General features: G+C 36.7%; 2 long non-coding RNA genes across 2 annotated transcripts in view; both read left to right on the top strand.

The window, feature by feature from the left end:
• The first annotated feature begins 20,650 nt into the window (after positions 1–20,650).
• Positions 20,651–51,743, top strand: LOC119802827. Its single transcript, XR_005283508.1, has 5 exons — positions 20,651–20,762; positions 40,279–40,324; positions 41,783–41,857; positions 47,972–48,089; positions 51,414–51,743. It is a non-coding gene; the product is annotated as an uncharacterized LOC119802827 (long non-coding RNA).
• Positions 51,744–68,312: 16,569 nt separating this feature from the next.
• The window catches only part of LOC119802789, a 6,766-nt gene continuing 2,989 nt past the window's right edge, over positions 68,313–72,089 (top strand). Inside the window, exon 1 of the long non-coding RNA XR_005283504.1 lies at positions 68,313–68,448. This is a non-coding gene — a long non-coding RNA (uncharacterized LOC119802789). The remainder of the gene's footprint in view (positions 68,449–72,089) is intronic.

Here is a 72,089-nt window from a genome sequence, read left to right as displayed (position 1 = left end):
TTTCTCCACTTCTCAGACAAAATCAGCTTTCTACTAAGGGTAAAACTGTAACTAAAATTGCTCCTTTTTATACATGTCAATTTAAAACTCACAGTCCTATTTCTTTGTTACCTAGCTAAGGTTTCATTAACTGAACTGGGCTGGAGGTATTTTGTTGGCTGAAAAGCATTTTCTTTCTGAAATTATCCATACATCTTTGGACACGGATGCAAGTTCCTCAATCTACAGATTTGCTAATTTCAAGGTCTTCGCCCCCTTATGGCAGTTTGCAAATAATCTCCATTTCTTCGAGATATCAGATATTTGTTAGAACTAAACTCCCCAGTAAAGGAGCCAGCATGCTGGAATCTGGCATCTTGTTGGAGATCACATGCCCACTGTCTATCAAAACTGCTTAGGAAATGTCATATATCATATAAGCTTCTTCACCCTAAGGTTTAACATAAAGCATTTCAGCATCACAACTTAGATTTAAGAAGAGATTTGTATCTTTGTTTTGGATTCATTGATTTTAAAATAATCAAATGGCTATAACTTTGAAAAAATGTTTGAACACAGAAATAACTTGGTATGGGAAATACAAGATTTGAAGTAAAACTAAAACAAAAAAAAACTATTTTGACAAATGAAGGCTTCATGAGAAATCAACAGCATACGTAATGCTCATGAAGAGCATGTTGGTAAATGTTCACTAGAGCATTAAACATTAACTATATCCGACATAAAAACATCATTTTATACCAATATTACTCAATTCCTCATTTGCTCAAAGAGCTCAAAATTTGCAGTATTTCTTCTAATTAGAACTGACTAATACTACTTACCAATATTCTTGAACTTAGGAAATACTGCATGCAATCGGGAGATTCAATTTAATATCCCAAAGAAGAGGAAATTTTCTTTGTGGACATTTTATTCTCAGAAGATCTGTTGGCAGAAAGTGCTTTTGTAACTCAACTTCCCTGACATAAAATAACAACTCAGACACTATATTATTCGACAAAATTTTTGGACTATAGCTAAAGAGAATTGCAGGCTAACTCTTATATTCTAAACTAACTGATCTATACTAATTGGTGCAACACCAAAAACTCATGGTCTACTAGCAAATTTTGGCAGGCTCCAGCAAAGGTGTCTGTCTCTGGCAGCAGCTTCATGGTTTCTCCCTAACTCCACCTAGTCTCTATATATCTCTTTCAGGCTGTCTTTATTAATACATTGGTTGAAATCAGCTAACTTATTAACAAATGACAATAGAAATTATTAACAGCATAAATCAGGAAGGGTTATTATAAAGAAGAGTTTGGATTTGCACTATCAAAGGCAAAAGGTACTTACCTTCGAAATGGTTAGAAGTGAGAAAAGACATTCCGATCCTCCACAGAAGCTGACAGATGAGGAAGCATTTATAGTACTGTGGGGTTATGATCAGCCTGAGGCTAGTGAACTATAGGAAGATGCTGCTATGTACCACAATGTGGAGCTTCAAGTTCTTTGCTTCTGGTGAGAAATGCTGAGAGGTAAAAACTGGTGAAGAGATTAAACAGGATCTCAGGCTTAGGGAATTTAGTAATACCACCTTCATAGAGATAGGAAACTGTAATTTCCTCTTATCAAAAAAAAAAAAACTCCTCTTCTTACAGAATGGCTGTTTTATATCCACTTATGGTGCAGAGTTCTCCTGGAGTACAACCAACCATCAGAATTTTTTGTGTGACTCCAAGTCAGCTAGGTTCAGAGAAAATACAAGCTGAGGAGTTAAAAGGCAAGCATTTCAAGCGTTATTAGTAACAGAACAAAAGGATTCACACACACACAAAAATATTAGGTTAGGTGCCCTGAGCCCATTCAAACAACTCAAAGAAGTAAATGTAACCTGAAATCAGTATGGCCCAAATGCCCTTTTATGCAAATTTTGATAGAGTACAGGAGTTTAGAAGCCTTACTTTCTAGGAAATATAAACAAATGAGCAAAGCTTGCCTGTCAAATGAGACTATCTGTTGTGGAAAACCAAACATGAGGAACAAATTCATGCCGCATATGAGAGAAATTAGGTTCAACAAATTCCCTTTTCTTTTGATGTGCTTACCATTGAAGGCATTCATAGAGAAACACATCAGCAATTAAATTTTGAAAAAACAGCATACACCCAAATTCATGCAATTATAAGAATTCCTGTAATACACTTCTGTCTTCTGGATAGGAACATGATGATTTATCTTAAGTGAGGCAGGGACTTGATGAGTTGTTTCAGGATGATGCAGTTGCTAATCAGATTAATATAGGATGCAATTGCTGGATATTTGTATGTTAAATAGCAAGCCTTTGACAATCTTAATGCAGTATTTCAGGCTGCTTGGAGACCTTTTATTAAGACAGTTGGCATCTCTGTTTATATTTGAATTTGTTAAAATATTTGTTGATCATATACCCAGTGTGTAACTATGAATTCTGATATATGGACAAACAATTTTTCCCCACAGAGAAATCTTTAAATTAGAGATGAATATAAAATTTAATATTAGAAAGTTAATAAGAACTAATTGGAGCTTAACAGCCTGCATGGCTTTCTATTTCTTCCATACCAAAGATAGCTAAAGTATTGTTTTATATATAAAAAATTATTTTTACATCATGCACTTAATTCCCCAAGATTGTCAAAGATTTCATTTGGTGTTTCATCAGTTGATTTCAAAGAAACACTTAGAAGTTATCATTGGAATGTCTTTCCTCAGGTTATGGCAAAATATGTAACATTATATCAGAAATCTGTGGCTCAGTTTATACAAGTTATTAGAGATCAATTAATATAATTTTATATCATCTATTAATGAATGATGTCTTTCTTGTCAATATATACAAAGTAAGTTTATTTGAAATATATTGTCAGCTTCAGCAGCATCCTGAACTTGCAGAGTTTCTTTTTGTACCAGAGAAAGAACAAATACAGCTGTCTTTTAATATTTGGGATGTATGATTTATATTAAAGAAATTTAACCTCAGGAATCAGAACTTAAGAAAGAAATATGGCAATTTTTGAATGACTCTGTAATTCTTGAGGAACATACCTACAACCTCTGTGGCTCCTTAGGACCCACCTAGATTCTCTGCTTATTTGTGACAGTTGTGAGGATGGATTGATTGGTGAGAAAACTGGCACCTGGAGAATGATCTGTACCACTGGCTCTGGCTGATACTTTGAAACCTGTTCCTCAGGCAGGATTGCATTTCCCTGCCTAACTATAGGTGAAGTGCCTGGTGTTATAGCAACTCATGATGCCGCGCTCTGCTGGTGCCGATGAGAAAGTTGCATCATATGGTGAGAATACTGTGGAGGAGCAGAGCGAGAGCTGAGACTAAGTGAAAGAGAGGGAGTAGATGTGGAGTGAAGGCTGCAGGCATGTCAGAAAATAAAAAAGAAATTAATTAGATTTAAATTAAAAGTCATTGAAAAAACCAGGGTGGAGACAGTAACCTACAGGAGGATTCTATAAAAAAGTAGCAAAAATAGGAAAACAAGAAAAATAGTTATTCAAAATTATACATCAGCATTAAATTGCTTCTTTATGGGCCATTATTTGTGATTATTATCTTGTGATAAATGCTGAAGAAAACATTTAAAGTATATTAAAATTTTTATTTATAAACCTTTGTGTTTTGTCTGTGTGTCAGTTACAGTGGGCATGTGGTGCAGGAGAATTGTCTGTATTCTGTCAATCATGCTTTAACTAAATGATGATTGGCCAGGCAGGAAGTATAGGTGGGACAACCAAACAGGAAGTAAAGGTGGTGCAATGAAAACAGGAGAATATGGGGATGCAGGAAACCCATTTCTCTCCAGTCCTTCCCAGATCACCAAAGAAGCAGGATGTGACCTATCCCACTAAAAAAGGTACCGGGCCATGTGGCTTACATATATAAGAATAATGGGTTAATATATGTTATAAGAGTTAGCAAAAGCATGACCTAATGATCCAATCAAGTTATAATCTTATGGAGACCTCTGTGTGATTCCTTTTGGGTTTACCGGCTGTGGGAACTGGGCAGGACAGAAACCCCTGCAAGCTTAAATTCATGTTTCAGAATGGCACCAATGTGTGGGCAACTGCATCTACATAAAGCCTGAGACAACTTGGCAAATAATTCTAGAAAAAAATAATAGCATTATGCATGGTTTCTTAGTAGTAGCAATTTCTTGGGTCTGCTCTCCTTACTAGAGGCAACTAAGCTCTCTCATCTAAGATAGGCTTCCTAACTCAACTTTAGCTGAAAAGCCTTGCACCGTTTTAAAAGCTCTTGCCAAGAAACATTTAAATAGTGTCAATAAAAAGCTGGCTGCATGCTTTTCGGTTTTTCAGCCATAGCAGGAAAAAAGCTGCACCATTTTAAAAATGCCAGCTTTCTGGGCTGTCTTGCATGTGCAAACTCTGACTCTTTGAGGCAGGAGGTCCTATTACTAAGAGAGCATTTAAATGTTGTTTGTGGACACGCTGTTGCAGCTTGCTTGCTGGCAAGGACCTCAAACTTCCATAGAGCTCTGGCAATAAACATGGCTGCAGATGGTACTTTCACTATGAGACTGGAATTTTACAAAGCTAGGAATGAGCTGGATCCAGCAATCAGAGCCACACCTTTAATCCTACAAATATTGCTTTGTAAATTAAAAACTTCTATAGTCAGAAAAAGGGAAATATACATTAAAGAGAGATTCAAAGCTGAAGAAAACCTCTAAACGGTTTACAGTGTTTTAAAAATATATGCAGGCTTGAAAAAGTAGGTAAAGTCTTTAGAAAAAAAAGAGGAAGAGAGTAGTTGGTTGTGGTGGTACACAACTTTCACACCAACACTTGGGAGACAGAGGTAGACTGACCTCTGTGACTTCAAGGTATGATAACACACACCTTAATTTCAATGCCTAAGAGGCAGAGACAGACAGATCTCTGTGAGTTTAAGGAGTGGTAGCACACACCTTTAATCTCAGCACTAGGGAGGCAGAGACAGGCAAATTTCTGTGAGTTCAAGGACAGATTGGTTTATGGTCTATAAAGTGAATTCCATGATAAAGATACAGAAAACCTAACCCAAAAAGCCAAAAATTAAAAAATGAATGAAATAGAGTTTAAAATAAAGTTGCACAAAGATGGAAAACACTCACAGGATCTTGATACTGGGTGTTATTATGTTATTTTTGGATTGTTCGAATGCTGAGAATGGAGCAAGTGTTGATATTAATATTTGCTTGTAAATGCTGCTGAATTATTCTAAGGTACTTATTTTGAAAATAACTTGACTTAAAAATTGAAGTCAAAAGTTATGTAACTTTGGAGAAGAGATTTTGCTTTTGTGTCCACAGGAAATGGGAGGCTGTGGATTCATTCTGAGTTAAGAAAAATTAGGTTTGTTTAAGGAAGACCACCTGAGAAATCTCCAGTAAGAATAGATGGCCTGGATCTCTGAGTTCTATATCCAGAATAGATACAAGATGCTGCTTGAGGTGATCAATTCTCACAGGATACTCCAGTCAGGACTTGATCATAACTCTAAATTTTCTTTAGGTCCCCAAAATAGTATCAGTGCCCCAACCAGCCAGAAGTAGGCTGGAATACTACACTTACATTCCCCCAAAATGGACGTGGATATTCTTGTTTTCTTAAAAATAAAAGAGGATTAAGTGGTATGTGCAAGAATTGTCTGTATTCTGTCAATCATTTTTTAAATAAAAACTGATTGATCAGGCAGGAAGTATAGGTGGGACATTCAGACAGGAAGTATAGGAGGTGCAATTAGAACAGGACAATGCTGGGAAGCAGGAAGCCCATTCCTCCCCAGTCCTGACCAACTCACTTAAGAAGCAGGATGTGACCTCAATGCTGAAAAAGTTACTGAGCCATCTGGCTAACATAAATAATGATAATGGGTTAATATATGTTATAAGAGCTAATATAAAGCCTGAGTTTATGAGTCAATTAGTTTATAACTTATGGAGACCTTTCTGTGATTTTCTTTGGGACTTACCACCTGTGGGAACTGTGTAGGATAGAAACCCCAACAAGCCTGCCCACATGTTACAGGCATGATTCTACTTCTTGTCATTCAGCCATACCCTAGAGCCAGTTTCTGCTCAGAAAGTTTACTTGGCACCCTCAAAAGTATCTTGAAAGCATAATGAGCAATGGTGAGTCTCTTTCTAATACTATAATTTCATTGTAACTTAGTTAACATTGCATCAGCTTAACTAGGTAAAATGTTTTTTATTTAGACAAAAATCTGCCTTCCACTGAGTGTGAAACACTAACTGAAATTGATCCTTTCCATTACTGTTCCATATGCAACTCATACTCCTATTTCTTTGTAATATAGTAAATTTTTAATTAGCTTAACTGCTCTAGAGATACTCTTATCACTTGAAAAGTATTTTTTGCCAGAATTTATCCAAACTATTTTGAAAATGTCTGCATCTTCCTCATTCTGCATGGAATTCAATAATTTTAGATTTCTTCTCATGATTTGCAATTTCCAAAGTACTCTCTTTCTTCCCGATACCTGTTCTCTTTTACATTTTTCTTCCTGGTCAGGAGTTTAAATCCTTGTGGCAGGCATCTGCTTTGTAAGCATATGCTCACTGTCCACCATAAATGCATAGAAGATGTGTTACATCCTATAAGCTTATTCAGACAGGGGTTTAAATTAAAGTGTATACAATCATGCTAAGCTTTCAGAAGAGATCTTGCTGCTTTGGTTTGTGTTTCTTATTGTTAAAGTATCAGAAATTTTCTATACAACAAAGAAAAAGAAAAAATAGGAATGCAAAAACCACTACTAAGGGAAATGACAATGATAATTTTTTTGACACTTTTATAGAATTATTTGTGATTGCACAGATAACTTTGAAAGTGGTCTTCATAATTTTTGTTCCTCATATGCAATTAATATCTATATTATATATTCTTGATATGGATATATACAAACTGTGTTTTGAAAAAACCTACCATATTCTCAACAGTAAAATTCTTCTTCAGATTCCAATACCATTCTTGCATCAGAAGGACATATTCTTTTCACTCTCTAAGAACAGGTAAGTTCATTTAATGCAGTTTTATGTCCATCAGTATGGAACAATCTGCTGGAACAAAAATAGTTCCTCATATCAGGCATTCTTTAAAATGAAGCCTAGCTCTCCTTTTCAATTAGCACCTTAAATCAAACAGTGACTCTCATGAGTGTAGGGTTCTTTGCTGTTTCCAGTAGGAATATTGGGATTTTTGAGTACTAAATATTCTACAAGAATTATGTATCTAATAATAATTATTGGGAATTGAAGTGTACAAATGTGCTAAAATCAATAACTGATTTGTTGCAGATTTTTATTAAAATTAGCTGATTTGAAATAGGTTTTCTCTTTGGACATGAAATTTGTCATTCTAGCCTAGCTCAGATACCATCCTTTCCCAACACATCTCAAATGTCCTGGAAATGTGTAATACAATATGTGACCATTTAAATATGAGTGTTCTAAAATACATTATAGATTTCCAACTTTCCAAATGAGCAGGCTGTTGAATGTGACTTCTTCTCCTTTCATAGAATATCCATAAAACCATAACAACATAAACAGAAAAGTGAATATAACTCAAACACACTGATAGCCACTCTATAGGATAATTTATTCTACTTCTTCCAAGTCATCATGTATTGCTTTGGTTTCCTTCAGTTTTAAATTCTATTCTTTGAATAGTGGATATTCATGTCAGAAAATCAGCAAGTCCCTGGCCTATATCCATATCATCCTGACACATGGAATAAAAAAAAAAAACAGCCTAGAGGATACTGTTGAATATTCCATGAAATAGTACAATAGTAAGGAAGAATTTCATATTAAAACAATGGACCTAAACAGGATGAGTATGAAATAAAATAAATGTATAGTGAAATTACCTGTGTTAATCTGTATGTCTTTTTATGCTATAAGGCAACCAGACATCAAGGAAAAGAGAGCTTTTAAATATAACTTGGTGTGTTAATTTTAATTTTGCTTTTAAACAATTGAAAGTACTAGAAAGAAAAAAATATATACTTGAATATATCCCCTTATGAGATTTTCGATGCCATAGAGATAATTATAGTCAAAGTGCTTTTGTTCTTGGAAATTGTGTTGATTTGATTGCAACATATCAAAGAATGGAGACACAGCATGATAAATAAATGGACCTGTTAAAAGGTTTACATTACCTTAAGGCAGCTGTAGGTTACAGTCAATATTGTTGTAAAAAGTTAAGGAACACCTGAGCAGATTTAACTTCCCTGTCCATGTGGCTGTTCTTCAGCTTCTAGATGAATTGCCTGCTTAATAATTGAAACATATAAGGAAACAATACAGATATATTAGAATAATCATAAAAATAAGCAATATTTCCTAAAAATTTTCCTGAATAGATTTTAAACATAAAACTGTTAAACAAATGAAAATGATAGAAATATATGTCTTGTGCAACCACTTTGGAAAGCAGTGTGGTGGTTTCTCAGGAAATTCAGGATCAATCTACCCCAGGACCCAGCAATTCCACTTTTGGGAACTTACGCAAGAGATGCCCAATCATACTACAAAAGCATTTGTTCAACTATGTTCATAGCAGCATTATTTGTAATAGCCAGAACCTGGGAATAACCTAGATGCCCCTCAGTGGAAGAATGGATAAAGTGTGGAATATATACATATTAGAGTACTACTCAGTGATAAAAAACAATGGCATCTTGAATTTTGCATGCAAATGGATGGAAATAGAAAACACTATTCTAAGTGAGGTAACCCAGACCCAAAAAGATGAACATGGGATGTACTCTGAAGCATGGTGGTCAGGCGGCAATGGGAAATAATCAAAACCAGCCTTATCTGAATTAATCAGCTTTAATAAAGGAAGGAAATGGGGTAAGGTTACAGAGCCAAGGTTCCAGCTAAGAACAGGGAAACCAGAAGGGAGGAGCTTACCAAAACCCAGTTCTTTTAAAGTTATTTTTCATCCTGGAGTGGCCACACCCCTCAGACAATGGATTGGTCAGCCTCCCCAACATCTCCCCCTTTTGTCTAAATAAGACAGATTCAAAACTAAATACAACTATATACAATGGGAACAGATCATATAAAATTACAAGAAGCAAACAATTTTAAGCAAGGAACATATAACAGAAGTTTTACTAAGCATTTTACTTCAAGAAGTCTAAATAATGTAGAGGGTAGCTACAATTATCTAATCTTCAACCCCATCACAGATCTGAGAAGGGAAGTAATATTACTTAAGCAACCAGGAAGTACAAATGAGAAACTTCCAAAATGTGCAACAGATGACAGAGATAACTGACTACCTGGGCAATCACACAAAATCTCGTTAGCAATGTTGAAGCAACCAACTTTGGCTAAGGCCTAACACAACCTGATATACCATTTTCCAAAGGCAAGGAACCTTTAGTAGAACTATCCTATCCTGTCTTGGCAAGATAGGACAATTCTGTTTTATCCACTTATGGATATTCTGTATCTTTGTCAGTAGTCGAGGTATGGGCTTTTCTTTCCCAAAGGCCAGTTCTGCCAAGAAGAAGACAAACTCCCAGTGGAGTGCCTTTGGTGCTCAACGTTCTCGCAGGAGTAGAGCATTGTTGCCAGGAGTGATTGTGTCTCATAAGTACAAAACTCTAGGTTAGATTAAAGGCCATGTTCTACAGTTCTTCGAAGAGGTCGAAGATTATACTATCTATACTAAATATAGTCTCAATACCTATCTAACTTGAAGACTAAGAGAATAAACAACTGTGCAATAAGTGAAGACAATGATTTCCAAATGTAAAGAAGGTCATTATATAAATAATATCGGAGGTATAAATGTACATTGCAATATGGTAAACAATGTCATTACATAAATAATATCAGAGGTAGAAATGTACATTGCAATATGGTATATATCTCAATATAACAATTGTTTCAAACAGAGGTAGGAGCATACTCTCATACAATGTTCAATATATCAATATACAAGAATCAGCAACAATACAGTTTTCTAAAAGCAATAACTCACAAATATCAATCATCCCTTCAGACCAGGTAATCCCTCCTATTTTTTTCTTTTTTTCACCCCTGAGTCCATATAATACCTCCCTCATCCCCTCAACCCTATACCAACCACCAATTAGTGTTCCTAAACCTGAGGGCAAAGTCTGTTGTTAGAGGGGGCGTCGTCATCTAAGATTGCTTCCAGCTGACATAGGGGCGACGTTCTTCTCAGGGGGTTCTGTAAAAGTAAATAATGGTAAAATACCCAGGGTAACATTTGCTCTAAGAAGAATGTATCTAGCCTCTGAATGTTTTGAGGAGATCCGGCCAAAATGTAAAAAATGTGCATCATTCAAAAGTGTCCTGTGCAGTTGGTATCAAAAAACAGATCTAATTTTAGTGCTATAAAAACATGACATCATAATAAGCAGCTGGAGTTGATGTTTTGGGGCCCCATCTTCATCCTGGAAACTTCAAAGATTATTGAAGAAAAATTTGTTGTTTGTTACGGAAAAGGTAAACATTATCTACAGAGACATATATAGACATGTATATATATATATATATATATATATACATATATATATATATATATATATTCAAGGAAAGGTGTATTAAAGATAGACATAGACATGAGGGAAGGCAAAGAAGGTTTAACAAATATATTAGTATCATTATAATAATAATTTATTATTATTATTATTATTATTATTATTATTATTATTATTCTGTCCCATAACATGACTCCTGACCTGTGATAGAAACTCTGAGAAATCTCTTATCAACTGGCTTGGAATTGGAGAGGGACTGGGACAGAGTCCAACTCCAAAAACCAACTCTAAATATTTATAAAGAAATGCACATTGAGACACATTTAAAAAATTGTTTTTCATACTCATGGAGCTTATCTAGTGTTATTGTTGATCCTTGGTGGGTCGTAACTGGTTTCCATCCATCAGTATTTAGATATTCAGGGTCCCTCAAATCCTTTGAAGATGAGTGTTTTCCTGTGGAGATAAGAAAAGAATCCTGCCCCCAAACTATGTTTCTCTTACGTACCATCAGTAAGATCACCATCCTTGTGTATGAATTGTTATTTTTCTTTTCAAAGGGGCTTCTCCTCTTTGAACTGAACCTTTATTAATTTTGATGGTATCCATAATTTTTCTTCTCCTGTGGAGACAAGAGCAAAACCCCTTCCCCAACGCAGCATATCCCCTGGCTTCCATTGTGAGGTCAGCACATCCTTGAAATAAACTGGTTGATTTAATTCAGCAGACTTTTTCATTATCCAATGTCTTTCTGCAGCCGTTGTCCCCTATCATTAGCGTTGAGAAAATTTAAGGTTAATAAAGCATTATGTAATCTATTTCTGGGGGTATTTTCCACCCCTTTCTGTTCGTTTAACATATCCTTTATAGTTCTATTTGATTTTTCTATGACTGCTTGACCCGTAGGATTGTAGGGTATACCTGTAACATGCTTAATATTGTAATAAGCAAAACAAAAACGTTTCATTTTCCTAGAGACATAAGCTGGACCATTATCTGTCTTTATTTATGCAGGTATACCCATGATAGCCATAACTTCTAACAAATGAGTGATTACTGAATCAGCCTTTTCTGAGCTTAAAACAGTTGTCCATTGGAAACCTGAATAAGTGTCAATGGTATGATGCACATATTTTAGTTTGCCAAATTCTGTAAAGTGGAACACATCCATCTGCCAGATTTCATTCCTTTTAATGAAGGGAGGGGCTTACCGAAACCCAGTTCTTTTAAAGGTATTTTTCGCCCTGGAGCATCCACGCCCCTCAGATCAGACAAGGGATTGGTCAGCCTCCCCAACAGTACTCACTCATAATCGGTTTCTAGCCATAATTAAAGGACATCGAGGCTTTAATTCGTGATCCTTGAGAAGTTAATAAGAAGGTGAACCCAAAGAAAAATATATAGTTATCCTCCTGGTTATTGGAAGTAGACAAGATTGCCGGGCAAAAATTGGGAACTTGGGGGTGGGTTGGGATGGGGGATAAGGGGAGATGGGGAGAGAAAAGCATGAAGGGGAGGATGGGGAGAGCTTGGGGGAATGGGATGCCTGGGATATAGGAAGGGTGGATATGGGAGCAGGGAAGCATATATCTTAATTAAGGGAGCCATTTTAGGGTTGCCAAGATACTTGACTCTAGAGGGGTTCCTAGATATCCAGGGAGATGCCCCCAGCTAGTTCCATGGGCAGCTAAGGAGAGGGAGTCAGAAAAGGCCAGACCTTATAACCATACTGATGATTATCTTGCATATCACCATAGAACCTTCACCTGGCGATGGATGGAGATACAGAGAGCCCCACATTGGAGCACCAGACTGAGCTCCCAAGGTCCTGATGTGGAGCAGAAGTAGGGAGAACATGAAAATAAAATCAGGACCATGAGGGGTGTGTTCACCCACTGAGACAGTGGGACAGAACTAACGGGAGATCACAAAGTCCAGTTGGAATGGGACTGATGGAACATGCGACCAAACAGGTCTCTCTGAATGTGGCTGATGGTGGAGGATGACTGAGAAACCAAGGACAATGGCAATGGGCTTAGACTCTATGGCATGGTTGGGCTCTTTGTAAGCCTTGTCAGTTTGGTTGCTCACCTTCCTGGACCTGCAGGGAGTTGGGAGGACCTTGAACTTAACATAGTGAAGGGAACCCTGATGGCTCTTTGACCTAGAGAGGGAGGGAGTGGGGGTATGGGTGGAAGGCAGGGGAGGGAAGGGGGAGGAGGAGGGGAGGAGATGGAAATTTTTAATAAAAAAATGAGAAAAAAAGGAAAAAATTATTGGCCAAAAGCATGGCCCTTGGAAGAAGGTACTGTACAGATGCAGGGAATAGGTCAAACAACCCCTCAAAAAAGTTCAAAAATATTGAAATGGCATGATGAAGAAAGACATGAGGGTTTTTCTGAGCCATATGTTCTTCCCAGCCTACTTATCAATGTATGGGGATGTGATCTCTTAGCAGAGATGGGAGCAGCCTTAACAACACAACTTACAAAGGTGTCCCCCGGAAAGCCACCTCAGAGATGAAAGCTATGGGATGGTGACCTGACCAGGGACTAGGCACCTTGCATTAGGGCAGGACATTAAAGCCTGATGACCAGGTTACTCATCTTTCAGGAGACTACAACAAGCTGGGACATTTTTAGTATGGGTCAGTGTCCCACCACCCGCACCCATACCTATCACATGTTTGTCAGATGACCCTGTATGGGTGGAACAGTGACCACTAATGGAAGAAAAATTGCGGGCAGCCAATGCTTTAGTACAAGAACAATTACTCGCTGGGCATATAGTGCCATCCACATCCCGCTAGAATACTCCTATTTTTGTAATAAAGAAAACATCTGGTAAATGGAGGTTGCTTCAAGACTTTCGTGCAGTAAATAGAACCATGCCAATTATGGGGCCACTGCAGCAAGGGCTCCCCTCTCCCATAGCTAGTCCCAAAGATTGGCATCTTATTGTAATAGATTTAAAGGATTGCTTTTTACTATTCCTTTGCATCCTGATGATTGCTTTCGATTTGCTTTCAGCCTACCCTCTATTTAAGAACCTGCATTATGCTTTCATTGGGTTATATGCCCCAGGGCATGTCAAATAGTCCTCTGATATTCCAATCTTATGTGGCAGCAGCACTACAGCCTTTTAGACAGAAAAATCCTGATCTTTATGTAATTCATTATATGGATGATATTCTATTGGCTGCTAAATGTCTGGAAAAGTATGTGATGTATTTGCTGATTTGCAACAAGCCCTTGCAGCTGCCAGATTGATTATTGCACCAGAAAAGCTTCAAACCATGCTTCTGTATTTTTATCTAGGATATATTTTTGCAAAAAGGAGAAATTAAACCAAAGAAGTTGCAGTTTGATTTCTGCTCATCTTAAAACCTTACATGACTGGCAATGATTTTTGGGTAACATGCAATGGATATGTCCTTCATTATCTGTTAAGTCTGGAGAGCTTTAACCATTATATGACATGTTACCTGGAGATACTGACCGCTCATCCCTCCGAATCCTTATGCAGAGTATAGAACAGGGTAGATTATGATAAGCCTATAAAATTATTGGTGGTAACATCTCATTCTGCACCAACTGGAATTTTTTGGCAATCTAGACCTATCATGTGGGTACATATGCCTATTTCTCCTTCTCATGTTGTTATGCCAAATTATGAGTTAGTTCCGCAAATACTTTGAAAAGCTATGAAAATCAGTACAAAAACCTTTGACAAATTTCCAGACAAAATTGTACTTCCCTATGATAAAGATCAATTGTTACATTTACAGCAATATAATGATGATTAGACTCTATATTTATTATCAACTGATGCACTAATTGACAGCCATAATGCCCAACATTCATTGTTAAGTTTCTTTAAAAATTATCCTGTTATTTTTCCATGAATAGTAAAACCTACGCCTCTAGTGGGAGCTGGAACAGTTTTTACAGACGGTTCTCCAAAAGGAAATGCTGTGGTAGTGTTTCAGGTTCTAGTATCCCACACATGCTGGCAATGTCTCTGCTCAAGCAGCTGAAATAATAGCCTATATTCTATCATTACAAATGTTTCCTGATGAGTCAATTAATTTATATACTGATAGTATTTACTTGTCTTAAATTATTGCTCCTTTAGAAACTGCTCCTTATATTTCTCCAGTGTCCCGTATACAACAACAATTATGTTGTCTACAATATTTATTATAGGCCAGGCAGGATCCAATTTTTGTAAGTCATATTAGAGGTTATAACAAATTACCTGGATACCTGGCCAAGTGTAATCAACTTGCAGATGAATAAACCCGAATATTATTTGCCAGCCCCAAAGAAAAGGCTTCTAAAGTCCATAAAAAATACCACTTAAATGCTTGTATTTTGCAGCACCTTACTAGTTGCTCCAGATCCACTGCCTTGCAAATTAACACCTAATGATCGGCCTGTGCTCCTTTTATAACATATCCATTGCTGGAGTTAATACCCACCTACCCTCAGCTGGATATGCATGTTTCAGTAGATACTTCCTCTAAAGTAGTTTTTGCTTCGTTGCATAGTGGAGAGAAAATTAAGCTGTGATAGCTCATTGTGCACTGGCTTTTGATTATATGGGCTTACCTAATGTTATTAAAAACAGATAATGGTCCTGCATGTACTAGTGGAAAATTTCAAACTTTTTGTGTAAATCATGATATTAAACATATTACAGGTATTCCGTATAACCCTACTGGACAAGCTATAGTTGAAAGAATGCATATGGTAATAAAACAGTATTTCACAAAATAAATAGGGAGGATTATATTCTCTCTCCCAATATTCAGTTGGCATCTAGTTTGTTTACTCTAAATTTTTTAACTGTGGATAGTTAGGGTCATTCAGCCATGGAAAGACATTGGAATAAAAGTTTTTAGTCCTTAGGATGGGTATGATGGAAAGACATTCTTACAGGACAATGGAAGGAGCCCATGCCCATGTTGGCTAGGGTGAGAGGAGCTGTTTGTGTTTTTCCTCCAGGAACGGATAAGCCCATTTGGGTACCAGAGTGATATGTTCAGGGTGTGGAAAAGGATGAGAAAGGATCCTTTGATGAGCCTGAGAATGACACCTGTCATTCTTTTGATGAGCCTTCTGGTGAGTCCCAATCAAGCAGAAAGCACTGTGTGAAGCCTGGTAAGGAACCTCCTTGTATTGATCAGTGAGCCAAGTTAGTTCTTTGTATTCATCTTTCTATTCCTCAAACTGTACAGCTGGAACTGCTTTAAGCAATATGGCGAAAGAACAGGCTTTTATTAATCAGACCTTTTCCTTTGAATGATTTATGCTTTGTTACATTTATTGGGCTATGAATATTACTTTAAAGGAATCCTATACAAGTGAGTGTAGTTCTTATCTTACTTTTATGGAATATTTCTCTGAGAGCCCAGGTACTATTTTAGTTTTCTTTCTTTTTTCTTTTCCTTTTTGTAGTATGGAATATCACATTTGGGGGAAAGATATTCTTGGTTGTTCTTTCAGAAACTGTGGCCTGAGCTACTGCTGGGATGAACACGCCAGTGCTGCCTTGTTGGTTCGGGTACGAGCCATGATACCACTGCCAATTAACAAAAAGGCTAAGCTGACTGAGATGGCCCTGTATCGAGAGAAACAAGATTTTTGAGAGACAGCTGCAGTGGTTGCTGTCATCACGGTGTCTACTGCTGCAGCCATGGTTGCAAGACTGACAATAACACAAACATTGTTGGTGTCAGACACCATGGATAAACGGGCGAGACAAATCAACGATGCTCTCCAGACTCAGAATGTCCTGAGTGTCCACATTAAATTTGGGTTTTCGAATTTAAGTCAAGAGACTGCCCTATTGTAGGATCAGGTAGACTTATGGCTAGTACAACAAATGTCTAGTTAACACTTTTATCATTGACTTTCTGTGACATCTGTCAATATTGCTAATGCCTCTTATGTGGTGAAACAACTCAATGGTTATTTGAATAGCCTTTGAAATGTTACAGTTAGCATAGCTGATTGTAACTGTTTTAGCCAAAGGGTTGGTAGAATACCATAGCCCAAATGGGAGGCTGGGTCCAGTGGTGATTGGTGACCCTATTGCTGCCAATCTTAATGCCTGTTGCCGTGGGCATTCATCTTCTGAATCCTGTGTAATATCAGACAACCCATGAGAATGCAGCATATGGTCACTTAGCAAGTCCTTCTGAGTCTATTGGCCAATAATTCGAACGTACTCCAGGTTTGGGTGCAAATACTGTACCAACAATGATGATTCGGCATAGGCAGGTTACTTCTACAGAAGAGGGCCTGCCTAAGACAGGGAAGGGGACTCCCAAAGATGGGTAAGGGTTTATTCTTCAGAGATGACCTAAGAAAGGAGTGTCTTCTGTTTGATAAAAATTTAGGGGAGAGATGTTGGGACTAATAAGTCCTGACCTTCAGCTGCTCCTTCCTGCTAGAACCTTCTAATTGAAGTTACTAGAAGCTGTACCTAGTTTAGAAGATCAGAGGATGGGATTTTCACATGTTGACCATTGACTGCAGTGTATTTAAATCTACATGGTGTTAATAAAGAGGGGCTTTGGTATCATTGTTTAAAGGTCTGTGTGTCGGTCTGTCTCTGTGTCTGTATTCTTAAACTCCAACCTCCTGCTTCCTTGCCTGAAGCTTGCCAATTGGGTTCTAACACACAGAGCACAGACACGTGGGAACAGTGCATGGCAGGGAACCATAATTTGACATTGCTGGGAGGATCAAACCCGTTAATTGGGGTTTATGATTAGTGGGCAGTATGCTGCTCTGTGTCAACAGGGACTGAATCATCACAGAGGAGAGGTAGCAAAGAATTTAGATCCATTTATGCAGTTCACTAACATAAACTACTCAATTAAAAAACTGGCCAGGACAGAAACTCCCTCAAGCTGAGCTTATGTTTCAGAATGGCACCAAAGTGTGGATAACTGCATCCACATAGCCTAAGACAGACTGGCAAGTAATTGTAGAACAGAATAATAGCATTAGGCATGGTTTCTTTGTAGTAGAAATTTCTTGGTTCTGCTCTGCATGGTAGAGGCAACCAAGCATTCCCATCTAAGAGAGGCTTCCTAACTCAACTATAGCTGAAAAGTCTTGCAGCTATTTTAAAAGTTTCTGCCAAGAAACATTTAAATAGTGTCAATAAAAAGCTGACTGAATGCTTTTCAGTTTTCAGCCATAGCAGGAAAAAAGCTGTACCATTTTAAAATGCCAGCTTTCTGGGCTTTTCTGCCAGGGAAAACTCTGTCTCTTTGAGGCAGGAGGTCCTATACAAAGAGAGCATTTGAGTTTTGTTTGTGGACATACTGTTGCAGCTTGCTTGCTGGCAAGGACGTTGAAATGCCATAGAGCTGTACAATAAACATGGGTGATAATGGTACCTCCACCATGAGCCTGGAATCTCACAAAGCTAAGGAATGGGGTGGATCCAGCAGCCAAAGGAACACCTTTAATTCTACCCATATTACTTGGTAAATTAAAGACTTGTGCAGTCAGAAAATATGAAAATACAGTAAAGAGAGATTCAAAGACAAAGTAAACCTCTAAATGGCTTACAATGTGTTAAAAATATATTCAGGCTTGAAAAAATGGTTAAAAATCTTAAAATAAAAATAAAAAAAAGAAAAAACTAATAGTTAGTTGTGGTGGTACATACACACCTTTCACCCCAACACTTGTGAGATAGAGGTAGACTGACCTCTGTGACTTCACAGTATGGTAGCACGGACCTTTAATTCCAATCAATGCCTCAGAGACAGTGACAGACAGATCTCTTTGAGTTTAAGGAGTGGTATCACACAACTTTAATCCCAGCACTGGGTAGGCAGAGACAGGTGATTTCAGTGACTTCAAGGACAGTCTTGTCACTGGTCTATAAACTGAGTGCCATGATAAAGATAACCAAACCCTATCTCAAAGAGCCAAACATAAAAATTGAAGGAAATAGAGTTTAAAATAAAGTTGAACAACAATGGAAAACACCCAGAGAATCTTGATACTGCATGTTATTATGTTATCTTTGAATCGTTTCAATGCTGAGAAAGGAGCAAGAGCTGCTAAGAGATATTTGCTTGTAAATGCCGCTGAATTATCCTATGGTAGGTATTTTGAAAATACCTTGACTTCAAAATTTAAGTAAAAAGTTATGTTACTTTGGAGAAGAAATTTTGCTTTTGTTTCCACAGGAAATGGGAGGCTATGAATTCATTCTGTGTTAAGAAAAATTAGGTATGATCAAGGAAGACTGCCTCAGAAATCTGTGGTAGGAATAGATGGCCCAGATGTCTGAGCTCTATATCCAGGACATACACAAGTTTTTGCCTGAGATGATCAATCCTCACAGGATACTCCCGTAAGGATTTGATCATAAATCTAAATTATCTTCAGGTCCCCAAAAAATTACCAGTGCTCCTGTCAGCCAGAAGTAACCTGGAATACTGCACTCACATTCCTAAAAAATGGTGAATCTCTCCCTCCTCAGATTCTTGTCTCTGCCAAGAAGTTCTGCCTATCCTCTCCTAACTAGTTATTTCCTATGCAGCTCTCTATTAAACAAACTAGAAGGTTCCTTAGGCAGGTGAGGGATATATCTTCAACCAGTGTGTGAAATATTCCACGATTCCTTCATTTTGTCTAAACAGAAAGGAAAGGTTTTTACTCTAACACATTATAGCTATATGAGCAATTATTAGATAAGAGTTACATTCACAATGTTCAGTCCATTTTTATTTGGTAACTTCTGAGAAAGTACTCTATTATCTATACTCTCTTGGTGAGTCCAAAATTTTGCACCTAAATCACTTTTTATCTTAACTTGTATTACTGACCTAAAAATATCTTTGTAGCCGGGCGGTGGTGGCGCACGCCTTTAATCCCAGCACTCGGGAGGCAGAGGCAGACGGATCTCTGTGAGTTTGAGGCCAGCCTGGTCTACAAGAGCTAGTTCTAGGACAGGCTCCAAAGCCACAGAGAAACTCTGTCTCGAAAAACCAAAAAAATATAAATAAATAAAAATAAAAATATCTTTGTAGATCTTAACACATTTTCTAATAAACAACTTAAGCTTTTGTCTCTAAACATGTATAAAAATATCTTTGTGTTAATTATTTTCATGGGAAGTATGTAATACCCCACTGCCATCATCAATAAACACTTGATTTCCAAAAAAGCTCAAGCTGTCTAATTTTCTAAATAGGAATGGGCATAAAGTGTGAAAGTATCATATACAAGAGTATTTATGTTTAAACACACAAAGACTGTGGCAACTAAAACAGCATTATGAGCCTGTGAAAACCTAAAAAGCAATAGTATGATAAGAAGTATGTTTCTTCTTTTATACCTTAGTCTAACTTCAGAGTCTTTGGTGACAGACATGGTAGTGCTTTCATATATCAGTATGTAATATTTTCAATGATTCCAAGTTTTTATGCAGAAAAAAAACCCTGCAATGTCATATCCATATTCACAATGGAACTCAGAGAAAAGAAGAAAGGGCATGACTCCCCTAGACTTTGTCAAATGCTAAAATCTGAAGTGAATTATTTCCTTTCAGATACACAGTGTTTCAATTCTGAGATAGTGGTGCCACAAGATTAAATAGGAGAGGTGTGAGAAGCAAGGATCAACTTGATGCACAGAGCATAACAGGTGACTCAGAAGTGCTATACTGGGAATATACTGGTACCTCACTTTGCTAATTTTATGGGCTTTGGCTCATTTAGTTGTCAAAAGCAGTGTGCTGTGTCTGGAACAATGTATTCAGTTTTTGGTTATAAACATTTGCAGCTGAGAGCTGGCATATAGTCAGAGCCTGACTAGGAAAGACCAGCTATGCTGACAATATTAATTGCTCTCCTTGCCTCTGACTGAAGGAGTATGTGCAATCATATTTCCCCGGGAACAATGAGGAGAATGAACTCAATTCCACCAATAGAAACAAAGCCTGTGGTAACCTTGGAGATCTGCATCTGAGCTGCTGACTCATTTCTCCCTCCCATCGCAATGTTTGCTCCGGCAGAAAAAATGAAAGTGAAAATGGATGACAGGAAATAAGGTCGTTTACCTAGGACCAGAATCCAATTATCAAAAGGGGAAATCATTGCGAGTTAACCAGGAGGTGATCACATATCCCACAGGTCTGTATCCTGCCTATCTACCTGAAATTTTCCATTTCTCTGTGTTGATGGCCGATTGTGATTCAGTGCTGCCGATTGCAGCTTACTGGTATCATATTCAGAAATGCCTTGTGAGGGTTCCTAAACATACTGATTTGGGTATCAGACACTTGAAATGTTCAGATTCCCAGGTGTGTAAGGCTATTTGCCGACATAGCATTTATTTTAATGGAGCCTCCAATGGAGCATAAGATCTGTTGCCCCGATTGTTGTCAGGTACAGACTTGCTAATAAAATCTTCATTTCAGAAAATATAGAATCGAACACTAACACAGGAATCACGATTTTATAGCTGAAGCAGTGACTTCAGAGATTTGAGCATGTTTCCTGCACTGTAAACAGGAACAGGTGACTCTTCGTAGTAGCATGCAGAATCTCACAAATTCCTTGCTTTTCCTATTTCTTCTTTCTCCTGCAGGTCTCTGGGATACTTTTTCTTATCTGGGGCTGTTTATAGGGGGCTTTGACTAAAGTCCAGCTGTTAGCAGGACTTTAGTCAAAGCCCCACTGGTAAAAATCCCTCAGATCAGTCCTTTTTATGCTATCTCGGAACCAATGAGAAGAGAGATCTCAAACCAAGTACTGGAAAGCACAGGGCTATATTTACCTTGGTGATCTCATCCAGAGCTGGTGAGTCATCTTTGTCTCCCTCCTCCCTGTGTGCTGGGAAAAGAAGCAGAACAATTGACAGTGGAACACAGGAGAAAATGTAATTCACCTGCACTTTGCCTTCAGTTAACAGCCGACAAAACGGGCAAAGTATGACAGGTTGTCTTAATGAGCTTGTAGCAGCTTTTGTCTCAAATTTACCTATATACATGACAGCCTCCATTCTATTTTTGATTGTGAATCTGTGCTGACAAGTACCTACTGCTTCTGACTGTGATTGCATTTTTTTTTCTGTTTTAAGTATGCTTTTATGCAGTCAAGTTATAACTGAATATGTTACATATAAAAAGATAATGTATTATTGACAAGAACTGTGTCCTTTCTGAGCATTGGTGAGGTTCATCAGGGTTCTGATTTCATTGTAACAAAGTTGATGCTTATTTGCTCAACTAGGTTAAACTTTCTCCAATTCTCAGACAAAATCAGCTTTCTACTAAGTGTAAAACAGTAACTAAAATTGCTCCTTTGTATACATGTCAGTTTAAAACCCACAATCCTATTTCTTTTTTACCTAGCTAAGGTTTCATTAACTGATCTGGGCTGTAGGTATTTTTGTTGGTTGAAAAGCATTTTCTTCCTGAAATTAACCATACATCTTTCGACATGGATTTACGTTCCTCAATCTACAAATTCACTAATTTCAAAGTCTTTACCCCCTTATTGCAATTTGCAAAGACTATCCATTTCTTCGAGATATCAGATATTTGTTAGAACTAGACTCCCCCGTAAAGGGGCCTGCATGCTGGAATCTGGCATCTTGTTAGAGACCACATGCCCACTGACTATCAAAACTGCCTAAGAAATATCATACATCATATAAGCTTCTTCACTCTGTGATTTAACATAAAGCATTTCATCATCACAACTGAGATTTAAGAAGAGATTTTTGTCTTTGTTTTTGAGTCATTGATTTTAAATAATCAAATGGCTACAAAACTTAGTAAAAATATTATAACACAGAAATAACATGGTATGGAAAATACAATATTTGAAGTATAACCATAACAAAAAAAGATAAAATATTTTGACAAATGACGCCTTCATGAGAAATCAACAGCATATGTAATGCTCGTGGTGAGCATGTTGGTAAATATTCACTGGAGTGTTAAACATTAGCTATACCTGTTATAAAAAACATCATTTTATACCAGTATTACTCAAGTCCTCATTTGCAGTGTTTCTTCTAATTACAACTGATTTATACTTACTACTTACCAATATTCTTGGACTCAGAAAATATTGCATGCAATGGGGAGGTTCAATTTAATATCTCAAAGAAGAGGAAATCTTCTTTGTGGACAGTGTATTCTTATAAGGTCTGTTGGCAGAAGCTAATTTGTAACCCAACATCCCTGACTTGAAATAACAACTCAGACACTATATTATTTGAGAAAATGTTTGGTCTATAGCTAAAGAGAATTGCGGGCTAACTCTTATATTCTAAACTAACTGATCTCCACTAATCGGTGCAACACCAAGAGTTCATGGCCTACTAGCAAATTTTGGAAGGCTCCAGCAAAGGCATCTGTCTCTGGCAGCAGCTTCATGGTTTCTCCCTGACTCCACCTAGTCTCTATGTATCTCTTTCAGCATGTCTTTATTCTGTTAATACATTGGTTGAAATCAGCTACCTTATTAACAAATGGCAATTGAAATTATTAACAGCATAAATCAGGAAGGGTTATTATGAGGAAGAGTTTGGATTTGCACTATCAAAGGCAAATGTACTTACGTCTGAAATGGTTAGAAGTGAGAAAAGACTTTCCAATCCTCCACAGAAGCTGACAAATGAGGAAACATTTATAGTACTGTGGGGTTATGATCAGCCTGAGGCTAGTGAGCTGTAGGAAGATGCTGCTAAGTACCACAATATGGTACTTCAAGTTCTTTACTTCTTGTGAGGAATGCTGAAAGGTAAAAACTGGTGGAGTGATTTAACAGGATCTTAAATGTTTAAGGAATTTAGTAATAACAACTTCATAGAAGTAGGAAACTCTGTAATTCCCTCTTATTAGAAAACAACTCCTTTTCGTACAGAATGGCTGTATTAGATCCAACCATCAGAATTTGTTGTGTGTCTCCAAGTCAGCCATGTTCAGAGAAAATACAAGCTGAGGAGAGAAAAGGCAAGCATTTCAAATGTTATTATTAACAGAGTAAAAGGATTCACAGAAATAAGTTAATAAGATCTAATCAGAGCTTAACAGCATGTATTGCTTTCTCTTTCTTCCATACAGCTTTCTCTTTCTTCCATACCAAAGATAGCTAAGGTATTGTTTTATATATAAAAGATTATTTTTACATCATGCCATTTATTCCCTAAGATTGTCACAGATTTCATTTGGTGTTTCATCAGTTGATTTCAAAGAAACACTTAGAAGTTATCATTGGAATCTCTGGACTCAGGGTATGGAAAAATATGTACCATTATGCCAGAAATGTATGGCTCAGTTTATACAAGTTATTAGAGATCAATGTCCATAATTTTATATCATCCATTAATGGATAATGTCTTTTTTGTCCATAGAAACAAAGTCAGTTTATTTGAAATATATTGTCAGCTTCAGCAGATGCCTGAACTGGCAGGATTTCTTATTGTACCACAGAAAGATAAAATACAGCCATTTTTTTAATATTTTGGATATATCATATATATTAAAGAAATTTAACCTCAGAAATTGAAAACTAAGAGAGAAATATGGCAAATTTTGAATGAATATTAGTAATTCTTGGGGAATATACCTACAAACACTGTGGCTCCTTAGGACCCACCTAGATGCTCTGCTTATTTGTGACAGTTGTGAGGATGGATTGATTTGTGAGAGAATTGGAAGCTGGAGAATGATTTGTCCCACTGGCTCTGGCTGATACTTTGAAACCTGTTCCTCAGCAAGATTGCATTTCCCTGCCTAAGTATAGGTGAGGTGCCTGGTGCTATAGCAACTCATGATGCCGAGCTCTGCTGGTGCCGATGAGAAAGTTGCATCATATGTGAGAATACTGTGGAGGAGCAGAGCAAGAGCTGAGACTAAGTGAAAGAGAGGGAGTAGATTTGGAGTGAAGGCTGCAGTCATGTCAGAAAATGAAAAAGAAATTAATTAGATTTAAACTAAAAGTCATTGAAAGAAAAGCAAGGTGGAGACACTAGCCTACAACAGGATTCTATAAAAAGTTAGGACAAATAGAAAAATGAGAAAAATTGTGATTCAGACTTATACATCAGCATTAAATTTGATCTTTATGAGCCAATATTTATAATTATTATCTTGTGATAAATGCTAAAGAAAAATTTTAATATATTTTAAATTTATTAAATATATTAAATATATATTTAATATATTTTAAATTATAATTTTAGTGTTTTGTTTGTGTGTCAGTCGCAGTGGGCATGTGTTACAAGAGAATTTTCAATCAGGTTTAAATAAATGCTGATTGGCCAGACAGAAAGTATAGGTGGGGCAACCAGACAGGAAGTAAAGGTGGTACAATGAGAACAGGAAAATTCTGTGATGCAGGAAAGTCATTCCTCTCCAGTCCTTCCCAGACCACCAAAGAAGCAGGATATAACCTATGCCACTGAAAATGGTACTCGGCCATGTGGATGAAACAGATAAGAATAATGGGTTAATTTAAGTTATAAAAGTTAGCAAGAAGCATGAGCTAATGGGCCAATCAGTTTATAATCTTATGGAGACCTCTGTGTGATTTCTTTTGGGCTTACCGGCTGTGGGAACTAGGCAGGACAAAAACCCCCTGCAAGCTGAACTTCATGTTTCAGAATGGCACCAACATGTGGACAACTGCATCCACATAGCCTGAGACAGATTGGCAAGTAATTCTAGAAAAAAATAATAGCATTATGCATGGTTTTGTGTAGTAGAAATTTCTTGGGTCTGCTCTTCATTTAGAGGCAACCAAGCACTCTCATCTAATATAGGCTTTTTAACATAGATTTAGCTATAAAGCCTTGCAGCTCTTTTTAAAGGTCCTGCCAAGAAATATTTAAATAGTGTTGATAAAAAGCCAACTGCATGCTTTTCTGTTTTCAGCTGTAACAGGAAAAAGGCTGCACTATTTCAAAATGCCAGCTTTCTAGGCTCTCCTGCCAATTCAAACTCTGACTCTTTGAGGCAGGAGGTCGTATACAAAGAGAGCATTTGAGTTTTGTTTGTGGACATGCTGTTGCATCTTGCTTACTGGCAAGAACCTTGAAATGCCATAGAGTTGTGGCAATAAACATGGCTGCAAATGGTACCTCCACCTTGAGCCAGGACTCTCACAAAGCTAAGGAATTGTCTGGACCCAGCATTCAAATCGATGGCAAATTTGAGCCTGTAAGAACCTAAATGCAAGCCGGGTGGTGGTGGCGCACGCCTTTAATCCCAGCACTCGGGAGGCAGAGGCAGGAGGATCTCTGAGTTCGAGGCCAGCCTGGTCTACAAGAGCTAGTTCCAGGACAGGCTCTAGAAACTACAGGGAAAACCCTGTCTCGAAAAAAAAAAAAAAAAGAACCTAAATACAATATAGTAGGGTAAGATGTATGTTTCCTCTTCTATACCTTCTTCTAATTTCTGAGTCTTAGGTGACAGATACAGGGTGTTTTCATATGTTACTCAGAAGTGCAAAACTGGGAATATACCAGTACCTCACTTTGCTGATTTTATGGGCTTTGGCTCTTTTAGTTGTCAAGAGCAGTGTGCTGTATCTGGACCAATATACATTCAGTTTTCGGTTATAAACATTTGCAGCTGAGAGCTGGCATACAGCCTGAGCCTGACTAGGAAGGACAAGCGATGCTGATAATATTATTAGCTCTCCTTGTCTCTGAGAGAAGGAGTGTGTGTAGTCACATTTTCCCCGGAACAATGAGGAGAATGAACTCAATTCCACCAATAGGAATAAAGCCTGTGGTTACCTTGGAGATCTGCATCAAAGCTGCTGACTCATTTCTCCCTCCCATCTCAATGTTTGCTCCGGCAGAAAAAAAAAATGAAAGTGAAAGTAGATACAGGAAAAATGTAGTTTACCTAGGACTAGAATCCAGTTATCAAAAGGGGAAATCATTATGAGTTGACTAGGAGGTGATCACATATCCGACTTCTTGGATTTGATCCTGCTATCTACCTGAAAATTTCCATTTCTCCGTGCCGATGGCTGATTGTAATACTAGGCTGCCGATTGCTGCTTCCTGGTATCACATTCAGAAATGCCATGCTAGAGTCCCTAACACACTGATTAGGGAATCAGACACTTGAAATTTTCAGGATCCCGGGTTCCTCAGGCTATTTGCCGACAAAGCAATTATCTTAGTGGATCCTTCAAAGGTGCATAAGATCAGTACATCCAGCTTGTTGTCCGGTACAGAATTTCTAAGAGAATCTTCTTTTCAGAAGATACAGAACCTATGGCTAACCTAGGAATCACAGATTTTACGGCTGAATCAGTGGCTTCAGACTCGAGCACATTTCCTGCACTGGAAACAGAAACAGGAAAAGGTGACTCTTCTCATAAGTTCCTTGCTTTTCCTTTTGCTTCTGTTTCCTGCAGGTTCTGGGACACATTTCTTCTCTGGGGTTGTTTACAGTGAGGCTTTGACTAAAGTCCAGCTTTTAGCAGGACTTTAGCCAAAGCCCCACTGGCAAAATCCCTCAGATCAGTCCTTTTTATGCCATCTAGTAACCAATAAGGAGAGAGCTCTCAAACCAAGGACCGGAAACTACAGAACTGCATTTAACATGGTGATCTCATCCAGAGCTGATGAGTCATCTGTGTCTCCCGATTCTCTGTGTGTTGTGAAAGAAGCACAGCAATTGACAGGGGAACACAGGATAAAATGTAATTTACCCCGATTTTTCCTCCAGTTAACAGCCGACCAAACTGGCAAATTGCGACAGGTTTAGTAAGTTGGCAGCTGGAATTGTAATTTTTCATGTAGTTGAATTATAATATGTAATATATTTAATTGATTAGAGTGTTTATATAATGAAATGCACGGATTTTAGGAAGAAATGTAGATTTGAAACCCTCTTCCAAATAGACCCTTCTGTAATATAGTAGCCCACAGAGACTTAATGATAAAGAAATGAATTCAGTTTAATTGATTTCAGAAAAAAATTAAATATATTTGTATTAGTACCATTTGTGTTTGCTTGTTTTAAGGCTTATTGATGTTTGCACATTTACGTTTGCATGAAGCAGTCTTCATATTTTTCTTTCTTACATGCAATCAATATACTTAAATATCCTTTAAATAATAATTTGTAATTATTTATTTAAAAACCTAGATTCGGCCGGGCAGTGGTAGCGCATGCCTTTAATCCCAGCACTCGGGAGGCAGAGGCAGGAGGATCTCTGAGTTCGAGGCCAGCCTGGTCTACAAGAGCTAGCTCCAGGACAGGTTCTAGAAACTAAAGGGAAACCCTGTCTCGAAAAACCAAAAATAAATAAATAAATAAATAAAATAAAATAAATAAAAACCTAGATTCCAAATATCAGAATTTCTCTTCATGTCTCATAATCATCATTAAATCTTAAGTATTTTTATATCTTTAATAAATACAGAATTTATTTAAGGAATTGTATGTACACCCATTTGAAGACATCACTTGTTATATAGTGCATTTCATAGCAAGCTACCCTGAAAATAATTGTAATTTTCCTTCTCAATTAGTTAAATACAACAAATAGCCCCTCTAATACGAATTTGGCTTCAATTATACTGCCAGTAGGCGTACTGAAATTTTTGAGCACTGGATATACTACAAGAATCATACACTATTTCCAGTTTTTGAAATTTCATTAGGGCAAATGTGCTTACATATTAATCAAATGCTGGTTCAGTGCAGATATTTATTGGAACTACAAGATATGAGATAGGATTTCTCTTTTGACTGTAATGTACCATTCTAACCTTTCTGGCCATGAGTAATCAGAGATCTTCCTCTTCTCATACATATCTAATATTATGGAATTTTTAATAACCAGCATGTTTCCTTTAGAAAATGAGTATAGTAAAAATATCTTCTAGGTGTCTAAATTTCCAAATGAGCATGTTGCTGACTTTCTCACATTACAATGTAAGCATTAAAGCAAAGAAAAAATAAAAAAAGACTATAATTCAGAGACCACACTCTAGAGATCATGGTATTCTGCTTATTCACTAAGCATGATATGGTTCTGTAAACAACAATATTAATTTATTGTTTCTGAATAGTAGATGATTATGTAAAAATGGTCAAATGTCTGGGTTTTTTCCTCTCTCATCCTTATGCATATAGTATAATTAGATCAGCATGTAGGTAAATCCATGCCCATCAAACAGAAAATGGATAAAAAAATTGTGGGTACATTTAAACAATAGAGTATTTCTCAGTGCTAAAAGACAATGACATCTTGAAATTTGTAGACAAATGAATGAAACTAGAAAATCCATCCTGAGTAAGGCAACCCTAACCAGAATGATGAGGATTATTTGTACACAATCATGGGTGAGCACCAACTATAAAGCAAACAGTAGGGAACCTATAGCCCATGAATCCAGACAAGCTAATTAACAAGGGGAACATAAGAGAAAAACATTCATCCCCTTGGCAGCTCTGATCTATTCCCCATAGCATGTTAAGCACTAAATACCATCCACTTGGAGCTTGGCAAAACTGGCCTTTGGACAAAGAACTCCTCATGTCTCAACCACTGAAAAAATTCAAAATATCTGAAAGGGACAAGCATGATAAAAGAAAAAAAGATTGCCATATATTGCTAAGACTATGAAAGATGAATTTAAAATTTTTCCTGCCTCTGAAAATGGTCTGTCAGTGTGTCAGTGACTCTAGGACTTAGGAAATGCTAGTTGCTCCCATGCTAAAAATGAGACTTTGGGTGACTGCCTATTTATCGAGTTGTCTCTCTCATTTATTGCACATTTTGGATGTTACTTGATTGCACTTACTGTTTACAAAAGTAAGATTATTTTCCTCTCAGGTTTTCAATGGGGTTGAACAGTAGGTAATCATAGTCACAATCCTTTTATGACATGGCCAAGCAATATTTAATATTGGACTTAGACTTCTTAGGATAGGATATTTATTGAAACAGTTAGGATATATTTCTTGCATGATATTGTTTATGATGGGTGTAACTAGTTTTATACTTGATATCTGTTCTTATTGTATATAGTTTTACAATGGGGTTTAAGTTCTCTTATTTAAAACACAAGAGCGAATTGCTCTGGGAACTCCTTATGATAATGCCTTTGAGATTCTGGGCCACTTTGGCATAGTCTTGGGGTACTTTAAAAACAGATGGAGAAATATGTTCTTACTTCCTCTTGACTGCTGGATTCAGTTCCTGTTGCTGGGTTCAGTTCCTGTTCCCTGCTCATACAGAGGACTGTTGATCTGAGAGTCGACCCATAAATATAGAATCCTTTATTATATTCAATCCTGAAATAATGAGGGACTACTTTTCATGATGCCTCTACAAAATACTTTTTTTTTTTGCTTTAATCTAGTAGACATTTAATACCATAGGAACTTAGCTTCTTTGCAAAACCTTAATTGTTGTAAAACATGGAAAATCCACAATAATGATTATGATAGGAGATTATGTTCAAAACTTGATCTTTATTTCCTCTTGGACTGTAGGGTCTATCTCAAGGAGAGAATTATTTCAGGCAATTTCCAGGGTTTTTTTTCAGTTATCTAATTATATCATAAAAATAATCCAATTTGTTATCATACCAAATTTCATTTCACCCTGTAATGCAATTATAAATATCACAGCACTCTATATAGCGTTAGGAGTTTGTAAGAACTATGTTGTTTCTCTGATTTCCCTCTCTGTCTCTCTATCCTTTGTGTATAGGAGGGCCTACTGATTTTTTTTGAGTTGATCGTGTATCCTGCCACATCACTGAACGTATTTATCATGGGTAGGAGTTCTTTGGTAGAGTTTTGGGGGTCACTGATGTACAATCTCTTATCATCTGCAAATAAAAAGTTAGAATTCTTCCTTTCCAATTAGAATCCCTTCATCACCGTATGTTTTCTTATTGCTATTGCTAGAATTTCAAACACTATGTTGAAAGAGATATAGTGAGAGTGGAGAGTCCTTGTCTTGTTCCTGATCTTAGTGGAATGGCTTTGAGTTTCTCTCCATTTAATTTGATATTAGCTGTTGGCTTGTTGTATATTATTTTAATTATATTTAGACAAGATCCTTGTTATCCTCCCTACCCTCTCCAAGACCTTTATCATAAAGGGGTGTTTGAATTTTGTCAAATGCTTTTCAGCATCTAATAAAATGATCATATGGTTCTTTCTTTCAGTTATTTATATGATGGATTACATTGATAGCTTGATAGATTTTCAATATGTTGAACCAGCCCTGCATCTCTTGGGATGAAACCTACTTGATCATGATGGATATTTCTTTGATGTGTTCTTGGATTTGGTTTTCAGTATTTTATTGAGAATTTTTGCAATTGATGTTCATGAGTGAGATTGGGTCCTGTAATTCTCTTTCTTGTTTGAGTCTTTGTGTGGTTTTGGTATGAGGGTAACTGTAACTTCATAAAAAGAGTTTTGCCGTGACTCTTCTGTTCGGAGGAGTGGGAGGCTGGAGATGGAGGAAGGGTAGATATAGGAACATTGAATAAGATATCTACATTAAAGGAGTCATTTTGGTTTTGACAAAAGACTTGGCTCTAGAGGGGATCCCAGGTGTCCACGGGGATTTTCTCAGCAAGGTCCTTTGGCAGCAGAGGAGAGGGTGCCTGAATTGGCTTTGTCCCACTATCACACTAATGATTATCTCAAGTATCACAATAGAATCTTCGTCTGGAGAAGGATGGAGATAGAGACAAAGACCCTCATCAGAGCAATGAAATGAGCTCCCAAGGTCCAGTTGAAAAGCAGACGGACTGAGAAGATGACAAAGGAAGTCAGGACCAGGAGGGGTTGGTCCACCCACTAAGACAGTGTGACTGATCTAATGGGAATTTACCAAATCCAGGTGGACTGGAAATGAATATGTGATCAAATAGGACTGTCTGAATATGGCTGACAATGGGGGGCAGACTGAGAAGCTATCAATAATGGCACTGGGACCAGTTTCTACTGCATTTATTTGCTTTTTGGGACCCTAGTCTATTTGGATGCATACCTTCCTAGGCCTGGATGGAGGCAGGGGATTGGGGCTTGGACTTCCACAGGTCAGGGTACCCTGCCTTTTTTTTAAGGAGGGAGGGGGAGAAAAAAATGGGGAGGAGGGAAGGAAGTGTAAATTTTTGAGTGGAAAAATAAAACAAAAACAAAAAAACAAAACAAAACAAAAGACCTATTGTGGCCAACAGCTATTAAAAATATAAGGACTCATAAATATCCATCATTAAATATATAGTTGAGAGCCTCAAAAGCATATAGTTTTTTTTTATTTTATGTACAATATATCATTTATACACAAAAAGTTTTTGGAAACTAAGCCAATTACCTTGGAGAATTCCTTCTTTCTGGGTCATATTCTACTATAAAATCCTCAATGATTCTTTCCTACAATTTGTAAATAAAATTTTCCATAATTAATTCTTAAAACACAAACACTTGAATGCCTCTTATTTAATTTCACTTGTGAGGGTTGATCTACCTTAGTGTTTAAATTAACCCACCGCTGACAATGGGAGAAAGAATCTGTCCATGCTGTTTGGCCGGTGCTGTGTAACCTGATGCCCATACTGGGAGTGGCCTTCCTATGCCTTAATACAGGGGGAGGTGTTGGCCATATTCTAGAGGATATGTCATCCATTTCTGGAGTCTATGATATGTGAATGCCTTCCCCATATTGTGTGAATACTGTGGAGGAATAGAATAAGGAGTGCTAAGGGAGAGGAATGGGAGAAGATATGGAGAGGTAATCTGCTGTGAGGTTTTGAAACAAAATTGACATAAATGAATGGATGACCAAATAAATATATATAAAGGTCATTTGCAAGCCATAATGTAAAAAAACAGAAATAAAGAAACCAGATGATTTAAAAAAATAGAAAATACAAAAATAAGATAAAAATAGAAAGCAATTATGATCTTTAAATAAAATTAAATTATTCTTATGAAGAAATAATAATGATGATTAGTTCTGTGGATAAATATTTAAGAAAACTTATAAAAATTTTCAAACAACTACCTGTCAAACTTTGCATACGTTTTCTTTGTTGTTTCAGTGACAGTGGACATGTTTCCTGCTCCTGTGAGTCAAGCATAGCCTTCCACTATTACTTCTCAGAAATTATACCTGTCACTCTCAAGGGGACTATGAGACTTTCTGAGCAGTAGTGAGTTTCATCAGGTTTCTGATTTCATTGTAACAAAGTTGATGTTTGTTAGCTTAAAGATGCTAAACTATCTCCTTTCTCTGACAAGATCTGCATTCTACTAACAGTAAAACAGTGTAACTAAAATTGCTCCTTTCTGTTCATTTCCATTTAAAACTCAGAATCCTATTTCTTTGTTACCTAGCTAAGGTTTCATTAGCTTAACTGGACTAGAGATATTTTTGTTGGTTGAAAAGCATTCTCTGCCTGAATTTATCCATATGTCTTTGGACTTGGATGCATGTTATTCAATTTACAGAGAATTCACTAATTTCGAAGTCTTCACACCCTGCACTCTCTTTCTTTGAGATATGTGCTGTTTGTTGAAATTAATTCCCCAATAAAGAGGCCAGCATTATGGAATCGGGCATCTGATTAGTGATCACATGCCCAATGTTTGACAAAATTGCGTAAGAAATGTCATACATCATATAAACTTCTATACCCTGGGGTTTAGCATAAAGATTTTCATCATCACCGCTGAGATTTAAGAACAGATTTGTGTCTTTGTTTTGCAGTGTTTGACTTTAAAAGAATCAAACAGGTACAAAACATAGAAAAAGAAAAAAAATGAAGAATACAAAAATAACTTGGTATGGAAAAATACATGTTATAAAGTTTAACCAGAACAACAAAAGATAAAATATTCTGAAAAATGAAGGCTCTAGAAAAAATATACCTCTGCTTGCTTCCAGCAAACAGAGCCCACCCAAGAAAATGCTGCCACCAAAAAGCCATACTTAACTCTTTCCTTTTGTGTCTTAAGTTCCTTTTTAATCTTTGTTAGGATTTACTTGGATATAGTTGTCCACACTGTTAGTTCATTTCATGACATCCTACTTGAAATAATAACTATATTCTTTTTCAGTACTGTTTGACAAATAGCTTATGTGTGTTGGTAGCTAGCTCTTATATCTTAAACTATCCAATATCCTTAATCTGTGCATCATTACATGGCTTACAGGAAAAGTTTCGCCAAGCTCCAGTGGATGCATCTGCCTCTGGCAATAACTACATGGCTTTGCCCAGATGCTGCCAACTCTCTCCTTTTATTTCCTTCAGACTGACTTTATTGTGTTAAGCCATTGGTTGAAAGCATCCTCTTAACTGGACAATGGCAATAAAACCAACACACAGCATACATCACCGCTCATATGAGGAGAGCATAGTAAAAATAAAAAAATAAGTTTAGAAAATATGAACGTAAATAAAAAATAAATGATAGCAATTAAAAATAAAAAATAGAGTAAGCACAATGACCTCAGAAATTGTAATGCCAACACAGATGGGAAATGCTCTCAAATTCCCACACATGACAAAAAAATTCATGGACAAAAATTTTATGCTAAGACAGAAAAGATATGCTTCTACTGCAACAATAATATTGATAGCTCTTTAAATTTCAAAGGGACAAGATAAAATGGTTACTATAATCACCCCATTCTTATATAGTTTGTGATAGTTTGTCTGTACATTTGTGTATGCAAAAAATGTAAAAATAATCTTACTGATTATAGTATTTATTTTGAAATTTCTTAGTGCAGATATTGTATTGAAGGAAGCAGAAAGAATTGTAAAGTAATATAAAATACTATACTGCCCTTACATAAGAATTCTAAATAATAGATGATTTGTACTCATTGATAAATAAGAATATACATATGTGCATGAAAAAAGCCCATAGATATTATATATATATATTAAGTAACTAATATAAACATTTGAAAGTAATTGAAATGTGTCATAGTACACTTGGTGAGATATATGAAAATGAACCCTTGTAGTATAAAAAATAGGAGAACATTCTAATGAGGTGCCAAGACATTGCTGTCTGATGAGATTCATGACAATATTCCACACTTTGAGATAAAAACCAGGATAAAACAAATTTACACAATATGTAGCCACAAATCCAGCCTTACAGAAAGTAAGTAGAAGGAAAATCATAAGACCAAGGAGTCCAACAATGCCCCAATAACTCAGACATCTAGCGACCCTTCAACCAGCACAACTCAAAGAAGGTAAGCACACAAATCTACTACCAAAAAAAAAATAATAATAACCGGAGTAACAACCACTGGTCATTAATATCAACTTAATATCAATTGACATCAATTGGACTAAGAGATTAGATATGAAAACAGTATCCAACATTCTGCTGCTTACAAAGAAACAAGACCTCAAACACAAAAAGACAAATAATGGTCCTTCTTGTCCATTTAAAATGAAGTAAGTTTATTTGAAATACATTGTGAGCTTCAGCAGCAGCATCCTGAACTGGCAGGGTTTCTTATTGCATCCAGAGAAGAACCAAATACAGCAATCTTTTTAATATTGTGGGATATATGTTTTATATTAAAGGAAATTTAACCACTCAGAAATTAAAAGTTAAGAGAGAAATATGGCAATTTTTGAATGACTATTTGTAATTCTTGGGGAATATACCTACAACCACTGTGTCTCCTTAGGACCCACCTAGATGCTCTGCTTATTTGTGACAGTTGTGAGGATGGATTGATTTGTGAGAGAATTGGCAGCTGGAGAATGATCTGTCCCACTGGCTTTGGCTGATACTTTGAAACCTGTTCCTCATGAAGGATTGCATTTCCCTGCCTAAGTATAGGTGAGGTGTCTGGTGTTATAGCAACTCATGATGCCAAGCTCTGCTGGTGCCGATGAGAAAGTTGCATCATAAGGTGAGAATACTGTGGAGGAGCAGAGCGAGAGCTGGGCCTAAATGAAAGAGAGGGAGTAGATGTGGAGTGAAGGCTGCAGTCATGTCAGAAAATAAAAAAGAAATTAATTATATTTAAACTAAAAGTCATTGAAAGTAAAACAGGGAGGAGATACTAGCCTACAACAGGACTCTATAAAAAGGTTCCAAAAATTGAAAATAAGAAAAATTGTGATTCAGACTTATACATCTACATTAAATTGCTTCTTTATGGGCCAATGTTTATCATTATTATCTTCTGAAGAACTCTGAAGAAAACATTTAAAATAAATTGAATGTTTTATTTATAGACTTTGTGTTTTGTCTGTGTTTCAGTCACAGTGGTCATGTGGTGTGGGAGAATTGTCTGTATTCTGTCAATCATGTTTTAACTAAATGCTGATTGGCCATGCAGGAAGAATTGGTGAGACAACCAGCAGGAAGCATAGTTGGTACAATAAGAAAGGGAGAATTCAGGGATACAGGAAGCCCATTCCTCTCTAGTCCTGCCCAGACCACCAAAAGAAGCAGGATGTGACCTATGCCACTGAAAAAGGTACTGGCCCATGTGGCTGCCAGAGTTAAGAATAATAGGTTAATATAAGATATAAGAGTTAGCAAGAAGCATGAGCTAATGGGCCAATCAGTTTATAGTTTTATAGAGACCTCTGTGTGATTTCTTTTGGGCTTGCTCTCTGTGGGAGCTAGGCAGGACAAAAACCCCCGCAAGGTGAACTTCATGTTTCAGAATGGTGCCAACGTGTGCACAACTACATCCACATAGCCTCAAACAGATCGGCAAGTAATTCTAGGACAAAATAATAGCATTATGCATGGTTTCTTGGTAGTAGCAATTTCTCAGGTCTGTTCTGTTTGCTAGAGGCAACAAAGATCTCGCATGTAAGAGAGGCTTCCTAACTCAGCTTTAGCTGTAAAGTCTTGCAGTTCCATTAAAAGGTCCTGCCAAGAAACATTTAAATAGTGTTGGTAAAAAGCTGACTGCATGTCTTTCAGTTTTCAGCCGTAGCAGGAAAAAAGCTGCACCATTTTAAAATCCAGCTTTCTGGGCTGTTCCTGCCAGTGCAACTCTGACTCCTCTTTGAGGTAGACGGTCCTACCAAAAAGAGAGCATTTGCGTGTTGTTTGTGGACACACTGTTGCAGCTAGCTTGCTGACCAAGGACCTTGAAATGTCATAAAGTTTGTGGCAATAAAAATGGCTTGCAGATGTACCTCCACCATGAGCCTGGAATCTCACAAAGCTAAGGAATGCGCTGCATCCACAGTCAATCCACAGCTTTAATCCCACCCATATTGCTTGGTAAATGTGTAGTCAGAAAAAAGTGAAATATACAGTAAAGAGAGATTCAAAGACAAGAAAACCTCTAAATGGTTATACAGTGTGTTAAAATTGTATGCAGGCTTGAAAGAAAAAGGTTAAAGTCCTTTAAAAAAGAAATTAAAAGAGTAGTTGTGTGTGCTGGTACACACCATTCACCCCAACACTTGTGAGACAGAGGTAGACTGACCTCTGTGACTTCAAGATGAGGTAGCACACACCTTTAATTCCGAATGCCTGGGATGCAGAGATAGACAGTTTTCAGTGAGTTCAAGAAGTGGTAGCACACAACTTTAATCCCAGCACTGGGGAGCAGAGACAGGCACATTTCTATGAGTTCAAGGATAGTCTGTTCTCTGGTCTATACAGTGAGTTCCAGGATAAAGGATATACAAACCATATCCCAAAAAAGCCAAAACATAAAAATGAATGAAATAGAGTTTAAAATATAGTGCACAAAGATGGAAAAACACTCAGAGATCTTGAGACTGTATTTTAATTATGCTATCTTTGGATTGTTTGAATGCTGAGAAAGGAGCAAGAGGTGCTAAAGGATATTTGCTTATAAGTGCTGCTGAATTATTCTAAGGTAGGTATTTTGAAAATACCTTGACTTCAAAATTGAAGTAAAAAAAATTATGTCCCTTTGGAGAAGATATTTGATTTTGTTTCCACAGAAATGAGAGGTTTGTGGGTTCATTCTGTGTTAAGAAAAATAAGGTATGATCAAGGAAAACTACCTGAGAAATCTCTGGTTGGAATAGATGGCCCAGATATCTGAGCTCTATATCCAGAAGAGATTCAAGATGCTGCGTGAGATGATCAGCCTCACGGATACTCCGTCAGGACTTGATCATAAGTCTAATTTTCTTTAGGTCCACAAAAGATTATCAGCACCACAACCAGACAGAATATATCCTGGAATACTACACTCACATTCCTAAAAAAACGACTGTGGATATTCTTGATTCTTAAAAGAAAAAAAAATGAGGGGGGAAGTGGTGGTGTGGGGAGAATTGTTTGTATTCTATCAATCATGTTTTAAATAAATGCTGATTGGCCAGGCAGGAATTATAGGTGGGAAAACAAAACCAGACAGGAAATAAAGATGGTTCAGTTCACACAGGAGAATGCTGGGAAAGAGGAAGCCTTTTCCTCCCCAACCCTGCCAAATCACCAAAGAAGCAGGATGTGGACCTGCCCTGCTGAAAAAGCTACTGAGCCATCTTGCTAACATAGGTAAGGATAATGGGTTTGTATTATAAGTATAAATACAAAAAAAATACATTATAAGTATAAATACAAAGCCTGAGTTAATGGGTCAATCAGTTTATAACTTATGGAGACCTCTATGTGATTTTCTTTGGGACTTGCCAGCATGTGGGAACTGGGCAAGACCGAAAATCCAACAAGCCGGCCCTCATGTTTACTGGCATGATTCCTTCTTCTTGCCATTCAGCCAACCCTAGAAGCAGTACTTGCTCAGAAACTTTACTTGGCACTCTCAAAAGTACCATGAAAACATAAAGAGCAATGGTGAATCTCTTTCTAATGTTGGAATTTCATTGTAACTTAGTTAACATTGCATCAGCTTAACTAGGCAAAATATTGTCTTTTCTAGACAAAAAATCTGCCTTCACTGAGGGTGAAATACTGTAACTGAAATGGATCCTTTCCATTACTGGTCCATATGCAACTCCTACTCTAAGTTCTTTGTAATATAGTAAATTTTTAATTAGCTTAACTGCTCTGGAGATACTGTTATCACTTAAAAAGTACTTTCTGCCAGAATTTATCCAAACTACTTTGAAAATATCTGCATCTTCCTCATTCTTCGTGGAATTCAATACTTTCAGATTTCTTCTCATGATTTGCAATTTGCAAAAGTACTCTCTTTCTTCTAGATACCTGCTCTCTGTTACACTGGGCTTCCCAGTAAGGAGTTCAGCATCTTGGTGGCAGGCATCTGATTTGTAAACATAAGCTCACTGTCTACCATAAATGCATAGGAGATGTGTTACATCCTATAATCTTATTCAGACAGGGGTTTACATTAAAGTGTATACAATCCGTGCTAAGCTTTCAGAAGAGATCTTGCTGCTTTGGTTTGTGTTTCTTATTGTTAAAGTATCAGAAATTTTCTATACAACAAAGAAAAAGAAAAATGGGAAAGCAAAAACCAACTACTAGGCAAAAGGACAATGATAAATTATTTTGACACTTTTAAGAATTTTTTGGAGTGCACAGATAACTTTGAAAGTGGTCTTCATAATTTTGGTTTCTCATGTGCAATTAATATCCATAATATATCTTTTTAATATGGATATATATATGTATATATATATATATATATATATATATATATATATATAAAAATTGTGTTTTGAAAAAACCTACCTTATTCGCAACACTAAAATTCTTCAGATTCCTATACCACTCTAGCATCAGAAGTACATATTCTTTTCCACTCTGTAGTAAGAGCTAAGTTCACTTAAGGCAGTTTTATGTCCATCAGTATGGCACCATCGGCTGGAACAAAAATAGCTCCTCATGGCAGGCATTCTTAAAAAAGAAGCCTAGCTCTCCTTTTCAATTAGCACCTTAAATCACATAGTAACTCTAATGAGTGTAGGTTTCTTTAGTGTTCTCAGTAGGATTACTGGGATTTTTCAGCACTAGATATACTACAAAAATTATGTATTTTGTTCTAATTGTGGAAAATCAAGAGTATAGTTGTGCTATAGATCAAAAATACTGATTTGTTGCAGATTTTTATTAAAATTAGCTGATTTGAGATAGGTTTTCTCTTTGGACATGAAATTTGTCAGTCTAGCCTGGCTGGCCAAGTATGCTCAGATATCATCCTTTTCCAACACATCTCAAATGTCCTGGAAATGTGTAATACATTATGTGAGCATTTAAATATGAGTGTTCTAAAATATATTATAGATATCCAACTTTTCAAATATGCAGGCTGTTGAATGAGACTTCTTCCTCTCCTTTCACACAATAGACATTAAGCAATAGCAAAGTAAAACAGCAAAGTGAAAATAACTCGAACAGCACACTGATAGTCACTCTATAGGTCAATTTGTTCTACTTTCTTCCTAGACATCATGTATTGCTTTGGGTTCCTTCAGTTTTAAATTCTATTCTCTGAATAGTGGATATTCATGTCAGAAAACAACAAGTCCCTGACCTATATCTATATCATCCTGACACATAGAATAAAAAAAAGAACAGCCTAGAGGATACTCCTGTATATTCCATGAAATAGTACAATAGGATGAAGGAATTTCAGATTAAAACAATGGACCTAAACAGATGTGTATGAAATAAAATAAATTTATAATGAAATTACCTGTGTTAATATTTCTGTCCTTTTATGCTAGAAGGCAACCAGACATCAAGGAAAAGAGAGTCTTTAAATATAACTTGGTGAGTTACTTGTAATTTTGCTTTTGAACAACTGGAAGTAATAGAAAGAAAAAAAATGTATAGTGGAATAGTTCCCTTTATGAGATTTTGTATGTCATAGAGATAAAGTGTTTTGTTCTTGGAAATTGTGTTGATTTGATTGTATCACATCAAAGAATGGAGACACAGTATGATAAAAAAAATGGACCTGATAAAAGGCTTACATTACCTTAAGGCAACTGTAGGGCACATTCAATACTGTTGTAAATAGTTAAGGAGCAACTGAGCAGATTTAACTTTCCTGTCCATGTGGCTGTTCTTCAGCTTCTAGGCCTGAGTATTCAAGATGAATTGCCTGCTTAATAATGGAAATATGTAAAGAAACAATACAGATTTATTAGTATCTAAACATACAAATAAATAATATTTCCTAATATTTTCCTGAATAGATTTTTAACATAAAACCATTAAGCAAATGAAAATGATGGAAATATATGTCTCCATTAGGCTATAAATAGAATATAATAAAAAGGTTGTGAGTGTTGAAAATTCTAGGAGAATATATGGAATATTCCTTTACACAAGATGAATAAATATCATTAGGAAATATTTAATAAATAAGGTAAATGGATTATAGCTTGTCAGTATAAGCTTAGGCAGGAGAACCTACTTTGATACAGTTGAAGAGAACAAAAGACGAGCCTCAGAAACATGAAAGAAACGGAGAAAAAAATAAAATTGCTAGATTAAGAAAAGGTAATATTTAAAAAAGACAGAGAAGAGAGAAGAAATATCGCTGAATTTAAGAAGTAAGAGTTATCTTGTAATAATTCTGAGCCATGGACTGATAACTTTTACTTAATAATAGCTATATGTGTGGTTATTTCTGGTAGAACAAACAAATAACCTACTTGTTGGCATACATATTGGGGGCCAAAACTTTCACATAAGACTTAAAATTCTTTTAAAACATTTCTAAGCACCCAAAATGGAGTCAAATGGGGCTTCCTGATGATTGCCTTTTGTACACCAAGGATAATGCTAGTGCAAACAGATGAAGGATTCCTTGAAGCGACAGCTTCTTGGCTGAGTGCTTGAGAATAACAGGGGTGTTTTTATTTTTTAAGAGGCTCTCCAATTAAATAGTTAAATGGAATTTATGATAAGTAGTCAGTATGCTTCTCTGTGTCAAGTGGGATTGAATAATCACAGAGGTGATGTAACAAACATCGTTTTCGATACCTCAGGCATGAAGCAAGGTCTTAGGGAGCCAAGAGGAGCATACAGACCCCATTTCCATGCACCAGCACATGCACTAAGCAAAACCATGTTAATCTGCAAGTAACATAGCAGTTTAAGATTTGTCTCATTTTCAATTTTCTATAAAGAAAGATCTGGACATAACAAATAAAACCTCTAGACTGTTTACAGTGTGTTCAGACAAATACCCATACCATTATCTCTGCTTTTCTTCTACAGTATCACAAACATTGAACAACAGCAATGCTGAGGAGTCTCCATATGCAAATACTCAGAATATGATAAAAAATTATGGTATGTCATTTTTTTGTTTTATAAACATTGTCCTATTTTCTCACTATCCTCAGTTTTCAATAATATTCTGTTACACAGGGTGAATGAATGTAACTGTGAATTGATTAATAAAGAAGTTTAATGGATTATATCCAGTCAGTATAAACTTAGGAAGGGAAACCATAATTCCATGTTGCTGGGAGGGACAAACCAGTTAAATGGGGTTTGTAATGCAGTATGCATCACAGAGGTGATGTAGCAAACAATTTAGATCCATTTTTGCAGTTTACTAACATAGATAAACTATTCAAGTACAAAATGTCATTTCTAAAATTGGTTATATAGCCAACACATTCTGTACATCACTTGGAATAGTTATGTATACATTTGTTCATGTACAATATAACAAAATGATTTTAATATTTACTCATATTTATTTTGACCTTCTCCGTTCCAATGTTTTATTGAAGGAGGAAGCAAATTATTGTGAAATAATGTAAATACACTGCTCATGTATGAAATTGTAAACTATGCCCAGCAAGTAGGCATATGCATATTATATATGGTTATTACACATGTGTAGATGCAAACTCATAGAGATGTACATACTTATATGAATATGTGAAAGCACTTGAAGTGCATCATTGCATATTTGGAGAGGTATTGTGTAAAATAGACCCCACCCGTTATAGTATAAAGTGTTTTCAGAACTTTCACACTCAGGTACTATTTGTATTGTACTATTTGGCTGACTTCTTTGCCAAAGGCATGCCTATAGAACCACAGTGGAGCTATACAGACTATTGTAAAAATATGCTTACACCTTCCAATTTGATGGAAAAATGTATTTTTATACTAATTATGAATTTCCTACATTATTATTTCATCATAGGATAGAAATCCCTCTGCTGCTATTTAGGACCTTTATTGGAATTGACTACATGTGATATAACAGAAGAATAATCCTGTAACACAATAATCACCTTGTTAGTGGAGTAAAATTTGGAGGAACAAAATTTCTCACTCTCATGAGCTACTTGCCCTAAAAGAAAAAGTAGTGAGCAGTCTTCGGATATATTTTCACCAAAGCAGTCAAAAATCAATAGAAAATTCAAGTAACTGTAAGAATTATGACTAAGACCATAATTGGGAAGGAATATCCCGACATTATTTTAATGGCCAGGAATATAATATTAGAATGTTAATAGACTTATACAGAAACAATCTATTTTACTCTGTCAGAGTCAAATAGAAACAAACTGAGGCCTAATTACATGCTGCTATATGGTTATGTATGGGAGATTCCTCAATGTTGCTCCTATCTCTTGTATCTATGGATTACTTACAAACAGCAGATACGCTGGATTGATCCTACTGCTTTAGTTCAGGAAGCATACAACAAATGTTGACACTCCCAAAAATCATTGAATGAAGGTATTTAGGAAGTTCGTACAAACTTCATATTCAAAGAATGGGGATACATTTGCTGCTATTTAGAACTTAGCTGAAATTGCCTACTTGTGCTAGAATTGAGGGTTAATCCTCATGTTAATGGATAAAAATTAGCATGAGATATATTTTTGCCATAGCTGCCAAATGTCAGGGGAGAACTCAAGTAATTATTGTTATGAAAACTTTCTGCTAGAAGTCAAAACATACAATGTCTTAATGACTAGGAATCTAAGACTAAAATTATAACAAACTTACATAAAAATAACAAAGCAACACACACAATAACAAAGAAATCTGGTGTGTTAACTGTTTTCAACAGTGGTATGTAATTCTTCTTTGTCATCATCACTAATAGTTAATTTTCAACAAAGCTCATACTACCTGATTTCCTAAATAGGAATGGGCATACAAATAGGAAAGAATCATATACAATAGTTTATATGACAAAACTCAAAGACTATGACAACCAAGAAGGCAAAGATGAGCCCTGAGAAATACAATACATGATAAATACAATAGATGATAAAAGTATGTTTTCCTCTGTTATACTTTATTTTGCTTTGAGAGTCTATGGTGGCAGGCAGGGTAGTGCCTTTAGATGTAACTGCTTAGTATTTTCAATGACTCCAAGTTTTCAGGAAAAAAGTACAGTGCCATACCATTCCCACAATGGGTCTTGGAGAAAAGAGGAAATAACATGACTCCCCTAGATTCTGTCAGATGCTAAATTCTGAAATGAAATATTTCCTTGCAGACACTGCAGTGTTTCAAGACTGAAAGATTGGTGCCTCATGTTTCAAGAGAATCAGAGGTTTCAGAAGCAGGGAGCTACTTGCTGCACAAGAGCCAGTAGCAGTGACTCAGAACACTAATACAGGGAATAAAACAATACCCAACTTGGCTAGATTCATCGGCTTTGTCTCATTTAGGATCCAAAAGCAGTCTGCCTTGTCTGGGCAAATGGACATTCAGGTTTCAGTTATGAACATGACAGCTGAGTACTGGAACATAACCAGAGTTTGAATAGTAAGGACTCACTATGCGAAAATGTTATAGGTCTCCTTGCCTCTGACTGAAGGAATGTGTGCATTCAAATTGTTCCTGTATATGAACTAATGAGGAGAATGATCTCAATTCCACCAATAAGAACAAATCCTGTGCAAACATTGGAGATCTTTATCAGAACTGCTGACTCATTTCTCCCTCCCAGCTAACTGTGGCCTTCACTGTTCTGTTCCCTGCAATGTGGCAACTTAAAAAACTTCTGGTTTATACTCCCAGCTCCTGAGTTCTGGAATTCTTACTCCCTGTGTGAAATAACATAAATACAGTACTCATGTATGAAATTCTAATCTACATTAAGAAAGTGTACTCATACATGCATATGTATGTGTAAATATAATTATTCATTGTCAAACTCAAACATGTACACATACATAAGCATAAAAAATTTGAAAGTAATTGAGATGCTTTCTTTATATTATATTAGGAGAGAGCTTGTAAAACTCAAGTCTATATAGTATGAAGGGATATCAGCTTTTTCTCACTTAGATCCAAGTAATGTGTTATTTCAATTTTTTATTGGCCAAAGTCATGGCTATAAATGCAAAACTGGAGATTCACAGACGACTTCAAAAAATATGCTTACAACTGCCATTATGTTGGAAAGAACCAGTTTTGGAAGATCCTACATACTTTCATCATCATAGAATTTTAATACATCTGCTATTATTTGTAATTTAAATGGGATTACGACTTGTACTATGATGGCAGGTTAACCCTCAAATTTGCATGACCAATATCTTTCACTTTCATTAGCTACAGGACTGAAAAGAGAAAATAGAAAGAAGTCTTCAGATACATTTTTGTCATAGGAACCAAAATTTAGGACAGAAATCAAGTAAATATTGTTATTATGACAATAAGATAAAAAGCATTACTCAGTGAGCCATAATGATGAGGAAATCTAAGCCTACAATGGTGACAGACTTACATAAAAATATTATATTTTATTTTTCCAGAGTCAAATGCAAGAAAAACTGAGTCCTAATGAAATATTAATATGTTCATATGTCTGAGCATCCTTTGAACCTCATCAGAGATGTTCTTTGGCACTATGTGGAAAATTACATAATGATATGCAGGGAAGATCTTTCCATAGAAAATAAGAGGCTGTGTGGTACTATGTTCTAATGTTTCATGTCTTTAAACCTACTTGAAAGCTTCATATATTTATACTGTAAAGATGGCAAAAATATTCTAACAGATTCAAATGGAGGCTGTTGATTCCAAAGTACCAATGCTTTCCAGTCTCAACATTACTAGCAGACATAGGCATTTACAGTCTGAGATGGAAGATTCAAGATAAGATCTGCCCTTGTTCAAAGCATACAACAACAAAACACAGTAACAAAGACTTTCCGAATAGCACACTGTTAGCACAGGCAGTGAGATCAAAAATGAATAAATTGGATCTCAAGAAACTGAAAAACTTGTGCATGGCAAAAAGATACCATCATTTAGGCAAAGGTAACTGAGCCTTCTGTCAATCACTAGCTCCCAAATAATGATTTGGGGACTTTTTATTTTCATGGTTTATTTTTTTATATTTAAAAATTTCCATCTCCTCCCCTCCTTCTCCCCCTACCCTCCCCTCCTCGCTCCCCCCTACCCTCCCCTCACTCCTTCCCCTTCCCTCCCCTCCCTCCCCTCTCCAGGCCAAGGGGCCATCAGGGTTCCGACTTTTTTTTTTAATTATGAAAGCTTGGCCTTAGCTTAGGATTGTTCCAAACTAGCACATAAAAGTTAAGCTGTTTATTTATATTCAGCCACGGGTCTCATTACCTTTCCTCACTCCCATAAGCCTGAATTCCTCCATGTCTGCCTGGTGAATCTCTCCCTCCTCAGATTCTTGTCTCTGCCCAGAAGTTCTGCCTATCCTCTCCTAACTAGTTATTTCCTATTCAGTCCTTTATTAAACAAACCAGAACGTTTTCTTAGGCAGGTGATGGAGGGATAGGGACACACCTTACCCGTGTGTCAAATATTCGACATTTCCTTCAATTGTCCAAACAGAAAGAAAGGTTTTACTCTAACACAATAAAACTATATGAGCAATTATCAGGTAAGAGTTACATTCTCAATGTTTCAGTCCATTTGTATTTGGTAACTTCTGAGACGGTATCTATTATCTATACTATCTTGGTGAGTTCAAACTTTTGTACCTAAGATTTTCTATCTTAACTGTATTACTGACCTAAAAATATCTTTGTAGATCATAAACCTTTTCTAATAAACAACTTAAGCTTTTATGTCTCTAAACATGTCTAAAAAATCTTTGTCTTAATATATTTTCATGCGGAAGTCTGTATACCTCGATGCATCATAAACACTTGATGTCCAAAAAAAGCTCATTCTGTCTAATTTTCTAATTAGGAATGGTAAATAAGTGTGAAAGTATCATATACACGAGCATTTAAATTTAAAAAACACAAAGGACTATGTCACCCAAACAACAATTTGAGCCTGTGAAAGCCTTAAATATAGTGAAGAGCTGCAGGCTGAGTTCCCCGCCATCCCGCTCCAAGGCTGCCTGGCTTGCTTATGCCCCGAAAAAACAACACACAAACTGTACTTTTTAAAACACTGCCTGGCCCATTAGTTTCAGCCTCTTACATCTTTTTAACCCTTATCTAATAATCTGTATAGCACCCATGAAGTGGTGCCTTAACCGGGAAGATTCTAGCATACATCCATCTTGGCAGGAGCTTCATTGCATCTGTCTCCCTGAGGAGAGGCATGGCATCTGCCTCACTTAGGAGAGACATGGCATCTGACTGAGACATCTACCCTCACTTCCTTCTTCCTCTTCTGTCTACTCTACCCACCTAAGGGCTGGGCCATTAAATGAGCCAGACAGTTTCTTTATTAACCAATGAAATCAACTAAACAGAAGACTCTCCCACATCACTAAAAAGCAATAGTATGATAGAAGTATGTTTCCTCTTCTATACCTTATTCTAACTTCAGAGTCTTTGGTGACAGAACGGTATGCTTTTATATTAGTAGATAATCTTTTCAATGATTACTAGTTTTTATGCAGAAAAAATGCATATTTAAAGTCATAATAGAACTCAGAGAAAAAACGAAAGGTCAGGACTCCCCTAGACTTTGTCAAATGCTAGAATCTGAAGTGAATTATTTCCTTTCAGATACAGCAGTGTTTCAATTCTGAGACAGTGGTGCCCACAAGATTAAATGGAGAGGTGTGAGAAGCAAGGATCAACTTGATGCACAGAGCATACCAGGTGAGCTCACAAGTGCTATACTGGAAATATACTGGTACCTCACTTTGCTAATTTTATGGGATTTGGCTCATTTAGTTGGAAAAAGCAGTATGCTGTGTCTAGAGCAATGTACATTCGGTTTTCGGTTATAAACATTTGCAGCTGAGAGCTTGCATATAGCCAGAGCCTGTCTAGGAAGGACCAGCTATGCTGACAATATTATTAGCTCTCCTTGGCTCTGAGTGAAGAAGTGTGTGTACAGTCATATTTCCCCAGGAACAATGAGGAGAGTGAACTCAATTCCACCATAGAAACAAAAGCCTGTTGGTAACCTTGGAGATCTGCATCTGAGCTGCTGACTCATTTCTCCCTCCCATTTCAATGTTTGCTCTGGCAGAAAAAATGAAAGTGAAAATGGATGACAGGAAATAAGGTCGTTTACCTAGGACCAGAATCCAATTATCAAAAGGGGAAATCATTGCGAGTTAACCAGGAGGTGATCACATATCCCACAGGTCTGTATCCTGCCTATCTACCTGAAATTTTCCCTTTCTCCTTGTTGATGGCCGATTGTGATTCTGTGCTGCCGATTGCAGCTTACTGGTATCACATTCAGAGAATGCCATGTCAGAATCCCTAAACATACTTTTGGGGAATCAGACACTTGAATTGTTCAGATTCCCAGGTGTGTGGGGCCTATTTGCCGACATAGCAATTATTTAAGTGGGACTTCTAATGGCATATAAGATCTGTTGCCCCGTTTGTTGCCAAGTTTAGACCTCTAAAATAATCTTCATTTCAGAAAATGTAGAATCCAACACTAACCCAGGAATCACGATTTTACAGCTGAAGTAGTGACTTCAGAGATTCGAGTACATTTCCTGCACTGCAAACAGGAAGAGGTGACTCTTAGGAGTAGCATGCAGAATCTCCCAAATTCCTTGCTTTTCCTATTGCTTCTTTCTCCTGCAGGTCTCTGGGACACATTTTCTTATCTGGGGCTGTTTATAGGGAGGTTTGACTAAAGTCCTGCTAACAGGACTAACAGCTAACAACTGGACATTAGTCAAAGCCCCACTGGTTAAAAACACCTCAGATCATTTTTGTTATGCCATCTCGTAACCAATGAGGAGAGAGATCTCAAACCAGACACCTGAATGAAAGGGCTGCACTTACTTTGGTGATCTCATCCAGAGCTGGTGAGTCATCTTTGTCTCCCTCCTTCCTGTGTGCTGCGAAAAGAAGCAGAGCAGTTGACAGTGGAACACAGGATAAAATGTAATTTACCTGCTGACAAAACGGGCAAAGTATTACAGGTTGTCTTAATGAGTTTATAGCAATTTTGATCTCGAATTTACCTATATACATGACAGCCTCCATTCTATTTTGATTGTGAATCTGTGCTGACAAGTACCTATTGCTTCTGATTCTTTGTGATTGCTTTTTGTCTGTTTTAAGTGTGCTTTTATTGCAGTCAAGTTATAATTGAATATGTACAAAAAAGATATGTGTTTATTGACAAGAAACTGTGTCCTTTCTGAGCATTGGTGAGGTTAATCAGGTTTCTGATTTCATTGTAACAATGTTGATGCTTATTAGCTCAACTAGACTAAACTTTCTCCATTTCTCAGACAAAATTAGTTTTCTACTAAGGTTAAAACTGTACCTAAAATTGCTCCATTGTATACATGTCAATTTAAAACTCACAGTCCTATTTCTTTGTTACCTAGTTAAGGTTTCATTAACTGAACTGGGCAGGAGGTATTTTTCTTAGTTGAAAAGCATTTTCTTCTCGAAATTATTCATACATCTTTGGACTATGGATGCACGTTCCTCAATCTACAGATTCACTAATTTCAAAGTCTTCACCCCCTTATTGCAATTTGCAAAAACTATTCATTTCTTCGAGATATCTAATATTTGTTAGAACTAGACTCCCCAGTAAAGGGGCCAGCATTCTGGAATCTGACATCTTGTTGGAGATCACATGCCCACTGTCTATCAAAACTGCCTAAGAAATTTCATACCTCATATAGTTTCTTCACCCTAAGGTTTAACATAAAGTTTTCATTATCCACAAACTTAGATTTAAGAAGAGATTTGTGTGTCTTTGTATTGGAGGTCACTGATTTTGAAATAGTCAAATGGCTACAAAACTTACCAAAAATAGTGGAACACAGAAATAACTTGGTATGGGAAATACAAGATTTCAGTATAACCAAAACAACAAAAAAGGATAAACTATTTTGACAAAGGAAGGTCTTCATAAGAAAGCAAAAGCATATGTAATTCTCATGATGAGCGTGTTGGTAAATGAGTCACTAGAGTGTTAAACATTAACATATACCTGTCATAAAAAACATCAATTTTACACCAAATTACTCAATTTCCACATTTGGTCAAGAGCTCAAAATTGCAGTGTTTCTTCTAATTAGAACTGATTAATAGTTACTACTATACCAATATTCTTGGACTCAGAAAATATTGCATGCAATGGAGATTCAATTTAATATCTCAAAGAAGAGGAAATCTTCTTTGTGGACGTGTATTTCTAGAAGATCTGTTGGCAGAAGCTGCTAATATGTAACAAAGCTTCTGATACTTGAAATAACAACTCAAACACTATATTATTTGAGAAAATGTGTGGCCTAAAAGCTTAAGAGAATTGCGAGTTGGGTCTTATATTCCTATAACTAAGCAATCTACACTAATCTTGCAACACCAAGAGCTCATGGCCTACTAGCAAATGATGGCAGGCTCCAGCAAAGGCATCTGTCTCTGGGTAGCAGCTTCAGTGGTTTCCCCCCTGACTTCCACTTACTCTCTATATATCTCTTTCAGGCTGTCTTTACTCTGTTAAGACATAGGTTGAAATCAGCTTCCTTATTAACAAATGACAATAGAAGATACTAAAAGCATACATCACCTCCCAACATTCACCTTCCCTTTTCTTTTGTAAATTAAACAGAAAGTGTTAATTTTAACAAAGTAAAAATGCATATAACGAAAACAGTTTTCTAGCAAGAAGTACACTTATATGATATTTGTATCTATTTGTATTTCATCATACTAAGGAAACTATAACTATTTATTATTCAACTCCATCAGCATCTCCAGAAAGATATGATATTACATAAGTTAAGAGGAAGTGCATTGAACTACCAAAACTCTAGAATTAAGAGAGTTACCACATTGTCTGGACAGTAACCCAAACTTCTGTACATTTTCAGGCATCATGTTCAGCTTAATGGACCATAGTTTCTGCAGACTTCATCAGGAAATATCAAATACAGTTCCACATATACTGGCAGTTTCTCAGTCATTTTGTTCTGGGTCCTGAAGAAAGTCTTGCCGACTCTTTCCTGAAGCAGGATCTCTTAAGAACTGTCTCACCTTCTTCAAGCAGTTACAGCAGTCATTTTTCTATGGGTCTTGCATATTTAATTCATACATATCATCAAGCAGTCCACAAAAAGTATAATTCCTTGCCCAAATGACTAGCAAACTATATAAGTAACTTCCTAGAAGCCCCTCTTCCTTTTGGAGTAATTGTTGTTGCCAAGAGCAGATGTGTATGTGTCTCATTGTCATGGAAAGTCCTAAGTTTTTAATACATTTTACTGCCATATTCTTTTTGTTTTTGAGAGGCTTGAAGAATACATACTTTTGGCATCTTTGATGTTGTTAAAGGATATTTAATTATAGTTATAGTTTCCCCTAGTTATGATTAAAGATCTAGTAGATATAAATATTGTAACTGTAATTCTTGTTTGATAACTATTTTGTTACTTGTAATTCTACTATGTTAAAGTTAAAACGTTACTTTTTTATTTAAATAGAAAAAAGGAGGTGAAGTGGGATTTCCTTCAGGATGCTGTGAATAACATTGTTTAATAAAGGAACTGGGCCTATTGCAGAGAAATTTGAGAACAGAGCTATGGGGAGAATACTAAACTGAATGCTGAGAGGATGAAAGGTAAATTCAGTGAGAAACCATGTAGCCCTTACAGAGACAGACACTAGAACTTTAATTGGTAAGTCAGAGCCACATGGTGAAACACAGATTAATGGAAATGGGTTAAATTAATATGTAAGAGTTAGCCTATTAAAAACTAGAGCTAATGGGTTAAGCAGTGCTTTAATTAATATAGTTTCTGTGAGACTATTTCAGTTCCTCGCAACTGGTATGAACAAGAAGCCATCTTGTAACAAGTGTTCTGAGAAATGAAGCTGTTTCACCTTTTCTAAAGTTCAGGGAGTTCAACCTACTCTTGTTCTTTCAAGGGTATGAGCCAGGATGCTCTGACCTAACATATGGTTACAGCAAACTGTGCCAAGCCATAAAGATATTTTGTCCTTGTGTGTGGTTACTCTTTGTTTGAAGATGTGTGATGGTAATTACTTTGTTTGGTAATTGTATCATGGCAAGGAAACAATGTCCCCTCCCAACTCTTTTGATCCAGTTACATAAAAACTTTGAATAATAAACTTGGGGCATATAGTAGTATTCACTGGATGCTCTTAAAAGTGTATAAATTTTCTTTTGATAATTTCTATCTTAATCCTAAATTCTGCCACAGTATGGAAAAAGGTTGGTCAGTACACTGAGTAATGGCTCTTTGGAAGTAAGGATTCAGTATGGAGGTATAGCATGATGGACACCACAAGTCAAGAACACCACAGGGGAAGTAAAGAGTATACATTTTGGAAGAAAGTAAAAGTGAACATGAGTTGAATAACATAGGTATATAATTGTAAATAAATTCATAAATATGAGGGCAGAAAATCAGTAATCAACTGTCTATGTGATTGCTTCTAGATTTTAAAAACAAGAGGAGCTAAGTTGGAACAGTGGCAAGAACAGACATTTTTAGAATTTGTAGAGCAGCTCTCCCTTTGAGTTTACATGCATAGTATGTTGGACATAGAAAAATTAAGGTGAAAATCCAAGATCATTATAATGAATATGGACCTTGTAGGATCACAAAAAAATCCTTTAATGTTGCACTATGAAACCACAAGTTACTTGCGCTTGAAATGGTTTGAAGTGAGAAAGGCATACCGTTCCTCCAAAGAAGCTGACAGATAAGGAAGCCTTTATAGTACTGTGTGATTATGATCAGCCTTAGCTAGTGAGCTATAGGAAGATGCTGCTAAGTACCACAATGTGGAGCTTCAAGTTCTTTACTTCTTGTGAGGAATGCTGAGAGGTAAAAACTGGTGGAGATATTAAGCAGGATCTTAAAGGCTTAAGGAATTTAGTCATTCCACCTTCATATAAATAGGAAACTCTGTAATTTCCTCTTATCAGAAATCATCTTCTCTTCTCACAGAATATCTGTTTTAGATCAACCTATGGTGCACAGTCCTCGTCGAGTATTACCAACCATCAGAAATTTTTGTGTGTCTCCAAGTTAGGTAGGTTCAGAGAAAATACAAGCTGAGGAGAGAAAGGGTAATCATTTCAAATGTTATTAGTAACAGAGCAAAAGGACTCACAGAAAAAAATAATAGATTGGTGCCCTAATCTCATTCAAACAACTCAAATAATTAAATGCAACCTGACTCAGTATGGCCCAAATGCCCTTTGATCCAAATGTTGATAGAGAACAGGAGTTTAGAAGCCTTACTTCATAGAAATGGCAACAGATGAGCAAAGCTTGTCTGTCAAAAGGAGTCTATCTGTTGTGGAAAACCAAACATGCAGAACAAAGTCATGCCACAGATGAGAAAGTTCAGGTTCAACAAATTCCCTTTTCTTTTGATATGCTTATAATTGAGGGCATTCATAGAGAAAGAGATCAGCAATTAAATTTTGATATAACAGCATACACCCAAATTGGTGCAATTATAAGAATGGCTGTGATACACTTCTGTCTTCTGGATAGCAAAATGACTACTTAAATAAGGCAGGGACCTGATGAGTTTTTTCAGGATGATGCAGTCAGCAATATATATCTTAATTAAGGGAGCCATTTGATGGTTGGCAAGAGATTGGGCTTAGAGGGTTTCCCAGGTGACCAAGGAGATGTCCCCAGCTTGTTCCTTGAGCAGCTGAAGAGAGGGCGCCTGAACTGGACCTATACTATAGCCACATTGATAAATATCTTGCATATCACCATAGAACCTTCAACTGGCAATGGATGGATATAGAGACAGAGATCTACAATGAAGTATTGGACTGAGCTCCTAAGGTCCAAATGAGGAGCAGAATAAGAGGGATCATGAGCAAGGAAGTCAGGGTCACTAGGTGTGCACCCACACACTGTGACAATGAGTCTGATATAATGGGAACACACCAAGGCCAGCTGGACTGATACTGATGGAGCATGTGATCAAACTGGACTCTCTGAATGTGGCTGACAAGGAGGACTGACTGAGAAGCCAAGGACAATGGCACTGGGTTTTGATTCTACTGCCTGTACTGACTTGGTGGGAACCATGTCTGTTTGGATCCTCACCTTCCTAGACCTGGATGGAGTGGGGAAGACCTTGGACTTCATACAGGGCAGGGAATCCTGACTGTTCTTTGGACTGGAGAGAAAAGGGGAGGGGAGTGGATGGACAGGGAGGGAAATGGAAAGAGAGGAAGAGGTGAAAATTTATAATAACAATAATAATAATAATAATAATAATAATAATAATAATAATAATAATATAAAAGATAGTTAATAAAATCTAACCAGAGCTTAACAGATTGCATTGCTTTCTCTTTCTTCCATACCAAAGATAGCTAAATTATTATTAATATATAAAAGTTTATTTTTACATCATGCCCTTTATTCCCCAAGATTGTCAAAGATTTCATTTGGTGTTTCATCAGTTGATTTTAAAAAAACAATTAGAAGTTATTATTGGAATGTCTTGCCTTAGGGTATGACAAATTATGTAACATATGCCAGAAACCTGTGGCTCAGTTTATACAAGTTATTAGAGATCAATTTCCATAATTTTATATCATCCTTTAATGGATAATGCATTTCTTTTCCATAGAAACAAAGTCAGTTTATTTGAAATATATTGTCAGCTTCAGCAAAGTACTGAACTTTCAGGGATTTTATTGCACCAGAGAAGAACAAATACAGCAGTCTTTTAATATTTGGAATATATGTTTTATATTAAAGAAATTTAACCTCAGTAACTGGAAATTAAGAGAGAATATGGCAAATTTTGAATGACTATTTGTCATTCTTGGGAAACATACCTACAACCCCTGTGGCTCCTTAGACCCTCCTAAATCCTCTGCTTATTTGTGACAGTTGTGAGGATGGATTGATTGGTGAGAAAACTGTCAGCTGGAGAATGATTTGTCTCACTGGCTCTGGCTGATACTTTGAAACCTGTTCCTCATGCAGGATTGCATTTCCCTGCCTAAGTATAGGTGAGGTGCCTGGTGTTATAGCAACTCATGATTCCAAGCTCTGCTGGTGCCTATGAGAAAGTTGCATCATATGGTATGAATACTTTGGAGGAGCAGAGCAAGAGCTGAGACTAAATGAAAGAGAGGAAGTAGATGTGGAGTGAAGGCTGAAGTCATGTCAGAAAATAAAAAAAAAGAAATTAATTAGATTCAAACTAAAAGTCATTGAAAGAAAAGCATGGAGGGCCGGGCGGTGGTGGCGCATGCCTTTAAACCCAGCACTCGGGAGGCAGAGGCAGGCGGATCTCTGTGAGTTCGAGGCCAGCCTGGTCTACAAGAGCTAGTTCCAGCCAGGACAGGCTCCAAAGCCACAGAGAAACCCTGTCTCGAAAAAACCAAAAAAAAAAAAAAAAAAAAAAAAAAAAAAGCATGGAGGAGACACTAGCCTACAACAGGATTCAATAAATAGAAAAATAAGAAAAATTGTGATTCAGACTTATACATCAAACATTAAATAGCTTCTTTATGGTCTATATTTATAATGATTATCTTGTGGTAAATGCTGGAGAAAACTTTAAAAATATATTAAAATTTTTATTTAGAACCCTTTGTGTTTTGTCTCTGTGTCAGTTGCCCTTTCCTCCCCAGTCCTGCCCAGACCACCGAAGAGGCAGGATGTGACCTGCCCCACTGAAAAAGGTACTGATCCATCTGGCTAACAAAAATAAGTATTATGTGTTAATATATATTGTAAGAGCTAGTAAAAAAAATCCTGAGTTAATGGGTCAATCAGTTTATAACTTATGGAGACCTGTGTGTGATTTTCTTTGGGACTTGCCAGCTGTGGGAACTGGGTAGGACAGAACCCCAACAAGTGGGGCTTCATGTTACAAGCTTAATTCTTCTTGCCATTCAGCCATACCCTAGAACAAATACTTGCTCAGAAACTTTACTTGGTACTCTCAAAAGTACCATGACAGCATAATGAGCAATGGTGAGTCTCTTTCTAATATTATAATTTCATTGTAACTTAGTTACCATTGCATCAGCTTAACTAGGTAAAATGTTTTCTTTTATAAACAAAAACCTGCCTTCCACTGAGGGTGAAATACTGTAACTGAAATGGATCCTTTCCATTATTGGTCCATATGCAACTCCTACTCTAATTTCTTTGTAATATAGTAAATTTTTAATTAGCTTAATTGCTCTGGAGATACTCTTATCACTTGAAAAGTATTTTCTGCCTGAAATTATCCAAACTACTTTTAAACTGTCTGCATCTTCCTCATTCTGCATGGAATTCAATAATTTCAGATTTCTTCTCATGATTTGTGATATGGGAGGGTCTTTTGTTTGAGTTGATTTCATTGGTTGATAAAGAAACTGCCTGGCTCATTTGATAGGCCGGCCTATAGGTGGGTGGAGTAGACAGAACAGAATGCTGGGAAGTTAGTCAGATTTCTTTGCCTCTCCTCAGGGAGACAGACACGTTGAAGCTCTGGCCCAAGATGGACATAAGCTAGAATCTTTCTGGTGCTTCACAGATTATTAGATATGGGCTAATCAAGATGTGAGTAAGAGGCTGAAACTAATGGGCCAGGCATGTTTAAATGAATATAGTTTGTGTGTTGTTATTTTGGGGCATAAGCTAGCCAGGCAGCCAAGAGCAGGGCAGCAGGAATGTGGCCCACAGCTCCTCACTATAGATTTGCAATTTCCAAGTGCTCTCTTTTTCCAGATAACTGTTCTCTTTTATATTGGGCTTCCCGGTCAGGATTTCATCATCCTCGTGAGAGACATCTGATTTGTAAGCATATGCTCACTGTCCACCATAAATGCATGGGAGATGTGTTACATCCTATAAGCTTATTAAGACAGGGATTTACAATAAAGTACATACAATCAGTGCTCAGCTTTCAGAAGAAATCTTGCTGGTTTGGGTTGTGTTTCTTATTTTTAAAGTATCAGACAGATTCTGTAAAACAATGAAAAATAAAAAATAGGAAAACAAAAACCAAATACTGAGGGATAAGACAATGATATATTATTTTAGAGACTGCTATAGAATTATTTGTTATTGCACAGATAACTTTGAAAGTAGTCTTCATAATTTTTGTTCCTCACATGCAATTTATATATATGTATGTATATATATATATATATATAATATCTTCTTAATATGGATATATACAAACTGTGCTTTGAAACAACCTACCATATTCTCAACAGTAAAATTCTTCTTAAGATTCCAATACCACTCTAGCATCAGAAATACATATTTTTTCACTCTGTAAAAACAGCTAAGTTCATTTAAGGCAGTTTTATGTCCATCAGTATGGCACCATCTGCTGGAATAAAAATAGTTCCTCATATCAGGCATTTTTTAAAAAGAAGCCTAGCTCTCCTTTTCAATTAGCACCTTAAATCAAATAGTGACTCTAATGAGTGTAGGGTCTTTACTGTTCCCAGTACGAATACTGGGATTTTTGAGCACTAGATATTATACAAGAATTATGTATTTAATAATAATTGTTGGGAATTGAAGTGTACAAATGTGCTAATAATCAAATACTGATTTATTGCAGATATTTATTAAAATTAGCTGATTTGAGATAGGTTTTCTCTTTGAAAATGAAATTTGCCAGTTTAGCCTGGCTCAGATACAATCCTTTTCCAATACATCTCAAATGTCCTGGAAATGTGTAATACAATATGTGACCATTTAAATATGAGTGTTCTAAAAATATATTTTAGATTTCCAACCTTCCAAATGAGCAGATTGTTGAATGTGACTTCTTCTCCTTTCACAGAGTAGCCTTAAAATAATAGCAAAGTAAAACAGAAAAGTGAATATAGCTCAAACAACACACTGATAGCCACTATACAAGACAATTTGTTTTACTTCTTCCAAGTCATCATGTATTGCTTTGGTTTCCTTCAGTTTTACATTCTATTCTCTGAATAGTGGATATTCATGTCAGAAAATCAGCAAGTCCCTGGTCTATATCCATATCATTCTGACACATAGAATAAAAAAAAAAAGAACAGCCTAGAGAATACTGCTGCATATTCCATGCAATAGTACAATAATAAGGAAGAATTTCAGATTAAAACAATGGACCTAAACAGGATGAGTATGAAATAAAATAAATGTATAGTGAAAATACCTGTGTTAACCTTTCTGTCCTGTTATGCTGGAAGGCAAACAGACATCAAGGAAAAGAGAGCCTTTAAATATAAGTTGGTGTGTTAATTTTAATTTTGCATTTGAACAATTGAAAGTACTAGAAAGAAAAAATATATACTGGAATCGTTCTCTTTATGAGATTTTCTATGTCATAGAAATAATTATAATCAAAGTGCTTTTGTTCTTGGAAATTGTGTTGATTTGATTGCACCATATCAAAGAATGGAGACACAGCATGATGAATAAAGGGACCTGTTAGAAGGTTTACATTACCTTAAGGCAGCTGTAGGTCACAGTCAATATTGTTGTAAAAAGTTAAGGAAAACCTGAGCAGATTTAACTTCCCTGTCCATGTGGCTGTTATTCAGCTTCTAGTCCTGAGTATTCAAGATAAATTGCTGCTTAATTATTGAAATATGTAAGGAAACAATACAGATATATTAGACTAAACATAAAATAATAAATTCCTAAATATTATCCTGAATAGATTTTAAACAGAAAACCGTTAAGCAAATGAAAATGATGAAAATATATGTCTCCATTAGGATATAAAGAGAATAAAATAAAAAGGTGGTGTGTGTTGAAAATTCAAGGAGAGTATATGGAATATTCCATTACACAGGATAAATAAATATTACTGTGAATTGTTTAATAAAAAACTAAATGGATTATAGCTAGTGAGTATAAGCTTAGGCAAAAGAACCATATCTTGACTTTATAGCTAGTTACTATAAGCTTAGGTAGGAGAACTTACTTTGATGTAGCTGAGAAAAAATTAGGAGTCTCAGAGTCATGAAAGAAAAAGGGAAAAAACTGAAATTGCTATATTAAGAAAAGGATATTATTAAGAATATTTCAAAAGGCAGAGAAGAGAGAAGAAATATCGCTGAATTTAAGAAGTAAGACTTATCTTGTAATGATCCTGATCCATGGACTGATAACTTTTCTTTAATAATAGCTATATGTGTGGTTATTTCTGGTGGAACAAACAAATAACTTACTTGTTTGCATACATATTGGGGGCCAAAACTTTGACATATGATAAAAATTCTTTTAAAACATTTCTAAGCACCCAAAATGGAGTCAAATGGGACTTCCTGATGATTGCCTTTTCTACACCAAGGATAATGCTAGTCCAAACAGATGAAGGGCTCCTTGAAGAGAGAGCTTCTTGGCTGAGTGCTTAAGAATAAGAGGAGTTTGATTTTTTAGGAGTCTCTCCAATCAGATGGTTAAATGGAGTTTATGATAAGTCATCAGTATGTTTCTCTGTGTCAACTGGGACTGAATAATCACTGAGATGAGGTAGCAAACATCATTCTTTGACACTTCAGCCATGAAGCAAGGGTCTTAGCGAGCGAAAAGGATCATACAGACCCCATTTCCATGCACCAGCACATGCACTAAGCAAAACCATGTAATCTTCAAGTAACATAGCGGTTTAAGATTTGTCTCATTTTCAATTTTCAATAAAGAAAGATCTGGATATTTAAAATATAACCTGGAGACTGATTACAGTGTGTTTAGACAAATACCCATATCATTATCTCTGCTTTTCTTTTATAGTATCACAAACATTGAACAACAGCAATGCTGAGGAGTCTCCATATGCAAATACTCAGAATGTGATAAAAAATTATGTTATGTCATTTTTTTCTCTTATGAACATTGTCCTATTGTTCTATTGTCCTGTTTTCAATAATATTCATTTACACAGAGTGAATAAATATAAATGTGAATTCATTAATAAAGAAGTTTAATGGATTATAGCTATTTAGTATAAACTTAGGAAGGGGAACTGCTGGGACTATTGAGTCCTGGCCTTCAGCTGGATGTTGGGACTAATGAGCCCTGGCCTTGATCTGCTCTTTCCTGCTAGAAGCTTGTAATTGAAGTTACTAGAAACTGTGCCTCGTTTAGAGGATCAGAGGATGGGATTTTCACCTGTTGAACATTGACTGCAGTGTATTTAAGTCTACATGGTGTTAATAAAGAGGGGCTTTGGTATCAGTGTTTAAAGGTCTGCATGATGGTCTGTCTCAGCATCTGTATTCTCAACCAACAGCCCTTTTCCTGAAGATCATGAACTGGGTTGTAGGGCACAGAGCACAGACACAGGGCTGTAGTGTGTGGCAATTAGGGGTCTCCACCAAGATTTTGAGAACAAGGGAACCCTGAGAGTTTGAGCTTGGAAGTTGAGGGTGGATTGGTGTATGTGTTAATCCTGATGTCCTTCGCTAGGTTTTGGTTCCAGGCCATGCATGTAGCAATTGGAAGTCCAACCGAGAAAGAGGAGTAAGTGGACAGGGATGGCCCCAGCCAGAGGGGACGTATGTATTTGGGAAAGATAGACTGTATATAGTTCAAAAAGATAAATGTGTACAGATGTATGATATGTTGATTGTGTTATCTTTTGTGTTCTGGACTAAAAGATGAGCCCATGGCAATAAAGAGTTTGGATCCCATAGAATGGCTGCTTTTTTGGTAGCACAGTTAAATTAATGGTCCCATCTTAAAAAACTATAGAGGGAAAAGGTTTTGATGGGATATTAGATTCCAGAGCAGATGTATCAGTTTTGTCCTTAAAATATAGACAAAAGGCATGGCCCTTAGAAGAAGGTACTGTACAGCTGCAGGGAATAGGTCAAACAACCCCTCAAAAAGGTTCAAAAATATTGAAATGGCATGATGAAGAAGGTCATGAGGGTGTTTTCCAGCCATATGTTCTTCCCGGCTTGCCTATCAATCTATGGGGATGGGGCAGTCTTAACAACACAACCTACAAAGGTGCCCCTCCAGAAAGCCACCTCAGAGATGACAGCTATGGGATGGCGAGCTGACCAGGGCCTAGGCACCTTGCAGCAGGGCCGGATATTAATGCCTGATGACCAGGTTACTCATCTTCTGGGAGGACTGCAATGAGCTGGGACATTTTTACTATGAGTCACTGTCCCACTGCCCGCACCCATACCTATCACATGGTTGTCAGATGACCCTGTATGGGTTGAACAGTGGCCCCTAAAGGAATAAAAATTGCAGGCAGTCCATGCTTTAGTACAAGAACAATTACTCTCTGGGCATATAGTGCCATCCACGTCCCCCTGGAATACTCCTATTTTTGTAATAAAGAAAAAATCTGGTAAACGGAGGTTGTTTCAGGACCTTCGTGCAGTAAATAGAACCATGCAAATTATGGGGCCGCTACTGCAAGGGTTTCCCTCTCCCATAGCTATTCCCAATGATTGGCATCTTAATGTAATAGATTTAAAGGATTTAAATCTATTTTTTTACTATTCCTTTGCATCCTGATGATTGCTTTCGATTTGCTTTCAGTCTACCCTCTATCAATTTTAAACAACCTGCATTATGCTTCCATTGGGTCATATTGCCCCAGGGCATCTCAAATAGTCCTCTGATATGTCAATCTTATGTGGTAGCAGCACTACACCCTATTATACAGAAAAATCCTGATCTTTATATAATTAATTATATGGATGATATTTTATTGGCTGCTAAATGTCTGGAAAAATGTGTGATGTATTTGCTGATTTGCAACAAGCCCTAGTAGCTGTTGGATTGATTATTGCACCAGAAAAGTTTCAATGCATGCCTCCGTATACTTATCTAGGATATATTTTGCAAAAATGGGAAATTAAACCACAGAACTTGCAGTTTGATCATGCTCATTTTAAAACCTTACACAATTGTCAATGTTATTGTGGTGACATGCAATGGATATGTCCTTCACTATCTATTAAGTCTGGAGAGCTTAAACCATTATATGACATGTTACCTGGAGATACTGACTGCTCATCACCTCCCCCTCCCCCCCGAATACTTACTCCGGAATCCAAAAGACCTTTAAAAATGCTTATACAGAGTATAGAAGAAGTGCATTTGCAAAGGGTAGATTATGAAAAGCCTACACAATTATTAGTGTTAGCATCTCATTCTGCACCAACTGGAGTTTTTTGTCAATTTGGACCTTTTACGTGGGTACTTATGCCTATTTCTCCTTCTCGTGTTGTTATGTCACATTATGAGTTACTTCTGCAATTACTTTGAAAAGCTAGGAAAATCAGTACACAAACCTTTGGCAAATATCCAGACAAAATTGTACTTCCCTATGATAAAGATCAATTGTTACATTACAGCAATATACTGATGATTGGACTCTATACTTATTATCAACTGATGCAATAATTGATAGCCATTATCCCCAATATTCATTGTTTATTTCTTTAAAAATCATCCTGTTAATTTTCCATGAACTGTAAAACCTAGGCATCTAATGGGAACTTGAACAGTTTTTACAGACGGTCCTCCAAAAGGAAATGCTGTGGTTGTTTCTCAGGGTATGGTATCCCAAACACCTGTTGGCAATGTCTCTGCTCAAGCAGCTGAAATAATAGCCTGTATTCTAGCATTGCAAATGTTTCCTGGTGAGTCAATTAATTTATATACTGATAGTATTTACTTGTCTCAAATTATTGCTCCTTTAGAAATTGCTCCTTATATTTCTCCTGTGTCCTGTATACAACAACAATTATGTTGTCTACAATATTTATTATGGTCCAGGCAGGATCCTATTTTTGTAAGTCATATTAGCAGTGATACTCAAAGGGTAATCAACTCGCAGATGTATAAACCCAAATATTATTTTCCAGCCCTGAAGAAAAGGCTTCTAAACTCCATAAAAAATATCACTTAAATGCTCGTTTCTTTGTAGCACCATACTCGTTGCTCCAGAGCCACTGCCTTACCAATTAACACCAAATGTTCTGCCTATGCTCCTTTTCATGACATACTCATTGCTGGAGTTAATACCCACCTACACTCAGCTGGATATGCGTGTTTCAGTAGATACTTGCTCTAAAGTAGTTTTTGATTCATTGCATAGTGGAGAGAAAATTAAGATGTGGTAGCTCATTGTGTACTGGCTTTTGCTTATATGGGCTTACCTAATGTTATTAAAAACAGATAATGGTCCTGTATATACTAGTGGAAAATTTCAAACGTTTTGTGTAAATCATGGCATTAAACATATTACAGGTATTCCATATAACCCTAATGAACAAGCTATAGTAGAAATAATGCATATGGTAATAAAACAGTATTTCACAAAATGGGGGGGGTAAATTCTCTCTCCCAATTCACAATTTGCATCTATTTTATTTATTCTAAATTTTATAACTGTGGATAGTGAGGGTCATCCGGCCATGGAAAAACATTAGAATAAAAGTTCCCAGTCCTTAGGATGGGTACTATGGAAAGACCTTCTTACAGGACAATGGAAGGAGCCCATGCCTCTGTTGGCTAGCGTGAGAGGAGCTGTTTGTGTTTTTTCCTCCAGGAACAGATAAGCCCATTTGAGTAACAAAGTGATATGTTTGGGATGTGGAAAATGATGAGAAAGGATCCTGTGATGAGCCTGAGAATGACACCTGTCATTCTCTTGATGAGGCTCCTGGTGAGTCCCAATCAAGCAGAAAGCACTGTGTGAAGCCTAGTAAGGAACCCCCTTGTATTGATCAGTGAGCCAAGCTAGTCCCTTGTATTCATCTTTCTACTCCTCAAACTATACACCTGGAACTGCTTTAAACAATATGGCGAAAGAACAGGCTTCTATTAATCAGACATTTTCCTTTGAATGATTTATGCTTTGTTACATTTATTGGGCTATGAATATTACTTTAAAAGGAATCCTATACAAGGGAGAGTAGTTCCTACCTTTCTTTTTTGGAATATTTCCCTGAGAGCCCAGGCACTATTTTAGTTTTCTTTCTTTTTTCTTTTCCTTTTTGTATTATGGAATAGTACCTTTTGGGAGAAAAGATATTCTTGGTTGTTCTTTCACAAACTGGCCTGAGCAACTCCTGGGAACACCTTGCCAGTGCTGCCTTATTGGTTTGGGTACAAGCCATCATACCACTTGCTAAGCTGACTGAGATGGCCCTGTATCGAGAGAAACAAGATTTTGGAGAGAGAGCTACAGTGGTTGCAGTCATCATGGTGTGCGTTGCTGCAGCTATGGTTTCAGGACTTACAATTACACAAATATCATTGGTGTCAGACACCCTGGATAAACTGGTGAGACAAATCAATGATGCTCTCCAGACTCAGAATGTCCTGAGTGTCCACATTAAATCTGGACTTTTGAATTTAAATCAAGAGACTGCCCTATTGTAGGAGCAGGTGGATTATGGCTAGCACAACAAATGTCTAGTTCACACTTTCATCACTGATTTTCTATGACATCCGTTAATATTGCTAATGCTTCTTATGTGGTGAAACAACTCAATGGTTACTTGAATAGCCCTTGAAATGTTAAAATTAGCACACCAGATTGTAAGTGCTTTAGCCAAAGGGTGGGTAGAGTACCATAGCCCAAATGGGAGGCTGGCTCCTATGGTGATTGGGGACCTATTGCTGCCAATCTTAATGCCTGTTTTCATGGGCATTCATCTTTTGAATCCTATGTAATATCAGAAAACCCATGAGAATGCAACATATGGTCACTTAGTAAGTCCTCTTAGTCTATTGGCCAATAATATGAACGTATCCAGGTTTGGTTGCAAATACTGCACCCACAATGAAGACTCCTACATAGACGGGATATTTCTACAGAAGAGGGCTTGCCTAAGACAGGGAAAGGGCCTCCCAAAGACAGGTACTGGTTTACTCTTCTGAGATGACCTAAGAAAGGAGGAACTTCTGTTTTATAAAAAAAAAAAAAAAATTAGGGTGGAGATGTTGAGACTAATGTGTCCTGGCCTTCAGCTGCTCTTTCCTGCTAGAACCTTCTAATTGAGTTTAGTATAATCAATACCTAGTTTAGAGGATCAGAGGATGGGATTTTCACCTGTTGACCATTGACTGCAGTGCATTTAAGTCTACATGGTGTTGAAAAAGAGGTGCATTGGTATCAGTGTTTAAAGGTCTGTGTTTCGGTCTGTCTTTGCATCTGTATACTCAAACTCCAGCCCCTTGCCTGAAGCTCACCAATTGGGTTTTAGCACACAGAGTGCAGACATAAGGGCATAGTGTGTGGCAGGGAACCATAATTGAAATTGCTTGGAGGAACAAACCAGTTAAATGGTGTTTATGATTAGTGGGCAGTATGCTGCTCTGTGTCAACAGGGACTGAATCAGCACAGAGGTGAGGTAGCATAGAATTTAGATCCATTTCTGCAGTTCACTAACATAGATAAACTACTCAATTAAAAAACTGGCAGGAGAGAAACCCCCTCAAGCTGAGCTTCATGTTTCAGAATAGCGCCAACATATGGATAACTGAATTCACATAGCCTGAGACAGATTAGCAAGTAATTCTAGAACAAAATAATAGCATTATGCATGGTTTCATGGTAGTAGCAATTTCTTGGTTCTGCTCTGCATGATAGAGGCAACTAAGCACTCTCATCTCAGAGAGGCTTTCTAACTCAGAATTAGTTGAAAAGCCTTGCAGCTTTTTAAAAAGGTTCTGCAAAGAAACATTTAAATGGCTTTGATAAAAACCTGACTGAATGCTTTTTGGTTTTCAACTATAGCAGGGAAAAAAGCTGCACCATTTTAAAATGCCAGCTTTCTGGGCTGTCTTGCCAGTGCAAACACTGATTCTTTGAGGCAGGAGGTCCTACTACAAAGAGAGCATTTGAGTTTTGTTTGTGGACACGCTGTTGCAGCTTGCTTGCTGGCAAGGACATTGAAATGTCATAGAGCTGTGACAATAAACATGACTGCAGATGGTACCTCCACCATGAGCCTGGAATCTCACAAAGCTAAGGAATGGGGTGGATCCAGCAGTCAAAGCAACACCTTTAATCCTACCCATATTGCTTGGTGAATTAAAGACTTGTACATTCTGAAAAAAGAAAATAAACAGTAAAGAGAGATTCAAAGACAAAGTAAACCTCTAAATGGTTTACAGGTTGTTAAAAATATATTCAAGCTTGAAAAAAAAGGTTAAATTCCTTAAAATAAAAAAAAGAAATAGAGTAGTTGGTTGTGGTGGTATACACTTTTCACCCTAACACTTGGAAGACAGAGGTAGATGAACTCTGTGACTTCAAAGTATGGTAGCACACACCTTTAATTCCAAACAATGCCTGAGAAACAGAGACAAACAGACAGATCTCTGTGAGTTTATGGAGTGGTAGCACACAGCTTTAATCCCAACACTGGAGAGGCAGAGACAGGCAGTTTTCTGTGAGTTCAAGGACAGTTTGGTCTCTGGTCTATAAAGTGAGTTCCAGGATAAAGATAAACAAACCCTATCTCCCAAACCCCAAAATTAATAATGAATGAAATAGAGTTTAAAATAAAGTTGTAGAAAGATGGAAAACACTCAGAGACTCTTGATACTGTATGTTATTATGTTATCTTTGGATTATTTGAATTCTGAGAAAGGAGCAAGAGGTGCTAAAGGATATTTGCTTATAAATGCAGCTGAATTATTCTAAGGTAGGTATTTTGAAAATACCTTGACTTCAAAATTGAAGTCAAAAGTTATGTTACTTTTTAGAAGATATTTTGCTTTTGTTTCCAAAGGAAATGAGAAGCTGTGGATTCATTCTGAGTTAAGAAAAATTAGTTTTGATCAAGGAAGACTATCTGAGAAATCTCCGGTAGGAATAGATGGCCCAGATGTCTGAGCTCTATATCCAGAAGAGATTCAAGATGCTGCCTGAGATGATCAAGCCTCACAGGATACTCCAGTCAGAGTTTGATTATAACTCTAAATTTTCATTAGGTCTCCAAAACATTATCAGCACCCCAATCATCCGGAAGTAGCCTGGAATACTATACTCACATTCCCCCAAAATGGTGAATCTCTCCCTCCTCAGATTCTTGTCTCTGCCCAGAAGTTCTGCCTATCCTCTCCTAAATAGTTATTTCCTATTCAGCTCTTTATTAAACCAACAATAAGGTTCCTTAGTCAGGTGAGGGAGGATAGGGTTACATCTTCACCCAGTGTGAGAAATATTCTACCTTTCCTTCATTTTGTCTAAACAGAAAGGAAAGGTTTTTACTGTAACACATTCAAGCTATATGAGCAATTATCAGGTTAGAGTAACATTCGCAATGCTCAGTCCATTTGTATTTGGTAACATCTGAGAAAGTACTATATTATCTATACTATCTTGTGAGTCCAAAATATTGCACCAAAATTACTTCCTATCTAAATTTGTATTACTAACCTAAAAATATATTTGTAGATCTTAAAACTTTTTCTAATAAACAACTTAAGCTTTTGTGTCTCTAAACAATTATATAAAAAAATCTTTGTGTTAATTATTTTCATGGGAAGTATGTAATACCTTGCTGTCATCATCAATAAACACTTGATTTTCAAAAAAAGCTCATGCTGTCTAATTTTCTAATTAGGAATGGGAATAAAGTGTGAAAGTATCATATACAAGAGCATTTATATTTAAAACCACAAACACTATGTCAACCCAAAGAGCAAATTTGAGCCTGTTAGAACCTAAAATGTAATAGTGTGATGAGAAGTATTTTTCCTCTTCTATAACTTATTCTAACTTCAGGTTCTTTGGTGACAGATACAGAAGTGTTTTCATATGTTACTGCTTAATACTTTTAATGAGTCTAAGTTTTTATGCACAGAAAGAACCCTGCAATATCATATCCATTTGCAAAATGGAAATCAGTAAAAAGAGGAAAGGTCAGGACTGCACTAGACTTTGTCAAATGCTAGAATCTGAAGTGAATTATTTCCTTTCAGATACACAGTGTTTCAATTCTGAGACAGTGGTGCCACAAGATTAAATAGGAGAGGTGTGAGAAGCAAGGATCAACTTGATGCACAGAGCATACCAGGTGACTCAAAAGTGCTATACTGGGAATATACTGGTACCTCACTTTGCTAATTTTATGGGCTTTGACTCATTTACTTGTTAAAAGCAGTGTGCAGTGTCTAGACCAATGTATTCGGTTTTCGGTTATAAACATTTGCAGCTGAGAGCTGGCACAAAGCCAGAGCCTGACTAGGAAGGACCAGCTATGCTGACAATATTATTAGCTCTCCTTGCCTCTGACTGAAGGATTGTGTGCAGTCATATTTCCCCCGGAACAATGAGGAGAGTGAACTCAATTCCACCAATAGGAACAAAGCCTGTGGTAACCTTGGAGATCTGCATCAGAGCTGCTGACTCATTTCTCCCTCCCATCGCAATGTTTGCTCCGGCAGAAAAAATGAAAGTGAAAATGGATGACAGGAAATAAGGTCGTTTACCTAGGACCAGAATCCAATTATCAAAGGGGAAATCATTGCGAGTTAACCAGGAGGTGATCACATATCCCACAGGTCTGTATCCTGCCTATCAACCTGAAATTTTCCCTTTCTCCTTGTTGATGTCCGATTGTGATTCTGTGCTGCCGATTGCAGCTTACTGGTATCACATTCAGAAATGCCATGTCAGAATCCCTAAACATACTTTTGGGGAATCAGACACTTGAAATGTTCAGATTCCCAGCTGTGTGAGGCTATTTGCCGACATAGCAATTACTTGTGTGGGGCCTCCAATGGCATATAAGATCTGTTGCCCCATTTGTTGTCAGGTATAGACTTGCTAAGAAAATCTTTATTACAGAAAATGTAGAATCCAACACTAACCCAGGAATCACGATTTTACAGCTGAAGCAGTGACTTCTGAGATTCGAGTACATATCCTGCACTGCAAACAGGAAGAGGTGACTCTTAGGAGTAGCATGCAGGATCTCACAAATCCCTTGTTTTCCTATGGCTTTTTTTTCTCCTGCAGGTCTCTGGGACACATTTTCTTATCTGGTGCTGTTTACAGAGGGCTTTGACTAAAGTCCAGCTGTTAGCAGGACTTTAGTCAAAGCCCCACTGGTAAAAATCGCTCAGATCAGTCCTTTTTATGTTATCTGGGAACCAATGAGGAGAGAGATCTCAAACCAAGCATCAGAAAGCACAAGGCTACATTTTACCTTGGTGATCTCATCCAGAGCTGGTGTGTCATCTTTGTCTCCCTCCTTCCTGTGTGCTGGGAAAAGAAGCAGAGCAATTGACAGTGGAACACAGGAGAAAATGTAATTTACCTGCACTTTACCTTAAGTTAACAGCTGACAAAACTGCCAAATTATGACAGATTGTCTTAATGAGCGTGTAGCAGCTTTTGTCTCAATTTTACCTATATAAATGAAAGCCTCCATTCTATTTTTGATTGTGAATCTGTGCTGACAAGTACATACTGCTTCTGATTCTTTGTGATTGCTTTTTGTCTGTTTTAAGTGTGCTTTTATGCAGTCAAGTTATACTTGATTATGTTACATATAAAAAGATATGTATTATTGACAAGAACTGTGTCCTTTCTGAGCACTGGTGAGGTTCATCAGGGTTCTGATTTCATTGTAACAAAGTTGATGCTTATTAGCTTCACTAGGCTAAACTTTTTCCACTTCTCAGACAAAATCAGCTTTCTACTAAGGGTTAAATAGTAACTAAAATTGCTCTTTTGTATACATGTCAATTTAAAACTTACAATCCTATTTCTTTGTTACCTAGTTAAGGTTTCATTAACTGAACTGGGCTGGAGATATTTTCCTTGGTTGAAAAACATTTTATTTCCTGAAATTATCCATACATCTTTGGACACGGATGCACGTTCCTCAATCTACAGATTCACTAATTTCAAAGTCTTCTCCCCTTATTGCAATTTGCAAAAACTATTCATTTCTTCGAGATATCTGATATTTATTAGAACTAGACTCCCCAGTAAAGGGGCCAGAATGCTGCAATCTGGCATCTTGTTGGAGATCACATGCCCACTGTCTATCTAAACTGCCTAAGAAATGTCATACCTCATATAAGCTTCTTCACCCTAAGGTTTAACATAAAGCATTTCATCATCACAACTTAGATTTAAAAAGAGTTTTGTGTCTTTGTTTTGGAGTCACTGATTTTAAAATAATCAAATGGCTACAAAACTTAGAAAAAATGTTGTAACACAAAAATAACTTGGTATGGGAAATACATGATTTGAAGTATAACAAAAACAAATACAGGTAAAAAATTTTGACAAATGAGAAAGCAATCGTATACGTAATGCTCATGGTGAGCATGTTGGTAAATATTCACTAGAGAGTTAAACATTAGTTATACATGTCATAAAAAACATCATTTTACACCAATATTACTCAATTCCTCATTTGCTCAAAGAGCTAAAAATTTGCAGTGTTTCTTCTAATTACAACTGATTAATACTTACTACTTACCAATATTGTTGGACTCATAAAATATTGCATGCAATCGGGAGATTCAATTTAATATCCCAAAGAAGAGGAAATCTTTTTTGTGGACAGTGTATTCTTAGAAAATCTGTTGGCAGAAGCTGCTAATTTGTATCCCAACTTCCCTGACTTGAAATAACAATTCACACACTATATTATTTGAGAAAATGTTTGTTCTGTAGCTAAATAGAATTGAGGGCTATCTCTTTTTTTAATATTTTTTATTATGTATACAACATTCTCTCTGCATGTATGCCTGAAGGCCAGAACAGGGCACCAGACCTCATTACAGATGGTTGTGAGCCACCATGTGTTTGCTGGCAATTGAACTCAGGACCTTTGGAAGAGCAGGCAATGCTCTTAACTGCTGAGCCATCACTCCAGCCCCAAGGGCTATCTCTTATATTCAAAACTAACTGATATCCACTAATCGGTGCAACACCAAGTGGTCATGGTCTACTAGCAAATTTTGGCAGGCTCCAGCAAAGGCATCTGTCTCTGGCAGCAACTTCATGGCTTCTCCCTGATTCCACCTAGCATATATATATATATTCAGGCTGTCTTTACTCTGTTAATACATTGGTTGAAATCAGCTTCCTTATTAATAAATGGCAATAGAAATTATTAACATCATAAATCAGGATGGGTTATTATAAGGAAGAATTTGCATTTGCCCTATCAAAGGCAAAAGGTACTTACCACAGAAATGGTTAGAAGTGAGAAAAGACATTTTGATCCTTCACAGAAACTGACAGATGAGGAAGCATTTATAGTACTGTGGTATTTTGATCAGCCTGAGGCTAGTGAGCTATAGGAAGATGATGCTAAGTACCACAATGTAGTGCTTCAAGTTCTTTTCTTCTCGTGATGAATTCTGAGAGGTAAAAACTGGTGGAGATATTAAACAGGATCTTAGGCTTAAGGAATTTATTAATACCACCTTCATAGAAGTAGGAAACTCTGTAATTTCCTCTTATCAGAAAACAACTTCTCTTCCTACAGAATGGTTGTTTTCGATTCACCTATGTTGCAGAGTTCTCCTGGAGTACAACCAACCATCAGAATTTTTTGTGCGTCTCCAAGTCAGCTAAGTTCAGAGAAAATACAAGCAGAGGAGTATAAAGGCAAGCATTTAAAGCATTATTAGTAACAGAGCAAAAGGATTCACAGAAAAAAAATAATAGATTAGGTGCCCATTCAAACAACTTAAAGAATTAAATGCAACCTGAGCTCAGTATGGCCCAAATGCCCTTTTATGCAAATTTTGATAGAGTATAGAAGTTTAGAATCCTTACATCATAGGAAATCAAAACAAATGTGCAAAGCTTGCCTGTCAAATGAGACTATCTGTTGTGGAAAACCAAACATACAGAACAAAGTCATGCCACAGATGAGAGAAATCAGGTTCAAAAAATCACTTTTCTTTTGATATGCTGACCATTGAAGGCATTCATAGAGAAACAGATCAGCTATTAAATTTTGAAATAACAGCATAATCTCTCCTCACAAAGAAGTCTTGAAATTAGAGACGAATATAAAATTTAATATTAGAAAGTTAATAAGATCTAATCAGAGCTTTACAGCCTGCATGGCTTTCTATTTCTTCCATACCAAAGCTAGCTAAATTATTGTTTTATATATAAAAGATTATATTTACATCATGTACTTAATTTCCCAAGATTGTCAAAGATT

This window comes from Arvicola amphibius, chromosome 12 (genome assembly GCF_903992535.2).
Source record: "Arvicola amphibius chromosome 12, mArvAmp1.2, whole genome shotgun sequence".
Taxonomy (NCBI): domain Eukaryota; kingdom Metazoa; phylum Chordata; class Mammalia; order Rodentia; family Cricetidae; genus Arvicola; species Arvicola amphibius.
This window is presented reverse-complemented; position numbering and strand designations above follow the sequence as displayed.